The sequence below is a fragment of the Nelumbo lutea genome, chromosome 2 (assembly GCF_056320005.1).
Source record: "Nelumbo lutea isolate HS-2025 chromosome 2, American lotus-T2T, whole genome shotgun sequence".
In the NCBI taxonomy this organism is placed as follows: domain Eukaryota; kingdom Viridiplantae; phylum Streptophyta; class Magnoliopsida; order Proteales; family Nelumbonaceae; genus Nelumbo; species Nelumbo lutea.
The window spans coordinates 50,530,729-50,588,848 of record NC_142685.1 but is presented as its reverse complement, the minus strand read 5'-3'; the positions used below and the strand labels follow the sequence as shown (position 1 = coordinate 50,588,848).

The following is a 58,120-nucleotide window of genomic DNA, read 5'->3' as shown; positions in this document are numbered from 1 at the left end:
AAGACCGAAGAACCAATCTTTTTCACGGAGGACGACGCGCGAGGAGTCCACTACCCCCATGATGACGCGCTTGTCATTAAGCTAAGGATCAGCGATTTCGAGGTCAAGCGCGTACTCGTAGATTCGGGCAGCTCAGCGGACATCCTCTTCAAATCGGCATTTAACCAGCTGCAGTTAAAGAGGAGCGAGATGAAACCCGCGAACACTCCCCTGGTAGGTTTCAGCGGAGAGGAAGTTAGGCCCCTCAGGAAAATAACTGTCCCTGTGGAAGTCGGCACATGGCCTTGTGCGGTCAGACTCAACCATGATTTCCTGGTAGTCGCGATCCCCTCCCCATACAATGCCATAATAGGGCGGCCGATCACGCATGTCCTACGGGCGGCGGTCTCCACCTACTATTTGGCCATGAAGTTCCCTACGGACTTCGGTATAGGGGTAGCGCGGGGCGACCAGCTCAAGTCCCGCAAGTGCTACGTTGCCGCCCTAAAGGGAAAAACCAAGGCAGCCGACGACCTCGAGCTGGAGCGGCCGGCGGAGCAAGGTGAGGAGCGAGCTTTGCCCACGGAGGAAACAGTCGCAATCCAAACTTCAGCTACGGACCCAGCTCGCACACTAAGCATCGGAGCTTCCATCGAAGACCCCCTACGAGCCGAACTGGGAGCAGAGGCAAGGTACCCGGAGATAGAAAAACTAGCACACGCCCTAGTAATAGCAGCTCGGAAACTCTGCCCGTACTTCTAGGCTCACACCGTCATCGTCCTAACTGACAAACCTCTTCGACAAGTTTTACTCAAACCCGAAGTCTCCGGTCGACTGACGAAATGGGCCATCGAACTCAGCGAGTACGACCTCCAGTACAAACCGAGAACTGCTATCAAGGCCCAAGCTTTGGTAGATTTTATCGCCGAGTGCACTTTCAGCCATGAAGCTCCACAGGTCGAGCCCGAGGTCCCCATTTGCGGCAAACCCGGAGCTCCTGAGCCCATAGAGTTTGAACCCCGTGAAATAGCACCCAGTGTGGCCTCTCTCCTGATCAGGCGAAGAACGAATTGGGATGAGGAGCCTTGGATCCTTCACGTGGATGGTTCCTCGAACCGGCAAGACAGCGGAGCTGGAATAGTCTTGTGCGGCCCGAGCGGCACAAAAGTAGAGTACGCGCTACGCTTTGAGTTCGCGGCATCCAACAACGAGGCAGAGTACGAAGCGCTAATCGCCGGGCTGAACCTAGCGCGAAAGGTTAAGGCAAAACACTTGGTCATCTGCAGCGATTCTCAGCTCGTGGTAAACCAAGTTACCGGTGAATACGAAGCACGCGATCTCTCCATGATCGCATATTTGGCCAAAGTAAAAGAAGCCCTGCTCAACTTCCGGTCACACATCATTAGGCAAATTCTGAGGTCTGAAAACACTGAGGCCGACGCCCTGTCCCGGTTAGCCAGCACGAGTCACAACAATATGAGAACTGTGTACATAGAGGACTTACCTCGGCCTAGTATTCTCGAGGGGACAGAGGAGGTCGCTCCCATCTTAGAAGCAGAGCCGAGCTGGATCGATCCACTCGCGAGCTTCCTGATAGACGGAACCCTCCCTGTAGAACGCAATGCCGCCAAGAGGGTGCAGCGCCAGGCGGCCAAATATGTCATAATAGACGAATGGTTATACCGACGGTCGTACACGCTCCCCTATTTGCGGTGCCTACGACCTACCGAAGCCGAGTTTGTACTCCGCGACACTCATGAAGGCCTGTGCGGCGGACACTTAGGGGGCAGAGCACTCGCCCAAAAGGCACTTCGACAAGGATACTACTGGCCAACGATGAAGGCAGAAGCTGTCGAGCTCGTCAGAAAATGCGACAAGTGTCAGAAGCACGCTAACATCCACCATCAACCTGCCTCCGACCTCAAATACCTCGCCAGCCCATGGCCCTTTGCACAATGGGGCATCGACCTCCTTGGGCCATTCCCACCAGCAACAGGCGGAAGAAAATTCTTAGTTGTTGCGGTAGATTATTTTATGAAGTGGATAGAAGTCGAACCTCTGGCAACTGTTACGGCCCGAAACATACAGAACTTCTTTTGGAAGAACATAGTATATCGGTTCGGATTACCTCGGGTTCTAATTTTCGACAACGGAAAACAGTTCGAGGATATCAAGTTCCAAGAGTGGTGCCAGGACATGGGGATTTGGCAAAATTTCACGTCAGTCGCGCACCCACAGGCAAACGGTCAGACGGAAGTAATGAACAGAGCCATCCTGCGCGGACTGAAAGCGCGTCTGGATCGAGCTAAGGGATTGTGGGCCGAAGAGCTACCAAGTGTCTTATGGGCTCACCGAATGACCAAAAAAGCAGCCACGGGAGAAACCCCCTTCAACCTCACCTACGGCACTGAAGCGGTGATCCCGGCGGAAATCGAAATACCAACATTGCGATTAGAAACATACGACGATCGAACGAACGGAGACGAGTTACGCACCAACCTCGACCTACTGGACGAGGTAAGGGACCTCACGCACATCCGAACAGCGGCATACCAGCAGCAGGTAGCTCGCTACTACAATAGCAGAGTAAAGCGACGAAGCTTCTGAGTCGGCGACCTGGTCCTCCGGAAGATTATGGTGCCCGAACCCGGCGTCGGCAAGCTTGGACCTAATTGGGAAGGGCCCTATAAAGTAAAAAGAGCGCTCGGGGGCGCATACGAACTCGAAACCTTGGAAGGCAAACGAGTACCCCGAACGTGGAATATCGCGAACTTGAGGCGATACTACCTATAAACCACCTAGCGAAGTGGACGAAATCAGGCCATGTGCCACAAGGCAAGCCGAGGAACTTCAGCACATTATCAGCTCGGCAAAAATCAGTTCGCGGCATAAAAGGCCACTGAAATTTAAAAACCCGGCAAAGAAACAGCTCGGGGAAGATGAGCAAGGGGAAAAAGACTCCATTGCAAGAAACAGTACACTGGCAAAAAAAAAAATTTTACATGCTCGGAGCCACTTCTTCGCCATCGGAAGGCACTTCAACAACACCCGAAGGCCCTGCCTCTCCTTCAGAGTCCGGCTCGCCATCGGCAGCATTGGCCATCTCCTGAGTTATGCGCGAAGTGGTTATGGCACTTACATCGAGGTCGGGGTATGTATTCCGGATCATCCACCGGCTCAACTTGAACCCCCTCCTGTAAGAGTCCACCATCAGATCGTCAAAACGCGGGGAGGCAATGTAGTCTTCAACTGCCTTCTTTTTGGCGTCTTCAATGCCTTGGGAAAAAATCTGTGTTCTCTCCCTAATGTCCTCTTGAAGATACTCGACTTGATGCTGCAATTCCAACTTCAAGTCCGCCATGTGCTTGACAACTACCCCCATGGCCTCGGCGTCACACTGAGACCTCGCCTGTCTGGCCATCGCGACGCGAGCAGCCTTTTCAGCAGCATAAGCAGCCACCTCAGCAGCCCGGGTATTTGCCTCTGCAGCATGGAAGGCTTCTTCAGCAGCATGAGCAGCAGCCTCAGCAGCTCGCGCCTGTCGCGAGCTCCTCTCCACTTGGGCCGCCAAGGCATGAATCGAAGAATTCACCTACCAAAAGAAACAAGTGAGCAAAAAGACAACAGAAGCAATGGAATTAAATAAGACAGAATCTTACTTACCACCATGGCATGTGTTACGGCACGGCAAGTGACCTGATTCAAGGGAAGATCGGTCCATGCCACGACCTCCTCGGGGAAAGTAGCGTCCCTACTCTTCTGAAGAGCGTAGTTCGGCATCAACACGCTCCTAAACTCCCCTTGAGCTCCCGAGCCTGAGGGCCCAGCCCGCGTATGAGCAGACCCGGAGTGAGGAGCACTTGAGTACGCAGGAGCGCCCGTATGAGTGGTTTCAGCGAAAGGTGCCCCGGCAGTCTCATGCACCGGTGGAGTCACTTCGGGCTCCCTGGGCAGATCCTCTGTCGTATGGTCTGGGGCTTGGGGCTCCTCATCCAGGGGTAGCTCGTTACGAGTTCGCTTGGCGACCCGCTTCCTCCTCTTCATACCTTGGAACAAACGCCCGCCGCGAGTTCTCTCCGCATCCATCACACCTACAGAAACGAGTTCGACATCAAAAAAAAAAAAAAAGCCGCATAGCCAGAAACCTACCCGAATTCAGGCCGGCTGCAAAAAGCTTAGCCTCCGTTAAGTAGTGGTGGCACTTTAAGCCTTGCCGTGCCCACTGCCGGAGACCCTTCACCGTCTCTTTATCAAGAGTTACGCCCAAGTCGGGAGCGGCCTCACCCCACCCGGTCTGAAAGGGCCATCCTTGTGCAGTTCGCACGCCGAAGTAGTCCCGCTTCCACGCCGGGACCTTGTTAGGAAGATCATGCAGAAGCTTAAAACCCTGGCGAGGAGTAAGGTAATACGCCCGTCTCCCCCCAGGAAGAGGACCCGCCTGTCTCTTGAGCATCAAGATAGAGGAGAATATCTCTAAGTCCAAGGGGAAGTTCTGCTCGCTAAAAAGGGATATTGTCCCCACCAAGTTCCGAATAGAGTTCGGATGAAGCTGGCCAATGGTGACACCGAAGTGGTTTATGACTTCGACGAGAAGGGGATGGAAAGGAAGTCGCAACCCTGCAGCGAGCTGCTCTCGAAAAATCACGATCTCGTCGAGACTGTGTTCCCAAGGAAAGCTACCCAAAGGAATGAAATATGTGTACCCCCCAGGAAGATTGTAAGACAGAAGTATGGATTGAAGCCCCTCAAGCGTCATGGTCGAAGGACCAAACTTGTCTAGCATCCGACCTTGGCGGGAGGTAGACGCCAAACTGCCCGATGCGACTCGGCCCACTGGTTCATAGTCTTCAAGCTCCACCTCAGGATCACTGAGGCAGTCTGGGGACACGGCTCAGTTGGTGGAACCTACGTCGGCCCTACTCGAAGAATCGTCTGAGCTATCAAAGCTAGACATTGGGGAAAAAATAGATTCAAGAAAGTACTCACCGAAAAGTTTGAAGAACAAGCCAAAGAACCATGAAGACTGTATAACCAGCCTTGACGCGAGCTGGAAAAGACTTAGACGCGAGTTGAAAGGTTGGATGCGAACTCGGTAGACAAACCGCAGAAGTGACAAACCAACCGGGGTCCCCCACTATTTATAGCTACAGTAACCAAGAATCGACCGTGCAGACTGAAGACGATCCGACGGCCCACGTTCTTACCGACCGCACAACCCTTAAAGTCGAGACGTGATTGGCGCACGTCTTTCCGAAAAAAAAGAAACGTCAGCACGTCTTTTTGAAACCGACGTCACTTCGAAACGCGTCTTTTCGAAGCTGACGCGCCGCACATCTCCCTGACAGTCGACGGTGCACGTACAGTAGTGGCGTGCCTTTTTGAAATGACCCGCTGTCACGTCCCAACGGCGCGAGTTGGTTTGAAATTTAAAACACACGGTCACAACCACCAGCGTTCTTGAGTAGGCACGTTTCCAGCCTTCTCGAAAACTGAAAAAACCCTAGCAAAAGCGTCTCGTACAGTGAAGGTTTGAAGGACGGGACAAATCTACAACCACCTCGTGAAAACTCCCCGCACCATGGCAAGGCCCTCGGCGCAAGGAGTGGGGGGCAATTGATGAAGGAAGATTTGGCCCGACCTCTTTATTATGAGACACGTGGCAGAAACGACAGCTCGGCAAAAGGGGCCAAGCCTAGGCGGGAACAAGGGGACACACTTCGCCGAACTAACCCACCTTGTAACAGCTCGGGATAGACTTTGCCGAACTGCCACCTTGTAACAGCTCGGGATAGACTTCGCCGAACTGCCACCTTATAACAGCTCGGGATAGACTTTGCCGAACTGCCACCTTGTAACAGTTCGGGATAGACCGCCGAACTAACCCTTGTAACAGCTCAGGATAGACTTCGCCGAACTGCCACCTTGTAACAGCTCGGGATAGACTTCGCCGAACTGCCACCTTGTAACAGCTCGGGATAGACTTCGCCGAACTACCTTGTAACAGCTCGGGATACACTTCGCCGAACTGACCCACTTTGTAACAGTTCGGGATACCTCCGAGCTCAAGACCGCCTCGCTCAGCACTTCGCATCATCTTCTGGGCACCAATGCCAAACAAACCGTACCATGCCTGACACCAGGGAAGTCCGTGCCTGAGGGCGCCTCGCCTGACTGACTTGGGATCTGACGTTTGGCAGCAGCACTCTAAACGGCCACCTTCCACCGCCACTGATGCCGCCATCTCCGGTTAGACGGTTAGGCAGTGACGGTTCTGTCTCAGCAGAAGGGACGACAGCCGAGTTGACAAGCGCAAGGGTAATCATACCCGATCTGACAAGGGCCTCGGGACGAGTACACGAAGTGACTATAAGAGCCCCCTGCCCCCCGGCAACGGATGTATGCAAACTTTGCGCTATCTGGTATTACCTTGCTTTTGAAGGATTCTAACTTGAGCTTTGGAGCCTCTACACCCCCGGAGCTTTCCCATCTCTTCCGTTTCAGGATCCCTGCTACCCCGTTCGGAAGTAAGGCAGCGGACAGCTAAGACTAGCCGGATCGCGCTCCATCAATTACCATGAAACATATGATTAATTTTAATATATAGATATTTTATTTTTAGCATATTTGTATATATTAACTAATTTAGATAAAAAATAGTTATAATAAACTAAAATAGAAAATAAAATTTTAAAAAAGTAAGGCTTTATATTAAAAAGAATGCATATGTAATACAAAGAAAATATGTAAGTTAGGTATCAAAATGAAATAGATTGTATGTCTATGTACATATATCCATAAAAATTATATATATATATATATATATTTGAGGCATATGCTTCAAACCGCCTTACGCCACACCTTCGCCTTTAACCATTTAAAACGATGGCCAAATATTATGATTGGGTTGGACACTAGAAAATTTATTTATCTATACACACTAAAACAATGGAGGATGTGCTTTTTCTCCTTTTTTTCTTTTTGAATTGTTGTTTTTTAATTCCCTGCCACGTTACATAAATAACCAATCATGACTCATGAGTGAGTCCCACCAATCGCTAGCATCCCAATAGTTTGAACATCAAGAGTTAATCATCTTGGATTTTTGTTCAGAGAGAGAGAATTTCACTCATTCAAATTCCTTTTTTTATTCCATATTCAATTTCAACTTAATTGGTTCATAAAATTATAATTTAAAATCCAAGAGATAAAATTAATAAAAATTAGTAGTTCATAAGTTAAATTAAAATACATTTGAATTCCATTTAACATAATAAGTATTAATAGAAATTTTAAAATTAATAATAAAAGGTAAAATTTTATTAAAAGTAATAAAACCAAATCATTTGCATTCCATATAAAAATAATAATGGTTCAATTGCAAATTTCATAAGGTTACTTCTACTAAGTGATGATCATTTATGACCCAAACCCCAACCCGACCAAACTAGTAAATTTCTAGACTTAAGCAATTATTTTCTTATAGGCTAAGTCCAATTCAAATCCACACCAAGCCCACACATAAATGTAGGTTGGTCCAAAGCTAACCAGCCCCTAATTTCAACTTGGAAGTTATATATATAAGTGGTAAATATTATATATAATATTTAGATAAAAAAGTTTTATATAGGTATATGGTATAATATATTAATATATGGATATGAAATTTTTTATATTTTTTCGATAATTGACTAAAATTAAATAAAAAAATTAATTTATAAAAAATCATAGTTTTATAATTAATATAGACAAGTCTGTTCCTATCCCAGGCCTAGGCAAATATTATTAGGTTTCGGGTGTAGGTCAGGTTAAGCATGGGCAACCTTAAAAACCGTTAATACACTATTAGATCTCCCTCAATTTTTTTTTATTTATTATATTTTTATTTAGTTCATTGAGCTAAACAATAGGGGTAACTCATAACCCCAAACCCCCTTGGTGGTGATGGTGGTATTTGATCCCAAGTCTATGTTAGAATGAATAGGTGTAGTTGTATCAATTGAGACACCCATCAATTGGGTGGCTCAGGATCAACTTGACCCATCTTTATCTATACTTCTACTTTTAAGTTCATGGGCTCTTTTTCTTTCAATTGTACTTAACAAAACCCATGCGTTGAATGGTATATATATACAATTATGGAAAAGTCTATGATATTAGAAAGACATGATAATGGAAGAGCTTTGACTAATCAAAGCCTACTCGTGAATTTGGATAAATACCATCTGATTGTTTAACACATTTATGATACGGGTTGATTGGTCACAAGTTTTTTCATATATGATGTCTTTCTAGTATCATACTCGAACCCATGCAATTATATAAAAGTTATAACTAATAAATTTAATACTTTATATTTTTATACATTATTTATACATGCATAAATTAAAAATTACTAGTTTTATTAAAACTTCTTTAATTTTTTTGTCATTTTAAACACAATAAAATAGATGTAGATAAATTCCGAATTCAATCCAAATCCAATATAGCGGATTTTAGATTGGATTGAGATATATCAGTTTGACAATCAGTTCAAGTGTGGATTCACCTGGATCGATCCATTTATAGCCTAGGGCTGTACGCCTATACAACCCATCAAGGGTGTGATTTCAGGGTTTAGCCCAAGGCTATGCCCAACAAATAGGATTATATGTGCAAACATAGTGTTGCGTTTAAGGTGAAATGGCCTTTCAACACAAAACACTTCAGATTTGAAATTAATTCACATCTGTTCCCAATGCATGCTGATATATGCATGCGGGGCACGTTCTATGGCGTGCAGATGTGAACCCATTTGAAACACCAAATTTACTAGACATACCACATCTTTAATTCCAGTCTAAATGCTCTAGCTTAGGGGCCATTTGATAAAAGCTGAAATGGCTGAACTGAAAAGTTTATTTCTTTGGCCTAATGCTGTGTTTGCTTGCAATGCAATTTTATTTGCACTAATACAAATGTATGGGAGTGCAAATGAAAAAAATATAAATTTTGGTTTTATTTGTTTTAGATTTTACTTTATTCTGTTTTAGGTCTTATTTTATTTCATTTGCACCGCAATCAAACAAAGTAGGTAAAATTTGAAACAAAAATAAACCAAAATTTACATACAAATTGATGAGGGTGATTTGGCCCGACCTGATAAGTAGAGGACACATGGACGCAACCAGCCAAGTAGATGATGATTCAGCACCTTTGGCCACGTCGGGGAATTGAGTAACCACGAGTGTCCTAGTCACCTCGGATAGCACTGAGGTCTGGGTACCTCGGGTAACCAAACCTGTCGAAAAATGACACGTAACAAATTATGGAAGCCTATCACTGCCTCTGAACCCTCTGGGATCATTCCACGCAACTATAGGCCTTATCCTCGTCCTGCCTGAATTGAATGGACATGATAAGCCTTATCAGGTAGCACGTTGGTCACCTCCCAAAGCGGAACGGACTCCTACCACTAGGTCCAAAGATCTCGGAGAGGTTTCTTGAGGCTCACGAGAGCTTAGCTATATAAGGGCATTAGCCCCCTGTACCCAGGTACATGCGATTTAATGCATTTCTAGCTCTCAAGATTACTGATTTTCAGCTCGCAATCCATCAATAAAAACTAACTTAAGCATCAAAGCGACCTCGCCAAATGAGCCATCCCAGGTTCTTTGATCCTTTCTCTTGCAATTTGATTGACCAACTGATCACCAATGTCCGATCTGCCTTCCAGCTAGAACCATCTAGGTCGTGCACAATCATATGGCGTCGTCTGTGGGAATGATAAAAAATCTAAGCTTTTTACCTTGCTATATTATTCGCTCAATGGCTTCTACAAGCAACACTAGAAAGAGCATCAAGATGACCATTTCTGGGGGACAGGAGCCGGCTTCAGCCACCCAGGGAGTTCCCCACGGTCTTCATCAGCCAATTCACCATTCCCCTTACTGTCTCAGGGATTCCTACTATACAAACTCAGCAAACCCAGTATTGTACCCAACCGTTGAACGTCCCGCTGCCTCAGGTGAGCACCACCTTCTCCGTGCCTGAGCCTTCTATGGTCCCACCTAGGGTCGGGCATCAAAAGTTCGATGCAATATTACTTCTATCAGCAGTAGTTTCCACCATTGCAGCCGAATCAGAACCAGAACCAGCCTTGGAATCAACCTCAAAACCATAACTAGCATCAGAACCAGAAACAACACCATGTCCCAAATCAGTAGCAAAATGTGTGCCGACCTCTGCACTAAGGTGTAGAGAGCACTCAGGTCCCAACTCCTCCCCAAGGATGCACTCCACCTCGGGATAGGGTCGAAGGTTAGCGCACACCCCTACCTTCTCAAGGGGAAAGAAACCAGAAGGATCGGCCTGAGGTCACCACCGACATGAGAACCGCGTCAAGATCTCTCCCCCTGTCGCACCAGCCAGCATCAAGTTCATGAGCGAGAAGACGTTGGAGGTAGGGACCCACTCCCACCTCGCGATAGTGTTTGAGAACAAGAATGAACCAAAGTTGAAGTGCAGGACAACACTGAGGTAAATAGTACTAACATGGAAGCGGCAAAGAAGCAACGACATAGCAAAACACGCCGGTCATCTGCGAGGAACAACCCGCTGCCGAAGAGTAACCAGCCACTAGGACCAAGTAGGGTTAGGGAGGAAGTGAGCTTGGTAGCTGCACAACCGTTTTTTGTATTGGTAAGCCAGTCCTCCCCCCTAGCGCCAGAGATCCTTGCGGCCCCAAGGCCGAAAGACTTCAAGACGCCTACGCTAGAGACCTACGACGGAAAGTTCGATCCCAATGACCACATTGATGCATTTCAGTCTCAAATGCACCTAGCTGGTGTAGACGAGGTGAGCATGTGCGTGGCCTTTTCCACCACCTTCAAAGGGTTAGCTAGACAATGGTACAGGAATATAGCACTGGGCTCAATCAAGAGCTAGGCTCAGTTCACTGACATGTTTACTACCTACTTTGTCACTAGTAAGAAGTGCCCGAAATATGCAACGAGCCTTCTGAACATGATCCAGAGGGACAATGAGTCGATCAGAAGTTACATCAAGTGCTTCAACGAGGAGTGTTTGCAGATATTCGATCTCGATCCATCCATGCACTTCACTATAGCGCAGAAAGGAGTTAAGCATGCTGAATTCGCATGGTACCTCGGGGTAAACTGACCAAAGATGATCGAGAAGTTCCTCGATTATGCTGAGAGGTTCATGAGTACAGAAGAAGCCCTTGGCTCAAAGGCAGAAATCCAGTAGGGAGAGAAGAGAGGAGGGAAGATGAAGGATCCAGTAATAGCAAGCATCTCGGAGTTCCAGGTCCGGTCAGTGGTCTAGGACCCTCCTATTGAAAGGACCTCTTACACCCCCCTCAATGCAAAGCAAGGTGAGATTCTAATGGCAACCAAGGATTCTAACTATGCAGTCTAGGCTATGGGGAGATCCGACAACTAGGAACCTGAAAGTTTAATGCCACTTCCATCGTGACATCAGGCACAACACTGAGAACTACCAAAACCTCTGCGACGATATTGAAGAGTTGATCCACCCCGGGTATTTGAAGAAGTACATCCAACATGAGAACAGCGAGTTGTCAGACTAACCCGGTTAGAGAAGGGAAGCTCCAGAGTCAAGTAGAAGGAATGACCAGCCACCTCGAAAACAACAGCCACCTGAAAATAGGCCAATCCGCGGGGTAATCAACATGATCACCGATGGGTCCATTGTTGCGGGATGCACTATAACATCAGGAAAGACCTCAGTTCCAGAATTAGAGCATGAAGTAGAAAACCCACCAAAACGACATCAGGTAGAAGAGTCCATCTACTTCACTGAGGACGATGTGTGTGGGATACAGTACCCACATGATGATGCCCTCATCGTCAAGTTAGTGATCAACGACTTCAAGGTAAAGCAGGTCCTGGTAGACTCAAAGAGTTCGGTGGACATCCTATTCCTAGAAGCATTCGACAAGGTGTAGCTAAAACGAAGCAACATGAAGATAGTAGATTCGCCCCTGCTGGAGTTCAGCGACGAGGTGGTTAGGCCCCTCGACCGAGTTACAGTACCAGTTGCAGCGGGAACGCGGCCCAACTCAGTGCGCTTCGAGCACACATGCCTAGTGGTTGTGACTCCATCTCCCTACAACGTGATTCTAGGTTGGTCCATCCTACATGCCCTTCGAGTAGTAGTGTCCACCTATTATCTATCAATGAAGCTCCTGACGAGATGCGGAATGGGGGTAGTACAAGGTGACCAGTTGGAGTCAAGCAAGTGCTACGTAGCTACATTGAAGGGCAAGGCAAAGTTGACAGAAGATGTTGAACTAGAGCCTCCACCTGAACACATAGAGGAGCGAGCTGCCCCCAATGGAGGTTGGTTCATGACAGAAATGTCGACGAAGTCCCTCCAGATCGGTGCTCTGCTAAGCGAACCTCTTTGATCGCTGCTAGTAAGTTTTCTACTCAATAATTTAGATGCTTTACTTGGTCCGTGACAAAAATGCCCGGTATTGACCCTAGTATAATTCCTCATAAACTTAATGTGGACCCCTCAATCAAGCTACTTAGACAAAGAAAATGAAACCTCGCCCTAGAGCGATGTAGGGTAGTTGACGAGGAGGTCAGAAAGATCCTCGCAACAAACTTTGCTAAGGAGGTCCAATATCCGAGTGGGTGGCCAACCCCATGCTGGTAAAGAAGGCCAACGGAAAGTGACGCATGTGCGTCGAATACATCGAGCTCAACAGAGCCTGCCTGAATGACTGCTTCCCACTCCCTAGAATAGACCGCCTGGTATCCTGACCTCGGGGCACAAGTTGCTAAGCTTCATGGACGCCTACACCAGCTACAACCAAATTAGGATGGACATAGCTGACCAAGACAAGACTGCCTTTGTAATCGAATTGGGGCTATACTGCTATAAAGTAATGCCCTTTGGACTGAAAAACGTTGGAGCAACTTTCCAGCGACTTGTAAATGATGTGTTTGAACCTTTGATTGGAAATAAAGTAGAATGTTATGTTGATGACATGGTCGTAAAGACCCAATTTTCGAGTTCTTTGTTGGATTTTTTAAAGTGTGTTTTCCAAATTTTAAGAAAATTTAACATGAAGCTCAACCCAAACAAGTGTGTCTTTGGGGTCACATCAAACAAATTTATTGGCTACATAGTGAACCGACGTGGCATCAAAGCCAATCCAGAAAAAATAAAGGCCATACTACATATGAGATCGCCCCAAAAAATAAAGGAAGTTCAAAGGTTGACTAGATGGGCAGCTTCCCTAAATCGGTTTATGTCCAAATCAACGGGTCGGTGCCTCGGCCCAATATTCTCAGGGGGTAGAAGAGGTTGCTCAGTGTTGCAAGCAGAATCAAGATGGATTGATCCGCTCGTCGATTATTTGCTCCATGGGACCCTACCAACAGATCATAATGCAACTCAGAGGGTAAAGCGTCAATCAACTCGATACGTTATCATTGATGGGCGGCTATATTGGAGGTCCTTCATGCTCCCCTACCTACGTTGCTTGCGACCTTCGGAAGCAGATCAGGTACTTCACGACATTCACGAAGGACTTTGCGGAGGACACTTGGGGGTAGGGTACTCTCCCAAAAAGCATTAAGGCAAGGGTACTATTGGCCCACTATGAAGGTAGATGCATTCGAGTTCGTCAAAAAATGTGACAACTGCCAAAGGCACGCCAACATCCTTCATCAAGCTATTGCCAACCTAAAGTACCTAACCAGCCTGTGGCCCTTCGCGTAGTAGGGGATAGACATCTTTGGTCCTTTTTCATCATCAACCGGGCATAGGAGGTTTCTAGTAGTGGGAGTGGACTATTTCATGAAGTGGGTGGAAGCCGAGCCGCTGGTAACGATTACAACTCAGAATGTGCAAAACTTCTTCTAGAAGAACATAGTATGCCGCTTCGAACTACCCAAGGTATTGATATCAGATAACAGGAAGTAGTTTGAAGACATTAAGTTCCAAAGTTGGTGTGCTGAGATGGGGATCCAATAGAATTTCACTTTGGTGGCACAACTACAAGCAAACGGACAGGCCGAAGTGATGAACAAAGCCATTCTCCGCGGACTGAAACTTTGCTTGGCACGGGCTAAGGGTTTGTGGGTGGACGAGCTACCCAATGTCCTTCAGGCCTACAGGACGACTATCAAGACCATGATAGGAGAAACGCCTTTAACCTGACGTATGTAATGGAGGTAGTAATCCCAGCCAAGATCGAGGTACCAACCTTATGGCTCAAAGCATACGACAATGAGGTAAATGACGACGAACTCTGAACTAACCTAGACCTGATCAAAGAAGTACGCGACCTAGCCTATATCCAAACATAGCCTACAACAGTAGGTAGCTCGGTAATACAATGCCCTAGTCAAGAGACGTCAGTTCCAAGTTGGCAACCTGGTGCCCCGGAATGTGATGGTACCTGAGCTTGACGTAGGGAAGCTTGGACCAAATTGGGAGGGTCCGTATAGGGTGTGACGGGTGTTCAGAGAAGGGACATACGAATTCAAGATGATGGAAGGGAAGCAGGTACCTTGAGCTTGGAATGTTGTCAACCTGAAGAGGTACTACTTATGAGCTCATGAGTTAGACACCTTCAAAAATTTACGAAGTTTAGAAGATTGCCAAGCTAGTCAAAGCATGTATTGGAGAGTGGACTACGAGTCACTCCCGGAGCCTAAGGGCTATGGTATCGAGCTGACAAAAGTCATCGATGCCAAATAAGACCCAATCACCTCTTCGGCATGGGAAATATGAGACCCAGTCAACTCTTTAGCATGGGCAATATAAGACCTAATCGCCCCCTCGGCATGGGCAATATAAGACCCAATCGCCTCTTCGGCATGGGCAACATAAGGCCTAGTCGCCTTTCTAGCATGGGAAAAATAAAGTAGTTCGTGTTCAACCTCATCGGCATGTAGACAGGTTGGGAACATACCCTATAGTGTCAGCACACTTCGGCTTACATTGACGTCGGATTATTCCTATTTATGCTAGCTCGCCAGCTCGGCACCTTGGGGTAACCTATACTTAAAAAAGTTTTGCACACAAGATGGAAAGCAAAAAATGTTTTATTACTTCACTACAAAAAACAAAGGTTCAATACATTTCAAAAAAAAAAAAAAAGGAAAAGAAAAAACTACTTATCCGAGCTCGGAGGCTCGGGACATTACAAATGTACGAGAGGTCCAAGAAAAGAGGCAAATGTCAATCCTAATGGGGCTCCTCACCCCCTCCTTCGACGAGCTCGGGATCTTTTGTCGGGTACACTTCCATAGATGTGCTCGTAGCAACAACCTCATCAGTCTCCATGACCTTGTTAACTGCTATGTCAGAGTTCCCTAACTTCTCTCCGGCCTCCTCACTGTCGTCGTCATTGTTGTGTGATTTATGCACAATTAATTCAGGCAAGTGTACCTTAGTCAAATGTGCATATAATGATGAGAAAAGTGTTGATCCCATAGAGACTAGATCACAGTACCAAATTAATTTTAAACTAACCTAAGTTGAACTTGTGAATCAATTGAATGAATAAAAACTAAAAGAATTAATGCAAATCCAAGAACTTAATAAAAGTTGAATTGATGGATGAATGCAGCTAGGGTTTAGATTGGCCAAATTTATAACAATCATTTGGTCAGTCATGCATGAATCATCAAATCATTAAAAGATTGGCCAATTCTTTTAAAGCATTAAGCATAGCAATAAAAATTCTTCATGCAGATAATAAAGGTCTTGAATTGAATTAAACAAATAACTATATAATCTTAAGATCAAAATCCATCTAAACCCTAACTAAGAGAATTTAGCTAGACATCATTAAATTCAACATATTCAAGAAAATTAAAGGGGAAACACAGCAAGAACACATCAAAGAATTAATAGAATAACAAGAAAATTTTAGCCTTTGGAGGTCGAAGACAAGTGCAACAACTAAACCTTCCTCCCTCTTGAATTCAGATTCTTCCTCTCCTTCTCTGGCGTGTTGAAATTGCTTCCTCTTCTCTTCTGATGTGCTAAGACTGCTTCCTATTCTCTTCTCCACTGAATTCTCTCTAAGGATGTGCCCCTTTGCCTTGAGTCTATGGTCCCTTTTATAGTTTAGGCTCCATTCAATTGCTTCTCAATGCAGACTCCTAATTCAGCACAAGTTAGGTCTCTTAGTCTTTATCTCATTTGAATTCCTATGTCTTCTGCACTGCCAACTGCCAGACCTGAAACTTTAAGTTTGAATTTTACTTTGTTGGCGGCGGAATTAGGTTGAGTGATACATTGTAGCCCTATCTCTTAACCTTAATTAGCCATTTTAATCACCACAATCCAAGTTGTAGGTAGAAAGTTAGGCCCAAAATACGGGAACTATATCAAAACTGGAAATTTCCCGATTTTTGTGCATACATATCAAATCCGATTTCAATGGATTCTCTCCTTCATGGCTACATCATGGAGCATCATTGTTGCATGGTCCTTCCTCTATGATTATCTTGATCAATTAAATCAAACTCCTACTTAAATTTGTACAATTAAGCTCCAAATCATCTTGCAAGGCAATTTCATCATAATTAGTGCAATACCATGCTAATTCTAAAAACATTATTACCCAAAATCATCAAGTTAGAGATAGGAAAATATGTACAAATATAGGCTTATCAGGCATCCACCTCCTCAGAGTCTTGGTCTTACCCCACTGGCTAGATCACCATCTCCGTAGAAATTCTGATGGTTGTAAGTGGTTTGGATCGAGCTGAGGGAATGCACATCTAGCCAGCCAGCGACAAACTTTGAAGTCCTTGCAGAATTCCAAGGTTGTTGTCTCGTTCACAAAGTCGTCAAACTCTGAAGAAGCCTTGTAAGTCTGAACGGTGAGAGCACCGACCTCCTTTATCTCTTGAGAGAAGATGGACTCGCAATCAGCAAGGAGAGCCTTGTGTTCTTTGACCTCCTTTACCAGTTCGTGGACACACTCATCCTTCCACTTTGCCTCAGTCTTCCACTTTCTTGCCAGCTCCACGGCCTTCAACATTTTGGCTCGGCACTTCATCACCCTGAACTTAGCGGACTGCGCTTTAGCCTCAACAACTAGAACCTTGGCCTCCAAAATCTTCGCTTTTGAGTAAGAAATCTACAACAACTCTATTTGGCGATCAAACTGCTCCACCAACGAGTTAATCATCGAGCTCGTCTACAAGAAAATTATGTCGACAATTAAGATAGGAAAAGCACAAAAAATAGAGAAGTGAATTCAGAGACATACCACCATCAGATGACCCCACGCCGTTGCAGCGAGCTTGGAGCATGGAATCCCGACATACTTGGAGACCTCGGCAAAAAGACAGCCTCCTTGCTCTTGAGAGTGGCGATTCGAGTGTCAAAGATGCTCTAGCCCTCCTCGAGGATTGTGTTGGAAGCAGCGACCACAGGTTGGACGGGCTCGGGCTCAGGCTCGTGAGCTGGGGACCTGGTTCCCTTGTCATCCTCAACTAGGTCGATTATTGGGGCATATTCCCTCCTTCTTAAAGTAGTAGGGACAATAGTAGTAACGACGGGCTCAGCAGTTGGGGGATCAGCACGAGATACCTTCCTCTTCTTCTTCTTCATGTCAGAGAAAATTTTGGAGATCGGGATGTCCACCATGGTACCTGCAAGGAAGATAAACACCAATTTAGTAGAAAAGCTAGAAGGGAATAGGTTAAGTGTGTGGAACCGAAGTGGAGACCTACCCGGAGTCGGCCCCGGAGTCAGCCCCGCATTAACCAATTTCTCCTCGGCCAAGAAAATGTCTAACTCCAACTTGAGCTTCGCCTAGGTGCAGATTTGTTTCTTCATGTCTTTATCTAGCTTGATGCTAGGGTCATTGATGATTGATGAAGGAAGATTTGGCCCGACCTCACAGTTACGCAACACGTGGCAAAGGCAATAGCTTGGCACAAAAGCACGCCTAAGGCATGAGCACCAAGGGGAGAAATCGGCTGACCAAATTCCCCTACTAGTGGTCCGAACTCCCTACTAGGGGCCCGAACTCACCCTTCGGCCCCAAACCAGACAGTAATCCGAACTGGCCTGCATGTAATAGTTCGGGACATACCTCGCCGAACTGGCCTGCCTTGTAATAGTTCGGAACACACCTCGCCGAACTGGCTTGCCTTATAACAGTTCGGGACACACCTCGTTGAACTGACCTGCCCTATAGCAGTACAAGACATACCTCCAAACTCAAGACTTCGCCTCGCTCACCACTCCACCATATCGCCCTCAGGACACCAAAACCAAACAAACCGTACTATGCCTGACACCGAGGAAGTCCGTACCCAAGGGCGGCGCACCTAACTGACTTGGGATCTGGCGCTTGATGGCCGCACTCCAAACGGCCACCTGCCACCGCCTCTTGACACCGCCATCTCCAGTTTCAGAGACGGTTCCGACAAAAGGCAATGACGGTTTTGTCCCAGTAGAAAGGACGACACCCGAACTGACAGATGCAAGGGTAATCATACCCGACTTCACAAGGGCTTCGGAGCGAGTGCGCGAAGTGGCTATAAAAGGCCCCCTACCCCCAACAACAAGGTATGTGAACTTTGCGCCATCTGGTCTATACTTTGCCTTTGAGAGAATACTAACTTGAGCTTCGGAGTTATCTCACCAGGTTCCCCCCGGAGTTCCCTCATCTTTCCCATTTTAGGCTCCCCGCCGCTCCAACTCAGAGACGAAATCGTTGACAGCTAAGACCGGCCAGATTGCGCTCCATCAATGATCGTTCTCCAGTGCATCGGAAACGACCACCCCCCAACCATGGTAACAATAAAGTAATGCCTCTTCTAGGTCGGGACCTTGTTGGGATAACCATATAGGATTTCATATCTAGGGCGAGGAGTCAAGTAGTAACTATAGTACTCAAAAGAAGGGTTACTGGCAGAATTTTTCTTGATGGAACAAATCGAGCTAAAAGTGTCCATGGTCAAAGGTACACCGAAGTGGTGAAACAGGGAAATGATACCTACTATGGAGCGAACTGAGCTCGAATGGAGCCGGCCTATGGTAATGTTAAAAAACTTGAGGATCTCTACGATGAATGAGTGGAGTGGGAAGCGCAACCCGGATGACAGCCGCTCTTCGAATACTACGACCTCGTCAGGATCATGACCCCAGGGATGCCCTTTTAAGGGGATACTCCAACCATGGTCCTTGGGAAACTTGTAGTACTCAGCTAGAGTTTAGAGTCTCTCCGCAGTCATCACAAAAGGACCGAAGCGATCTGGCCCCGGTTTCTAAGAACTACAAGAGGTCGAGGCTTCCTTTCCGGAGTCCTCTCACTCCTTTGATTGGGAGTCCGCCTCGGATGGGCTAGGTTTAGAACCATGCGCCGAAGTGACCACCTCGGTAGAATTGAACTCTACCATCTGGCTCGAGGAGTCTACCTCGGCCCTAGTTGACTCACTACTGGCATCTAGTAAGCTACTAGTGCTAATACTCGACATCTTAATCGAAGGAAAACAAACTAGGAACGAAGGAGCCTTACCTAAACTAGAGAGGGGAGGGGGCAATTTCAAGGACACTAACAGATGACATCGACTTGGAAGCAGACGCGTGAGCTTAGACCACGAACGCACGGCTTAAGGTGAAGAAAATGGGGACACCAAGGCCCTATTTATAGCCATCGTAGCCGATCTTGGACGGTCAAGATCGACGTGATCCAAAAACTTGATGTGTGGCTCATTGTGACACTAGCAAGTGCACTAGCCGTTCAAGTAATAAAGTAGTGAGTGAAGTATCGTTCCCACGAGGATTTAGGAAACAATTACCAATACTAAATTGAGTACTTCTTATCTGATCAACAAATAATCAAAACTTTAATGAAAGCTAAAAAAATCCTAAATTAAAATCTATCTAAATCATTGGCCCAATTGCCTTCAAATCAGGTTAGAAGAGTAAGCAGTAAATGTCAATCTCAGAATTCAGCAATCTATCAATTTGGATCATTCGAATAAATCATGATTGAGCCTTGGTTTGGTGAAACCCCAAGGTCATGAACAGCCTCTCTCAAGCGCATGTTCATCCTATGCATGAGTGACGGTTCTTCTATCTCTAGCAAGAATCTAATCCCCATGCATGCATTTCTTCAAACACTTCTAAGGCATCAATTCAAATCTGAATTGATCACCAACTGAATTGTGCAAGTTATCTCTAATCTTGCACTCAATTCAGTTCTTGAATAGTAGATCTGAATTCCTAGAGTCTCTCTCAAGCACTCTAGGAATTCCAAGCTTTAGATCCATTCGGCCAATCTGAAAATTGCAGATCTGAATTCTCTTTCAAGCAATTCAGATCTTGCAATCTCAGATCTGAGAATTCAGATCTGAGTTTTGAAGGTTAGTTGGCCGAATTAATCTACAATAACACCCTTACTCAAGAAACTTCAAGTACAATTCATGACCATTTGAATGAATAAAAAAGAATTAGATTGCTGAACTGAAATTTTACAAGCTGAAATACATCAAGGAAGAATGGAAACAAGGAGAAAGAAGAAAGAAAATATAACAAAAAAACTGAATTCAAATCAAAAGAGAATGAAACTACAAATGATTTATTACAAAAGATCTTTGAATCACAAACCCTCAATTCGAACTCACATTCTCTTCTAGCTTACTTGTCTTGAACTTCCTTCAGCCCTTCTTCTTCTTCTTCCTTGCGCCTAGCCTTCTTCTCTTCTCTTCTCTCAAGGTGGCCGAACCTCTAAGAGTGGGAGAGCCTTCCTCTCAAGCAATTGAACACCTCTCACCCCTCCTAGAGGCCTCTTTATATAGTTTTTCAAGGGGGCTCTTGCCCCTTCTTGAAGTCTCTAGAATTGGGTGTATTACACCCCTCATGAACCTTCTAGAGTGCTCCCTCCTTCTCTTCAAGAAACTTCTAGGAGTTGCCGCCCCTAGCTCCCTTTGGGCTGCTATTTGGGCTACAACTTAGCTTGCTTTTGAGCTCATGTGGGCTACACTCTAGGCTGTTATTTGGACTAAAAATGGGCTGGGCCGAAATTTCCTTCTTGCTAGGCTTCTTCCCTTGGGTTTTCCAAAGAGTTAGCTTGCACTACTTGGGCCGAATGAAACTCCCTTGCTCTCATGGCTGGGCCGGGCTGAACTTGATAAATTTTGGGCTTTCTTTTCTTGCTTTTGCCTTCTTTTTATTGATTTGGCTCCCCCTGAAATCTTTCTTGCAATCAAGCTAAAATAGGGCAAAATCTAATTAAACCAGCATAAAATTTCATGCAAAAACCTCATAAAATATAGATAAATTGTAGGTTCATCAAATACCCCCACACTTAAGCTTTTGCTTGTCCTCAAGCAAAGACATCAGCCATAAACTTAATATTCCCCCCTTCTGTTCTCACCATTTACATAGTGATCTTTTTAGATAGAAATGCATTGAGTAGTTGGGGAACTTTTGTATGTGCTCAACTCTTATTCTTGTAAATTACCATTTAAGATATGTATCAGATCCAAGGAAAGGAGAATATGAATTTCATCATAGTCTAGCTTTTACTTCTAATTCATATACAAATCAGCTCCTTAATTGTCAAGGTTAATAATCAAATTTCACTAAGTTTCACATCTGTAACTAAATCTCAATGAGAGTTCAACTTTAGAGTGCCCCTTTGAACCTCGGTTGTCACCACAATTACTTATTTCTAAGGGTGAGTGCATCTTATGCTCCATCTCACCCTTTTCTTTTCTTTTTTTTTTTTTTTTTTCGGTGTGAGTGCATTTTATGCTCCATCTCACACACTTTTCTCTCTCTTTTTTTTTTTTTTTTGGTGTGAGTGCATCTTATGCTCCATCTCACACTGGTCACTTGCTTGAGGTAGGTAAATAGGACTCATGTTCTAAGCTGCTAGTTTTACTATTCAGCTCAGAATAGCGGAGTCAATTTGGACTTTTGTCCTTCTTTGCAATTATTGAACCTCAAGAATCAACACTTCAGATATGCACTAGCTCTCTTGACCATTAACCATGAAATCAATGGCTTCCATACACATGAAGATAGTTAGGGCTAGTCATGCTGAAAAGCATATTCAGCTCCCCTTTTCTCATGCATATATCAAATTGGGTCATTCACAAGAATAAAAACTTAACAAGTACATCAGTCTCCCTCAACTCATTGAATTCCTTCTTAAAAAAAAATCATCAAATAAATAGTAATGAACTTGAGGGGTTCCAGTCTTTTTTTTGGTTATGTCATTGCCTGCATATGTGTGTTGGGGTGCATGGTTTCAGCCCCCATACCCTAGACTCGGGCTCACTCCCCCACACTTAAGATGAACATTGTCCTCAATGTTCGTAGTGTTAGGGGATCACACTTGCTAGAGTAAACTGAAGAAAAGAAAAGGATGAATTGAGTCCTTAAAGAATTGGAATTTTGAGAAAAAGATCTTTATTTTACTAACTAATATTCTAAAAAGATAAATGACAAAAAGATTCCTTAACCCGTTCATGAGCAAGCATAAAAGATTATTGGTTATCAAGATAAACAGTGGATGGAGGGGGTACAGTACCGCCCATTAAGTATGGTTTCAGGCGCTGACCATTTACTTTAAACGTGCCCTGAACTGGGTGGGTGAGTTCTATAGCCCCATGGGGAAAAATCTGTGAAATGGTAAAGGGTCCAGACCACCTGGATCTCAGCTTACCTGGAAACAAGCGGAGACGGGAATTATATAACAATACCTGTTGGCCTACATAAAAGTCCCGTCTCAGCAAGTTCTTATCATGCCAGTTTTTTATTCTTTCTTTATAAACTTTGGCATTCTCATAGGTGGTAAGTCTGAATTCATCCAATTCATTCAATTGCAACCGCCTTTTAGCCCCTGTGGCCTGAATGTCAAAATTTAAGAATTTAAGAGCCCAATAGGCCTTGTGTTCTAATTCAACTGGTAAATGGCATGCTTTACCAAAGACCAATCTGTAGGGGGACATGCCAATGGGTGTCTTAAATGCAGTTCTGTATGCCCATAATGCATCATCTAATTTGATGGACCAATCTTTTCTGGCAGATGCTACGGTCTTTTCCAGAATTCTTTTGAGTTCCCTGTTAGCCAACTCCACTTGGCCACTGGTTTGAGGGTGATAAGGGGTAGCTAATTTATGTGTAATTCCATATTTCTGCATTAACCTCTCAAATTGGCTATTGCAGAAGTGAGTTCCCCTATCACTAAATATAGCTCGTGGAGTGCCAAATCGGGAGAATAGCTTCTTTAGGAAGTGTACCACCCTTCTTGAGTCATTTGTGGGTAAAGCCATGGCTTTTACCCATTTGGATACATAGTCAACTGCAACGAGGATGTACTTATTCCCAAAAGAATTCGGGAAAGGTCCCATGAAATCTATACCCCAAACATCAAAGATTTCACAGATTAAAATATTGGAAAGGGGCATTTCATTCCGTCGGGAAATGTTTCCCGATCTTTGGCATTTGTCACATGTGGACACATACCTATGGGCATCTTTGAAAAGTGTGGGCCAATAAAAACCTGATTGCAAAACCTTGGCTGCGGTGCGACTAGCTCCAAAATGACCTCCTGCTTCTTTATCATGGCAAAATTGGAGTACCGACTCCATCTCCTCCTCGGGGACACATCTCCTTATGATCTGATCTGCACATAATTTATACAAAAAGGGTTCCTCCCATAGATAGTATTTTACATCAGAAAGAAATTTCTTTTTCTGTTGATATGAAAGGTTAGGAGGAAGGACTTATGCAACTAGATAATTAGCAAAATCAGCATACCAAGGATATGAGTATTTCTGTATTGAGTACAACTGCTCATCCGAAAATTCTTCTCGAATGTTGCTGGTATCTCCTCTTTTGATCTTACCGTGTCCAACCGGGAGAGATGGTCAGCAGCTAGGTTTGCAGCACCCTTCATGTCTCTAATCTCAATGTCAAACTCTTGCAATAAAAGGATCCACCTGATCAGTCTTGGTTTTGAGTTTTGCTTGGTAAGCAAGTGCCTTAATGCCGAGTGATCTGTGTAGACAACAACCTTGGATAATATCAGATATGAACGAAACTTATCAAGTGCAAATATTACTGCTAGCAGCTCCTTTTCTGTGGTGGTGTAATTGAGTTGGGGTCCAGTCAAGGTTCTGCTAGCATAGTAAATTGGCTGAAAATGTTTGTTCATTCTTTGTCCTAAAACAGCTCCTATAGCAAAATCACTTGCATCACACATTAATTCAAATGGGAGGGTCCAATCTGGTGCTACCATGATAGGTGCATGGATCAATTTGTCTTTCAAGATGTTGAAAGCATGAAGGCATTCAGTTGAAAATTCAAAAGGCACTTCTTTCTGAAGCAAGGTAGATAATGGCTTGAAAATTTTTGAGAAATCCTTAATAAACCTCCTATAGAATCCGACATATCCTAAGAAACTTCTCAAAGAACGAACAGATGTTGGGGTTGGCAATTTTTCAATTGCCTCCACCTTGGCCTTGTCGACTTCTATACCTCTTTGAGAGATCTTGTGTCCAAGCACTATGCCTTCTTGCACCATAAAATGACATTTCTCCCAATTCAACACAAGATGTGTTTCTTTACATCTAGTAAGCACCTGTTCCAGATTATTCAAACATGCATCAAACGAAGAGCCAAAAACTGAAAAATCATCCATGAAGATCTCAATAAATTTTTCAACCATATCAGAAAATATAGACATCATACATCGCTGAAAGGTTGCTAGGGCATTGCATAACCCAAAGGGCATCCTTCGGTATGCAAAGGTTCCATATGGGAAAGTAAAAGTGGTCTTTTCTTGATCTTCTGGTGCAATTGGTATCTGGTTATACCCTGAATATCCATCCAAGAAACAATAATACTCATGCCCGACTAGCCTCTCCAACATTTGATCCATAAATGGGAGAGGGAAATGGTCCTTCCGGGTGGTTTCATTTAATTTTCTATAGTCAATACACACACGCCATCCGGTGACGGTTCTAGTAGGGATGAGTTCATTTTTCTCATTTGGAACAACAGTCGTACCCCCTTTCTTGGGCACAACTTGCACAGGGCTTACCCAAGAACTATCAGAAATAGGATAAATGATCCCAACATCTAACAACTTAATTATTTCAGCCTTTACCACTTCTTTCATGTTGGGGTTCAGGCGCCTTTGGGGTTGAACGGAAGGCTTGCTGTCCTCTTCCATCAAAATTCTGTGAGTGCAGATTGATGGATTAATGCCTTTAATATCTTCTACCTTCCAAGCTATAGCATTTTTGTGTTCCCGCAGCACTCTTAATAATTTTTCTCTTTGTAAGGGATTCAGCGTTGCGGAAATTATCACGGGGAGATCTGATGGTTCCTCAAGGAAAGCATACTCTAAATGGGATGGTAATTGCTTCAGTTCAAGGGTGGGGGGTTCTTGGAGTGATGGCTTACCTGATGGTCCAGGCAATTTGCCTAAGTTCTCTAATTTAAGAAACCCCTTTCCCTTGAATTGAGGCTTATCGTTCAGGTATGCTATCATGAGGTTTATTTTTTCATTTTCTCCTTCTTCAAGTTCTCCCTGCTGGAGGCAGAGTTCAAGAGGATCAGTTATTCTACTTACCTGGAAGCATTCATCAATTGTCAATTCAATGGCATCAATCATAAAACAAGAATCATCACTAGAGGGTGCATGTTTCATAGCATTAGATATTTTAAAAATTATCTCATCATCTTGTATCCTAAGGCTGAGTTGTCCTTGTTGGACATCAATCATTGCTTTCCTGGTAGCCAGGAAAGGTCTCCCTAGGATAAGCGGGACCTCCACATCTTCTTGCATGTCTAACACAATGAAATCAACTGGAAAAATGAATTTGTCAACTTTAACTAACACATCTTCTATGATCCCCCTAGGATGTCTAATGGATCTATCAGCCAATTGTAATGCCACTCTAGTGGGTTGGGGTTCATTCAACCCCAATTTCTTGAAGATAGAATATGGCATTAAATTGATGCTAGCTTCCAGGTCACATAAAGCTTTTTCAATTTTTAAACTGCCAATGGTACAAGGAATAGTGAAACTCCCTAGATCTTTGAGTTTCTGAGGCAGCTTGTTCAGAAGGATAGCAGAACATTCCTCATTTAATGCAACTGTAGCCACATCTCCCAGTTTCCTTTTGTTTGTCAATAATTCCTTCAAAAACCTTGCATAGTGTGGCATCTGGGCTAAAGCATCAACAAAAGGAATATTAATATGTAAACTTTTAAACATTTCAAGAAACTTACCAAATTCCTTCTCCAATTTTTGTTGCTTCAGCCTGTTAGGGAATGGAACTTGTGGTTGTTGGTGCATCCCTTGTTGTGCTTCTAGTTGTTCCGTCTTCTGTTGTCTGGTCCCAAGGCTTGTTTCTGCCTTGGGTTCAGCCCAATTCTTCTTTTCTACCTCAGGCAACTCTTTTCCACTCCTTAAGGTAATAGCTTGCACCTGCTCTCGTGGATTCACTTTAGTGTTGCTTGGAAGAGTTTCCGGCAGTCTGGAAGAGATTAATTGTGCCAATTGCCCCACTTGGTTTTCCAGGTTTTTGATTGAGGCTTCTTGGTTCTGGAACCTAGTTTATGCACCTGCTATAAATTTTGTAATTAGTTCCTCCAAATTGGATTTTGGTTCAGGCTGATGATAAGTCTGGTGGAACGGCTTGGAAGTATGCTGATTTGGCCAGGACTGGTTTGAATGTCCCCTCCATCCTGGATGAAAAGTATGGTGACTCTAGTAACCCTGCTGTCTTGACGAATTGCTGACATAGTCAACTTGTTCAGTAGATGGTCTGAACTGATTGCCAACTTGGCAGTCTGTACTGATGTGGCCTCCCCCACACAATTCACAATTAAGAGGCTGCACATGCATGGCAGCTATCTGCATTTCATCTATTTTCTTACTGAGTGCTCCTATTTGTGCAGATAGTGCTGTATAAGTGTCAACATTATGCAAGCCTTGCTGCTTCCTAGTTTGAGTTCTTTCCGAATGCCATTGATAGTTGTTGGCTGCCATTTCCTCAATAAGTGCATGGGCAACCTCAGGAGTTTTATTATTTATGGATCCTCCGGCTGCAGCATCTAATATGGTCTTATTTGAGTCAGTAAGACCATTATAGAAAGTCTGCACTTGCAGCCAAATGGGGAGGCCATGGTGAGGAACTCTCCTTAATAGCTCCTTGTATCGTTCCCATGACTCATATAAAGATTCCCCCTCTTGCTGGAAAAAAGTAGTGATGTCATTCCTCATTTTAGCAATTTTAGAAGGGGAAAAATATTTAGAGAGAAAACGGCTGGCCATTTCGTCCCACGTAGCTATTGATCCTGCCGGTAACGAATTCAGCCATGCTTTGGCTTTATCCTTCAAAGAAAATGGGAATAACCTCAACCTAATGGCGTCATCACTTACCCCATTGTGTTTGAAGGTGTCACAAATTTCTAAAAAGTTAGAAATGTGTGCATTGGGATCTTCGTGGGCCAATCCACAGAATTGCACCGTGTTTTGAATCATTTGTTTGATGGCAGGTTTGATCTCAAAGTTGTTAGCAGCAATATTGGGCCTGATAATGCTGGAGGCAGCTCCAGTGAGAGTGGGTTTGGCATAGTCCATCATAGTACTCTGCTTAGCCATTTCTTGAGCTTCTTGAGCTTCTTGTCTGACTTGCCTAGCAGCTCTTAAACGGACACGGAGAGTCCGTTCAATCTCCGGGTCGTAAAGGATCTCTTCCAGTTCAGGCCTGCTTGTCATAAACTGTTAAGGTCAAAGCAATAAAAAGGCCAATATTCACAAAAGAAAATAAATAACTAATCCTATCACACTGAAAATGTAAAGTGAATTATTGGAATACAAAAACCTACATCCTATCATGAATAAATGAAGTCAATTATACTAAAAGCAGATTTAAACCAATCATCTTATTCAAGGTTCCTTTATCTACATCCATCGATTGCAACATCTGAATTCAGACCCAAATTAGTTGAGTTCAGATCTACAAGTCTTTGGCATTGTTAGTCCAGAGAAATTAACAAATAATAATTCAGATCTGAGCTGTATATTCATACACACTCATTGGTATACACTACAATATACATCCATTAAGGTTGGAATCAAATCTGTGATGCTTTAGGGCTGAAATCTGATATGAAAAATATATTAAAAGGATCTGAAATAAACTAAAACCAGTCCTGAGTTAGGCTTGGTTTAAGGATTTTAAGCTCTATAATTGAAGCCCAAACCTGTATAGCTGATGCATATCAAACACTTGCTAAGACCTGAAAATTGGGTCTGCAATGTTTGGTATTGCAAGCTATTCGGTCCACACAACTTTTGTAGAAATCTGAAATCAGGTCTGCTAACTGTTGTACTATAGCAGCCCTGCTACAGATCTGAATGCTAATAGAAATACTTGGAAAGTGCTATTTTTTTTTATTAAATAACTGAGGTATCACAATTATTCAACCCAAACATACACCTCCTTAGCTAATGTAGCTCGGTTACAAGTGGATAAAGCAAATGTTCAGTTCACCCAAAATCCAAAATGTGCTCTTTATCAGTTCAGATCTGAATTTTCTTTTTCATTCTTTGCTATCCAATTACCTTTGGGGTATGTCGGATTTATCATAGGGTGAATTGGGGTGATGATGGCACCCAATTCACCTCAAACTTGCATCGGTTCAGATCTGAGTTCAGAGGAATTCAGATCTGAACTGAGCAGATCTGTAACAGCAGAATTCAGATCTGAACTCAAGTCTGAGTTTGGATCTGAATTCTCAATTGCCTTACCTTCAGTTATTGCTACCAAATTGTTTTTGGGGAATAGCAGAAGTGCCCTAGGGTGAATTGGGGTGGTGATGACACCCAATTCACCTCAAATTTGCATCAGTTCAGATATGTGTTAAGAGGAACTAAGATTTGAACTGTTGCAAATCTGCTGTAGCATAATTCAGATCTGAACTCAGATCTGAGTGCTGATCTAAATTCTCAATTGCCCCTCTTTTTGTTCATATGATCTCTTTTTTTTTTCCTTTTCACTCTATAATTTTTTTTTTCTTTTTGTAAAGAAAAAAAATAAAAACAAAAGGCTGAAACACAAACTAACTAAGTTTTTTTGGCAGAGTGCTGCAGGTCTGAGTTCTGCTGATCTGAGTGCCGAATGCAACTCAGATCTGCAACACTTATGTTGTTATGAATTTTTCTTCTTTTTTTTTTTTGAAGGTAACAATACCAAGATTGAAAGGAAATCAAATCTACCTTTATTAAAATGAAACTGAAACAAGGAAAGGAAGTAATCTACTAAAGAAAGAAGAAACAAATTAAATCAGTACAGCTGTTGCATTCAAAGCTAAAATATAAAATGAAGCAATTAAAACCATCTATGAATGCAATGATGACTGAGACCAGATTAAGAATTACCAATACTAAATTCCCCGGCAACGGCGCCAAACACTTGATGTGTGGCTCATTGTGACACTAGCAAGTGCACTAGCCGTTCAAGTAATAAAGTAGTGAGTGAAGTATCGTTCCCACGAGGATTTAGGAAACAATTACCAATACTAAATTGAGCACTTCTTATCTGATCAACAAATAAATCAAAACTTTAATGAAAGCTGAAAAATCCTAAATTAAAATCTATCTAAATCATTGGCCCAATTGCCTTCAAATCAGGTTAGAAGAGTAAGCAGTAAATGCCAATCTCAGAATTCAGCAATCTATCAAATTGGATCAGTCGAATAAATCACGATTGAGCCTTGGTTTGGTGAAACCCCAAGGTCATGAACAGCCTCTCTCAGGCGCATGTTCATCCTATGCATGAGTGACGGTTCTTCTATCTCTAGCAAGAATCTAATCCCCATACATGCATTTCTTCAAACACTTCTAAGGCATCAATTCAAATCTGAATTGATCACCAACTGAATTGTGCAAGTTATCTCTAACCTTGCACTCAATTCAGTTCTTGAATAGTAGATCTGAATTCTTAGAGTCTCTCTCAAGCACTCTAGGAATTCCAAACTGTAGATTAATTCGGCCAATCTGAAAATTGCAGATCTGAATTCTCTTTCAAGCAATTCAGATCTTGCAATCTCAGATCTGAGAATTCAGATATGAGTTTTGAAGGTTAGTTGGCCGAATTAATCTACAATAACACCCTTATTCAAGAAACTTCAAGTACAATTCATGACCATTTGAATGAATCAAAAAGAATTAGATTGCTGAACTGAAATTTTACAAGCTGAAATACATCAAGGAAGAATGGAAAAAAAGAGAAAGAAGAAAGAAAAATATAACAAAGAAACTGAATTCGAATCAAAAGAGAATGAAACTACAATTGATTTATTACAAAAGATCTTTGAATCACAAACACTCAATTCGAACTCACCTTCTCTTCTAGCTTGCTTGTCTTGAACTTCCTTCAGCCCTTCTTCTTCTTCTTCCTTGCGCCTAGCCTTCTTCTCTTCTCTTCTCTCAAGGTGGCCGAACCTCTAAGAGTGGGAGAGCCTTCCTCTCAAGCAATTGAACACCTCTCCCCCCTCCTAGAGGCCTCCTTATATAGTTTTTCAAGGGGGCTCTTGCCCCTTCTTGAAGCCTCTAGAATGGGGTGTATTACACCCCTTTCTTGAACTTTCTAGAGCTCTCTTGAAAGCCTCCTAAGGACTGCTATTTGGGCTGCACTTAGGCTCTCTCTTAGCACATGATAGCTATACATTGAGCTGCTCTTTTGGGCTGAGAATGGGCCTTCCTTGCTGGGCCGAATTCTACTCATAGCTAGGCTTTCTTTTCTTGGGTTTTCTCAAGAAATTCACTTGCTTTTCTTGGGCCGAAGTGCTCTCTCTTGCTTCCACGACCGGGCTGGACTGAAATTGGTCTTTTTGAACCTTCTTTTCTTGCCTTTTTCCTTCCTTTTCTTGGATTAATTATCCCTGAACTTATTCTTAGCATTAAGCTAAATTAAGGCAAAAATTAATAAAACCGACATAAAAATCCATGCTAAAGTCCTCAAAAATTATAGATAAATTGTAAGTTCATCAGAGACCGACCGCATGCCTCTCGAGGTTGAAATCAGTTGAACACACATTTTGACATCCACAGGGTTAAATACCCACGTGATGTCTGTGCATCCTTGATACGCAATCTGATTTCCCAATCGATCCGGGTGGGTCATTGTGGTCAAACTGCCAGGTTGGCCACCAATCTTAGAGATAGCTAAGGCCAAATCGACCTCATCTCGTCATGAACTCCCCGCACTGGGTCGGGACCCCCGGCATGGGGAGTAGGGGGCAATTGATGAGGGGTGATTTGGCCTGACCTGATAAGTAGGAGGACACGTGGACGCAACCTGCCAACTAGATGATGATTCACCACCTCTGGCCACCTCGGGGAATTGAGTCACCTCGGGTGTCCTAGTCACCTCGGATAGCACTGAGGTTTGGGTACGTCGAATAACCAAGCCTACTGAAAAACAACACGTAATAGATTCTAGAAGCTTGCCAGCTGCCTCCAAACCCTCCAGGATCATGTTGTGCAACCAATGCCACGCAACCGTAGGCCTTATCCTCGTCCCGCCCAAACCGGACGAACACGTTAAGCCTTATCAGGTAGCACATTGGTCACCTCTCAAAGAGAAACTGACCTCTCAGTCCAAAGATCTCGGAGAGGTTTCTTGAGGCTCATGGCAGCTTAGCTATATAAGGGCATCAGCCCCCTGTACCCATGTACGTGCAATTTAGTTCATTTCTAGCTCTCAAGATTACTGATTTTCAGCTCGCAATCCATCATGAAAAACTTACTTAAGAATCGGAGCGACCTCGCTGGGTGAGCCATCCCGGGTTCTCTGATCCTTTCTCTTACAATTCGACCGACTAGCCGAACACCGACATCCAAACTTCCTTTCAGTTAGAAGCATCCAGATCGTGCACAATCACAAATCATTTGCACCACCACAGTTTTGCATCAGTGCAAATGCAACCAAACATGGGCTTAGTGAATAAGGTTTCAATCTACATAGATAGTTGGCTCCCTGTTTCAGCAACTTTCAATTAAGTTGTGTTCAGCGCATGCATGGTGGGCACAGCATTGTTGCCAACAATCTCCAAGCTAGGTCGAAGGTGGGATGCTTTTGGCTCGGAAACACTTATAGAGCTTCGAGTTTTAACTTTCAACTTTGACTGAAACGGGAGTCTCATGTAATCTTATCAAATATCAATGGTACTGCACAAGCCGAAAGTACCCACCTTACGAGTTCTGTGGATGGTTGTAGTTAAACTAATCTTCTAAGCAGGAAAGAGGAGAACATTACTTTTCCCCTTAGTGAGAACCACTGTTCTCAACTTTTGCCGTTCAAGTTTGTAGTTCCAAAGAAAAGATGCTTCAAACTAGCTATGGCGTAAAGGGAAAAAGACCTCTCCACACTCCACTCCAATCCAGACTCCTCACTAATTTATATGTAATTTCCTTTTTGGTGCAAGGATATTAGGTTCATTTTCTCAGGTAATTATTAATTAAACTGAGCTTTTACATATATATATATACCAAAACCAAAACTTAAAACCTTAAATATTGATTCCAATGAGCCTCTCTTTCTTTGACGCAAAAGAAAGATTCTTATGCTTACAAGGATGGCAAAGTGTGTGGGAGTTATGATTGTGTTCTTTCATTTGTAGTCATAATTAATTATATATTCTCCTAGATTACGATGATGGATGTATATAATCCACACTTTATTGCCAAGGCAAGGTTAAACAACTTCTGCATGCAGATATTGTCTACACACTATATCCCCCATGAAGAAAATTCAATAAATAAAGGTGGGTTATAACCATTTTCTTCTCTCTCTTCTTTTCTTCTCGCAATTTTGAATTAACCGAAAATTTGGAAGAGTCCAGATTACAAGTTAAAAAATAAAGGTCTTATTATGCCATGACTTCACCTGTTCTCCATCTAGATCTTGTTAAAGAAATTTAGACCTACTGGTTATATATAGAAATATAACTAGTTTGCAAAACCATTGGTGGCTAGCTGAAGTCTGTAACACGGTAAGTTAAGTCTTTGTTTTGAAAAGGGGGTATCTTATTTTTCAAGTTGATCACATGTATAAAGGAAGGGAACCTAGCCATTAACCCAACAAGAAATGGTAAAAGGAGACAGATCAGATCAATGGGATGGGCTCATCGTGATCCCACTATTGTGGAAACATGCAGCTCAATAAAAATCATATATGATGTAGTAAATTTAAAAGATTATTAAGTGAAAGAAAACCCCCCAGTCAAAGAAAGGGATATATGCTCTTCTCTTTGCAATTTGCAGTAGAAACGAAAAGAGGGAAGCGGCGGATCAAAAGTGAAATGGGTCGGGGAGCACCGGTAGTGTTCGAGCCGCTCCACTTAACGAGTAGGCCTATAGAAGTTCCTGGTGGCGAAACAGGACACCACTCTCCATCACTCCCCCCTCCCTCCTCCATCTGATCCAATATAAAAAGCACCAACACATACATACTCCAAATCCACCATCACCTAATTCAAACAGCTAAATGATGCTGATTTCCTCAAGTCTCCTCTGCTTTCTCCTCTTCGTTTTCATATTCCTGTACTCTACAAGTATATATTTATTCAATTCTTTTTAGTCTCTGAGAAACACACACATATATATGTTAATTAATGACAAACTGGCATTCTTCTTGTCTAAATTTGTTGGTGTTTGGTTACAGATGGAACTCAACTCATACTGGTAAACAACTGCATTGATAGCGTATGGCCGGGGATCCTTGGGTCTGTAGGCCACGCAACTCCCAAGGACGGTGGCTTCCATCTAAACAGTGGCGAGGAAGTAGTACTGGACGTGGGCGATAAATGGTCAGGGAGGATATGGGGTAGGCAGGGTTGTTACTTTAATGGAAACGGCAAGGGCTCGTGCGAGACAGGAGATTGTGCAGGCTTACTAAACTGCAGGGGCACGAGTGGTGTACCTCCGGCGACGGTGGTGGAGATGACGCTTGGGACATCCAGTTCGCCCCTACATTACTATGACGTGAGCTTGGTGGATGGGTTCAACCTTCCAGTTTCAATGGTGCCAGTAGGGGGTGGCATCGGGTGCGGCATTGCGGCATGCGAGATGGATTTGAACGTGTGCTGCCCATCGGCTTTGGAGGTGAAGCGAGGAGGCAAGATAGTGGGATGCAAGAGCGCTTGCTTGGCAATGAGATCAGCCAAGTATTGTTGCACTGGGGACTTCGCCAACCCCAAGACTTGCAAGCCCACCATCTTCGCTCACCTCTTCAAGGCCATCTGTCCACGGGCCTACAGCTATGCTTTCGATGATTCAACCAGCCTTCACAAATGCAGGGCGCCGCGTTATGTTATCACCTTCTGCCCTCCCAAATGATTTATGAAGCCCTATTATTAAACAAGCTAAATACATAATTACAACATATTATATATATAATATATAGGGTGGTTCCACTTCCACGGCTAGTTCTCTGTCTCTGCATCCGATCCAGAAACAAATTAGCTACTTCCTTCCTCCTTTCTTTTCACTACTCTTATATTCAATCAGTACGTAGTTTTTGTTTCTTTTTCTTCCAGCATTAAGATACATGTCAGATTTCTTTTGCTTTGGTATATATGGATGTGTGATGTGTGGAATTCCTTTATATAATCTAGTTGATTAAAATTTTATCACATGCATGCTTTTATTCTAGCAATTGGCCCAGGGCAACTATTAAATATTAATTATACAATACCCCGACCAACTCCCTTAAAGGGATTTTTCTGATGTCAGATTGTAATCAACATAATTTAACGCCCATACCCCACTTTGTATTGTGCACCGATCTATAGCCAATCAAGTGGTTCCTCCTGTGACCTGTCCATGTAGGGATCCATTCATTCAGTCGCGGCTTAAGAACTATTTTATTGTTTTTATTTCAACCAAGGAAGGTCTAAGCAGCTGGAGATGTTAAATAATAAGGTTCCATCTTCCATGCGTTTAAGTTAATTTGATCTTCATGTTGTGCCTGTGGTTGAGTCTGTAAACTTTCCAATCATGTAAGCTCTCATGTATATCACAATACAGCTAAGGTAAATGTCTACCTCTCCTCCTTTTGCCCCTTCCCAAACCTCACCACCGTTCTTCCTCTTCTTCATTAAATAAGATGAGGATATTGTCTTCCTCCTTTCTCCCTTGTTTAGCAGTCTTTATCATGGACATTAGCTTATTAGATTAAAGATCAATTTACATATTGGTTTAAGCTGCACAAAGCAAAGATTCCCATTATAACAGAGTTTCAGTGGGAACCTCAGGAGAAATTGTTTTTGCCTTGATGCACAATCACACTGGCGCCATCCTCATTCATCTGTCATCTGTGCTTATTGTTTGCACTCCTATGCATATTGCCACACTTCTGTCTTGTTGGTACCTCAGAATTCCGTTATGTACAGAAATGTCTATCACAAGTTCACAACTCAGATGGAACCCTGCCATTTAGCATTTTGAGTCTGGAATCTGGGCATGTTATCCAGGAAAGGTTCTATCTCTGCACCACCAGTTGTATTCGAGCAGTGTTCCTGTGGACATATCTCGACTCCCTAGGCCTCTACCACTACAGCAACTAGCTTTTAAGATTCTAAAGAAGAGGCTGAGGATAAGATGCTTGTCCTGACATACCAATATTATCCCTTTGGTGGGCCCAAACGATGGAATCTTTTTCATAGCATATAAGAAGCGAGCAAGTAAAAGTGTAAACCTTAACAAAGTCTAGCTGCTTCTCCAAACATCATTACGCTAGGACAAGAGAAAGGTTCTACATGGTCATGAGTCATGACCTAATTCCAAGTTGCTACCAAATACCAAAACTGCTACAAATGGACAATTACAGGAGCATTCAGTGGATCCACATGGATTTAAGTTAAACGACAGGAAAATCAAGGGCTGGTTGAGGAAGATTCATACCTGTTCCTAGTGTTCAGGAGATGGTGAGCAGTTAGCCGCACTGTGTTCCTGACAGGTGCATAGAAGAGCACGTGCGCAGGTCACTGCTGCTGATCCTTATCCCATTTCATCAGAAATCCCAATAATAGATTTCTACTGCTTGTGAGTGAAAATGAAGATGAAAGAAGAGAGCTGGATCTTGGTAAAGAATGGGATTTCTTGCAGATGAAGTGTCACATGAAGCAAAAACTGCTCTAGCAGAGGTTTTCAAACTTCCTTTGGAAGAGAAATTTTTTTTTTTTATGAATAAGAGAAAATGAAATATTCAACAACAGTAGATGATCTTTCACTCTCAAACAAGAAGAAATTGGACTGAATTGGACTGGAATGACTCTAACTGACACTCCCACAAGTTCAGGAAGCTGGAATACTGGCCATCACAGTACCGGGTTTCAATTTTTCAATTATGTTTTCTTACTTCCCTTGATACATAAATCAGGGGAAATAATTATTAGTAGGAATATATCCAGAAAGTTTGAGCAATTTACTTTAGAACTTTTGCTCAAACAAATAACTATACTGAGACCTTTCCAAGGCAACAAAATCAAGTGATCTTGAACATCCATGAGCTACTAAACCAGCCAAACTACTTTTCACCTTTTTTTTATTGATTACTATTCACCTTGTTCCCAGCTTGATTTAGTTCTTGGTGTCAACCCACATTCAAATGCTAGCGCTATAACCATACTGCAATATGTTGAGATAACAAGTCTCCAGATTCAGTATTACGGAGGCTAGGTTCCTTCAGAACCAGTCCTAATACACTAAAATATATATTAGCCACGCAATATAAAAGTTACTTAATAAAACCCAAATTCATTTTTTTTTCTTCTATCCTGTTGATATGTATCATGGATAATGGTAACTCTTGATCCAATGAATTACAAACTGATTTAGAGAATTGCCAGTGTCTTTAACATATATAGTTTTTCTACTTTTGACAACTAATTAGTTTTGATGGCATTCATTTTGATAAAGACGTAAGAAAATAGACAAAACATTTTCACCAAGTTCCCACGCAGAGTTGATATAACATACATCTCAATGCTTTATTGGAACAGAGAACATATCTGACTAACAAGTTCACCAATCTAAACAATATCAGCAAGGAATCCAGATACTATAACATAAAGCATTATCTTGTACATAAAACCGGATCTTCAACTGAACGATGTTTGTAATATAGTATCATTTATATAATAATTCATTATCTTACATGTCATACTTGCTGGACTCCTTTTCCTCCTCATTCATCCCAAATTTCATGCATTGTCACTCATAGTATTTCTTATACCAGAGAGCATCTACAAGTGCTAAAAACTAACATATGATACCATTGCTTACCAAGTTCAACATTTTCAGGGACAACCAATTCTTCATTCTAAACCATGTCAATCTACTGTTAAACACATAAGTTTTCTGTAACTGCAACTTAATCATTTTCTTGGTCATGTAGGCATGGAGTAATGGGATATATAAAGTGTGGAAATGTCATAATTGAGAAGAAGACAAGAACATCTGTTGCAACAATCATGTATCTCAATTACCTTAGATATATTTTGGAGAGAAAACTAGATGGAAAAGAACACACTTAGTTATAGTAATCAGTAAATGAATAGTAGTTGCAGACTTGCAGGGATATCATGTTCTTCAGTGGCATGTAAGTTTACATTTCAACAAAAGCTTATTTGTTACTTTCTCCTTGTCACAAAATCAAATCCACAATATGGAATTCATCTAATGACTTTCACTATAAGAGCAAGGACAGAAGGCTATATAAAATCCAAAAGTAAACAACCTGCATTTTCATCTAAATTTGGCACATGATAATCTTTATGCTTTACAGTATCAGCTTGTTTTGTCAATTGAACCATCTTGTACATTCAAAAAGTCACAAAGATCCTGACTGCCTAAAACTTTCCATTTTGGAAGGTTCACTTTGATAAAACTGGATGGCCACCACCATTTCAATAACATAGATTTAACTAGCTTGATTGGTGACACTGCAAGAAGGAAAGATGACAATGAGAGGAAAAAGGTGGACCAAAGTCCTGATATGTTTGAAGTTTTGTCAACCAACTCATATCAACTTCAAGTGAACTTCAGTTGCTATTATATTGATCAAAATAGCAACAATAACAACCAGTCAACAACTTGAGTTGCTGCAACAAGCACTACTATTTAATGATTTAAGAGAGACCCAAGTTCCTCCATTTCATAAATGCAAGACTAAGAAAGCTCAAAGCTGCAGTGATGCAACTCAGGTCGAAAATCCAACCCAATAACCCCATTCAGCCTAAGAATCAATACAAATTTAACCTTGGTCTGAATTAACATAAATTGAACCCTGTCGGGAGAGTTTGAGTGAAGGAGGCAACACTAATACATCCATGCCTCCAAAAATTTTGTAATCTAGACAGAAGAATGGGTGCCGAGATGTTAAAGAAGAATCTGTTGCTAAAATCATGGAACATTTCTCTGCAGAAAAGGAAGATGTAAAATGAAGAGATTTTAGGAGCAAATTTGCATGTTGCTGTCTTCTATCCAATGAAAAACAGAGCGTTTAGTAGAAAAGAAATGTTTGTAAGGTTGCTGTTCATCAGTGTACCCACAGTTACATACCTAAGAGCTTGTCTTACTTGGGTTAACCCCTCTCCATTCAGTCCTCGACATACACTTTACAACTCGAAGAAGAAAAACTATATGAATTCAAAATCCAAGTCCCGTCATGAAAAATACAAAACTATAGTTTTGACTTCTTTCATCCACTATCAATTCTGTATTATTATCTGATGATTGAGAGCTACTACAAAGAATACTAAAAAATTAGAAATAAACAGTGAAGTAGTAAAAGTTGAAGAAAAATGAGAGAGTCGCCTCTCTGGTGTAAATGAAAAATCTGAGATTTTTTATTTATCATTAGGAGTGACATGAGGATAGGACACAATACAACCGAACTTATTACCAGACCAGTCTTCACTGCTTCTCCCTGAACATGTTATAGGGATGCGACTCGAAACCGTGAAATGCGGTAGCAGCCGGATTTCCAACAGGTATCCCCATATGGCCGTGGGCATGGGTCACACCAAGGACCGGAATGGGCATCATGGGTGGTGGATAAGGCATCGGAAGTGGCATGTGCCCGTGGCCGTGGGGAGAGGGCTCGTGCAAGCTCTGAGGCACAGGGGTCGATGCAAAAAGATGGTCGGAAGAGGATGGGCCCTCGTCATTTGACAGGCCCTGCATCCTCTTGAGGTAGAGACGATACTTCTGGAGGTGGCTGGCGACGTTCTCCCGCGTCAGACCCTCCACGTTCATCAATTGCATGATGGTCTTGGGCACGGCGTTCTTGATACCCAGATGCGCGACGACATCGACAAATCTCTTGTGGAGCTGAGGAGTCCACACCAAGCGCGGCCTCTTCAAGGTGCGGGCAGAGTGATCATCCATAGAATTCTCGGTTCGCAAGGCCGAATCTGCCTCTTCGGCGCTCTCAGGTCTCCGTACCTTGCGCGAATCGGAGCCATCCTTGGCGGAAAATCCAGCATCGTTGTCATCCCCTTCAATGACCATGGCATCGCGGGTTCTATCCTCGGTGAAGGAAGGTAACGACTTGAGGTGATTGGAAGAGATAGACTGCGAAGACTGGCGAGAGAGGCTGAATAGGGTGTTGTGAGAGGCACGATTGACATCGATGATGCTTCGACAAGGCTCGGGGGTTATACTGAAAGCGGAAGCGAGCTCCATAGGGATCAAAGACTGAGACAAGGGGGTGAGATCATCGGCGGTGGGCAGGCCGATTTCCCACTCCTGCACTCTTGCCTCGTCTCCACAGCTAAGACCGTCATCATACTGGGTTGTCTGTACCTCTTCACCCATTTCTCCGTTGCTCTTAATTCTAGACAGAAATAGAAGCCACTAAGGCATGTTCAGAAGTCAACCGAAGTATGAATTCGTGAAAAGAGAAGAAAATATTAGGGTTTTCAGAATCCAGGAAGCCATGAGAGGAAATAAAGGAAAGAGTCTTATCGAGTTGAACAAACTTGAGTTTCGTTTTTCTTGGAATGGATAGCAATCTATGGGGATATGGGATTGGAGAAGGAGGGAGAGAAGAGAAGGGGAAGAAGATTGGAGTTTGGTGGTTGTTGCGGGCCTTGCGGGTATCGGTAATGGAAGATATTTTGACGAAATGGATTAAATGAAATAAAGAAAGGAATGCTCTTTTTTACTTTATGGAGGGAAAACCGAGAAAAAGTGCAAATATCTGATTCCTGAGCGCTCTTGTCCAAGCGCCCACGTGGACGTCTTAGCCCGATATTTTTGATTCGCTTTTTTTAAGGGTAAATGACATGGACCCCCGTACTGATAAAAGAGCCTGCACTTATTTCACGACAAAGACCCTTGGACTTTAGCTGTTAGACAAAGACGTCCTCCACGTTAACGTTCCGTCAATTAACTTTGAAAATTTTTTCATTTTACTGTTTAAAGTCTTCCAAATGTCCAAATTTCTAATTTATTTTATCGAAACATATCCAAGTCCCATATGCTCTGCGATCTGCAATCTGCATTATGAAATGCGTCACCGTATTTGATTGGCTCTTGCTTATTGTGACGCCCTGTTCTTGAGACTGCAAATCTTGCTCACCTTTGATTCCTCTGTAACTGCGTTTCTTGCTCTCTCTGGGGTCTTTGAGGTAACGATTTCGATGTGAAGATAAATTAAGTTTCTTAATTATGCGCGTATATCAAACTATCAATTGTTGTGTAGCTTATCACTTATATAAGCAATAATGATGCAGGAATTAATCGGGCAGTACTACAGCTCGGAGGAATCGCACGAGTCCTTGGGATACCAACTGGAGTAGCTCTTGCACTTGACTGCACAGTTGATAAGTCGGGCAACTATCAGCTCTACCGAATTATGTTTTGCATAGATAAATCTACCTCTGAATTCATGGAATTCATGGATTAAATAGAGACCTATTCTTCCCTCCAACACGGCGTAACCCAGTCAAGATTAAGAACCAATTCAAGCACGCTAAGGGAGCAAACACACACTACTGTGCGAAGTAGACGCTGAACTGAAGCACGGTTTTGATGCTATCGGTCGTGTGTTGATCGGACGGATGAAGGGTCTGAATTGTATCCTTCTGCATTCTCGTATTTGCTAGTGCCTCCAATTCTCGTATCTCCTCAAGGGCCGACTTACATATAATACATCGGCGTTGATGGTTCAAAGGACCTCAGTGTGAGGGGCGACTTCCTTCAAAAACCTGTCGAGCTAAATAGGGTACAGGTAATGAGCTAGTGTGTTCATCAACTTATTCCTTAAACCAGTTATCGAGATTAAATTCTTCCGAGTAACGATACTCAACCATTAAATCCACCTACCCGCATTGTCCTCACTAAAGTTGATCGAAATGACCTTAACCCTCTATACGTATAACTGACATATCCTCTTGAGAGGGATTTTTGTCCAAATACAAAAGTACAGGGGAGCCTTAGTCACTTTGTCTAAAAAAAATGTAGGGTTTTTGTCAACTGATCTTATAGTAAAGGGTATATGTAATTTATTCTTTTTAAAAAAAATTTCCCTAGTCCCTCCTACGGTCCAATCGAGCTCAGATCTGATACAAATTCTGTCCCGACAAATCCAAATCCTTACACTCGCCACATCGGAAACATCTACAATGAAACAAGATATTCTCAATGTACGGCGGGCTGTTGATACAATATTGAGACTGTTGGAACTTGGAATCATTTGTTGGTAGCAAATCGATCGTTTATTTACTGCAAAGTTTTGGCGAGTCTTTTGACATTTTTATCACAAATCACACGATCGTGAGAATTCACAAAACTCATGTCTTGGAAGGGAGACGTTACATTAGTGGTTACCGTGTTTGACGATTTCCATCGGCGCGCCTCACAAAATATCTCAGTCGTGTATTGAGAACATCTCCCAAGATATTTTCAATACACGCTGAAATGTCTATGTGAGGCGCTGATGTGATTTCAAGTTAGACCGAGGGGAAGGAGAACAAGAACAAGTGAACAACCCTAGTGCCGACTGCCGAAGAGACCGCGATAAAAGAAGTCTTCTGAGTTCTGACTCATCGCACTTTTGGGTGAAATCACTTTTCTTCTTTCGCAGGACAGATGAGAAATTATGGTGATTGGAGGACAGCTGGCAACCGGGTTGGCGGTATTTCGTCTGGTTTGAGCGGATATGGATGGGCTTTGCTTTACTTGTCAGCTAGGGAAAAGACTTTTTGCCCGCGGCTGTGTTGCATCCGGACCCATCAACATACATGCTCATGATATTTTTTTGGGTAAAATAATTTTGGATAAATTTTTTAAAGCAACCTTATGGTTAAGTTAATTGATTAAGTTTATTTTTATTATTTGAAATTTTAACAATTAACTAATACTTTCCGTTAACAAAAAGATTAAAATGATTATTTTACCCTTTACTTTTTTAAAAATTTTCAAAATAATATCAGAGAATTCCTAAACCGAGTGGTGATATGTGATTGAGGGATTAACGTCCTGGGTGCAGTTGTGCACAATGCGCGTGTGGATTGGGAATGGTATTGACGAATACAACAGCGAGTAGCGAGGAGATGGTGGCCCACAACCATTTGCTCCTTGGCAGTGGTGGTGGCGGTGGAGAGGAAGATAGGAGATATAATTAAGGAATACGCCTGACCTAAGTCGAATCCAACGGCATTACTGAGTGGAACTGTGTTAAATATATGATCATCGCCAGTAGTGGCAGCACTTAATTTGAGAGGGCCAAACGTGGTGACGCCTCAAATCTGTTTTTGCTCACAGCATTTAAGCTTTGACATTTGGAAGAAAGAATTGAATTAGAGGTGGAGACTTCCAATTTAAAGACAAATAATTGAGAGAGAGAAAAAAAAAAGGGGGAAAAGAAGAAGAGCTCACAGTGAAGCCGAACTGAATAGGACCCAAGGCGACGATGAGGATACAGAGAATGGAAACGGAATTGTCATGAATGACTTGAGTGGAAGAGCCCAGCTTATCCAACATACTCGATTGCCTGGAACTCATCCGGTACCAGCTCCCCGTATGGAGGAACAACTTCCGTAGATATCTCTCATCATCGTTTTCTTCCCTAAACTCATCCATTGTCTTGTTCAGTGGTCACCACCGCTGCCGCATATGTTATAAGTGAGGTTCAGATGTACAATGAGTCGGTAATGGAAGATGATCATGATTACAAAGGTCCGTTGTGAAGATAGCGGTGGTAAGGATCGAGAAATTAAAGAAGATTGAATGAGTAGTGATGGTGCGCAATCTGGTCACTCCTAGTTAGCACTTGCGTGGCTCCTGAAAGGTACCTGAGATGGAGAAGATGAGAGATCCCCAGGGGCTGATCCAACGGGAACACTCCGACGCTTAAGTTAGAGTTCTGTGAAAAATGCAAAGAGAGGAAGAAAGCTAAGAGTGCAGATAACGTGAGTATCAGAAAGTTACCTCTGTCCTTAGGGATTGGGCTACTTATAACAGAACTCTGTCGAATCAGTCCCACTTGCCTCTGACAAGGCAGGTATAACCGCCACTGTCATCCTGCCGCAGCCGTTACAACCAGGGCTGAAGTGGCACGCGTAGGGCGGTCGTTGCAGGGTACGTACCTGTCAGGTGTAAGACACCTTCTAAAGGTGGCGGACACAACACTGTCTGACGAGAGACGTGGTTGCAGTCTCCAGGTTTGTCAGGTACGGTGGTCGGGTAGGAAGCCTTCCTGTGATGTGCCGAACTACTCTTCTGCGAACTACCCTGTACCGAGCTACCCTACAAGTGGCGAGCTGCCTGTGGCAAGCTACACCGAACTGTCTGACCCGAGGTGTCTCTACCTCAGGGTATCTAAAGGCGGATCGGGGTGTTCCTGCTTGGGAGTGAACTAAAATCCACTAGGAGGAGATCGGGCATTAGGAAAGGTCAGGGGGCCCTGAGCTCGGAGGTAGCTCGAAGCGCCTCAGCCTTGGGAAGGAGGTGCAAGCCAGGTGGCTCTCAGCGAGTAGCCTAACCTGCCAAGTTGCCAGACTAAACTCAATGAGCCCTTCCCACCGAGTTGCGGTTGCGCTTGCTGTGCTGTCACACTGAATCATCGCTTGAGCAAGGTCACACCCACATGTACCCGTGCTATGAGGTCGGGCCAAATCACCCTCCATCAAGTAGAGTGATAAAACAAAATTTAATAAAATGGATCAAAGAGCCAGGTTGGCGACTTGGCATGTCGTGTCATCCGGTTCCTTTTCTGCTCCTTCCTCCATGATCGTTGCCTGTGTTTTCTGTCCTCCCAAGAAAACCTAATTTTCTTCCTCCGATCTCCACCAAATCTAGCAAAGCTTTCTCTTGGACGTTTCAGCTTCAAGAATCCAATCTTTATTGGACATTTCAGCTTCAAGAATCCAATCGGTCTGACCTGCAAATGTCAAACTTCTAAAGGTATTGATTTGTCTTGTAAAACATATATTTTCCCACCAGAAGTTTCTCTCTGAATCTTAGTATTCCCGTCGAGCTCCTCCATTTGGGTTGGCAATGGAAGAGTTCAGAAGACAGGTAGAAAAAATTGTTTTGGCTTCTTATTTGACATGCAAATGTTAGACTTCTTGGTCTTTCAATCTTCGAGGTTAAATCTTTTGTTGAGAGAAGTGGAGGGTAGAATTGGGTTTTAATATATATATATATATATATATATATATATATATATATATATATATATATATATATATATTATATATCACGTGCGAATGAGTTTTGACAGAATATTAACGAACCTTAACGGTAAGGGTAGAGTTAGTCAATTTTCAAACAATAAGGGTAGTTTAAGAAGTTTACCCAATAATTATAAACCTCTCCTGTGTTTTAACCATAATAAAAGCATCCCTTGACGTTTAAAAAATGTGAAAATGCTTTCCTTACATTAGTTTTCTTGACAGAAAATGTTAATATTAGTATACAAAGCGTTTGTTTGGCATCAATGCCATTACTATAGAAAATGGTGACACATCAGCGCCACGTTAGAAAAATTGGTAAACGATTCTCCAAGTCACGCCTTGGAAAGGCATGGTTTGGAGCAACATCGAATTCAACGTTTTCTCATATTGGAGCTCATAGAAGCCAACGAGGACATGTTGTGGCAGTGACATGGACTTCCTATAATGGATACCAGTGCTGAAAACATGTATTGAGCATTGGTACCGGTGGTGCGTGATTTAGTTGCTCCCTGTTGGATGGCAGCTCGGACATCAATCTGCTTACATGGTTGGTCGAACTACAAGGAAACACTACCAAAGAACCTGGGGTGGGCACTCCGATGCTTAAGTTAATGGAGAGTGTAGAAGTGAGCTTGAATGCTTGTGAATAAGAGAGCTAGAGAGCTAAATAGTGCATACCTTTTGAGGTTGGTAGTGATGCCCTTATATAGGTGAGTTGTTGTAGGCCTCACGAAACATATCCAAGATCTTTGGGTCGCGTTACTTGGAGTTCATTTTGCACCTGAAGATGGACTTTGTATGAGCTGATAAGGCTTATCGAGTTTGTTCGATCTGGGGCAAGATAAGGATAAGGGTTGCTGACATGCAGTGTGACCCCTGAAAGGTTAGAGATAGTTGACTAGCTTCTAGAAGTGGGCTATGTGGCATCTCGGCAGGTCGAGATACCATGAACAGCTCGGACCTCAATCTTGCCCGTGGTACCCAAGATATCTAAGCTAACATGTCCAACTGAGGTGTTGGAAAGTGTTGAATTGTCATCCAATCATCAAGTCACACCACATGTCCACTTGTTAATAGGTCAGGCCAAATTACCCCTCATCAGGTACCAAACAGAAGATGTTACTGCTGAAAATCGAGAAGGCATGGTTTGGAGCAACTCTGAATTCAACATTTTCTCATAATGGAGCTCATTGCTGCAAACGATGACATAATATGACAGTGATGTAGACTTCCTATAATGGTTACCATTGCTGAAAGCATGCATGAGGCACTTATACCAAACAGAAGTTGTTGCTTCCTACTTGGCAACAACGTTTTCAAACAAAAAAGACATTGTTTTCTCATAAAGTAATGCTTCCAACCCGTATATATACAACACCATTTTCTAATTGCAGTATCGATGCCAAATATATACTAAGGTGGTGTTTGTGCTCGGAATGGCCAAGGACAACAAAGTAATTTTGCCCCTAGGCTCCAAAGGGCGGCCAAAAGCTTTGAGGACTCGGAGAGGTCACTGTTGAGGTTGGGATGTGTAGGCCGAGACGGGGTGGATCTCGAGCACAATAGAAGCCGAGGGTAAATGGCCGAAGTGTTGCAAGGCAGAAATTCATCAGAGGCCCCAGGTGAGAACCCAAGGCAAAGTCTCCGACGGTCAAGTTAGTATAGGATACGAAGGGAGAGTACCAGGACAGGATCCTGGTAGGTAGTTCTATAATAAAGTCACAATAGCAGTTATTGCAATAGCTATTCTGACAATAGTTGTAGGTGTTGAGTTTTTGTAACCCCTTTACCTGGAGGGGGGTACCCCCATTTGTACTTGAGCTGCCTGGAGGTAGATGGAGATGAACGCCTGAGATGGGAGTCGTACAAGGGCTACAACGGGTTTGGCAAGGTCATGTGAGCGCGTCGCGGTTGGCTCCAAACGATGGGGGCAGGGTAACCACTATTGTAGTGAATCTCGTTCCTTGATTTGGCGCTCATGGGTTGTGCCTCCCAGCCTCAAATGGGCTGGGTTGGGTCACCCCACATCACTTACCCCCCACTCCCGAGGCCGAAGAGGAAAATTCGGCTTTGGATGATGGGAGTAATAATGGTGAGAGCCAGTGAGCCCGACAGCCGAGGTGTACCTTGTGGTGGCATCCTCATTCGTGTCTCTACCTGGTTCATCTTTATGAGTTGGGCCAAGGCTACGAGTGGTTTACGGCACTACTGCTTTGGACAAGTGATTCGGGAGGCGCACGCAGTGTAGATGTTCTAGTGTCGTCATTTGGGCTAAGAGCATAGGAGGCTGAAGGCTGCTTAGGCCAAAGACCTGTGGAGCCAAAGGCTATTTAGGCCGAAGACCTGTGAAGTCGAAGGCTGTTTTAGGCCAAAGGCCTGTGAAGCCCAAGGACCCGTGCAGGGACGGCTTTCCAGTTTGACTGGTGTGATCATTCGTGCGATCGGGTCGCATAAGATGATGGTCCACAATGGGCGGACATGTCGGTTCACCCGGAGTGTCATTTTGCCTTCCAAGGGTGAGCATCGTTTTGCCTTCCGAGGGTGAGTGTTTAGGGATACGACGCAGTTGATCAAAGTGCGGAGGCATTTCGTGTCTGTTGGATCAGGGATGATCCGAGCCATCGTCAGCAAGTCGTTTCGCCTTCCAAGGTTGAGTGTCACGCGACGCACCATGATTGGGTAGTGGAGGCGGTGGCTTCTTAGTCGTTGGATCTTGAGAAATCTGGACCGTTCGTTCCTCTTTAAATAGGGCCCTTAGCGAAAGCATTCTTGTCGTTTGCCTCTAAATGCCTTTGCCTTCGAGTGAACTCAGCTTCCAAACTCTCCAACCTTCAACACTTTACTCCCATTTTTTCTTCCTCTACATTTCTTAGGTAACTTTAAACAATGTCTTTCTCATATTCTGGATCTGAGTATTGTGAACTTCCACACGAGTCGAAAGGGAGCTCTTCCCGTACCCCTTCTCCCCTTCCCCCCTTGAGTCCTTCTACTCTTGCCCCCCTTTGGCAGAAGGTCATGGTGCTCTGGGGAAGGGTGGCCCCTGAGGGTGTCGAAGACAACTGTCGAGGCGAGGACCATCCCTATGAGAGAGCCGCTTCTGTGACACCGAGGGAGGCCAAAGGAACCTGCCCAGCCAAGAGGAGGGAACCCTAGACCATGTTCCTGAGAAGAGGGCTGCCCAGGTAGTAGTTGAGACTTATGTCCTCTGCCCGGGTTTTGAGAACTCTCTAGATAGGGACCAGGTCAAAGCTCTGGCAAGGCAGTACTTCATTCCCTCATCCTATTGTATGAGGGTGCCCGAATTAGGCAAACGGCCATGGATTCCTAGGGGGGGAGATCTGGGTCTACCAACATTTCCTCCAGTTCGGTCTCCAGTTCCCCCTTCATCCGTTGATTCTCGAACTGTTGAGGGCATATGGGATTACTCTTAGCCAGCTGGTGCCCAACGCCATTAGGACCAAAGTGGCCATGTTGGTGGTGGCTCGGTTCCAGGGGGTGGAGCTGACGCTAAGGCTCTTTCGAGCGTTGTTTGTGCCAATGAAGCATTCATTCGAAAATGGCATGTACTACCTCCAACCCCGTAAGACCAAGCCAAGAGACAACCCTTCTTTCGTGCATAACTGGAAGGGAAAATTCTTCTTTCTGTCATGCCCCGAGGGTTGGTCCTTCAAGTCGGGGTGGGGAGAGGTTAGCCAAGTTGCGAAGAAGAGTGCCCCTGTGCTCACGAGTGAAGAGAACAATGATCTCGTGCAGTTTTTAGACCTGGGATAGTCTGAACCTAGCCCTAGGTGGAGAGGAGGTCCCACTAGTTTTTGTAGGGCTAAGTCCTACTCCCCTCGGTAGGAGAGACCCCATAGTCCTTTAACACATCCTTTTTCCCCTTGCTTTTTCTTCTCTCTTCTCTGTTTTTTTTTTTTTATTGCTGCCTTGCTGATGCCTTTACTTTGTTTGTAGAGGTGCTAATGGATGCCCGCAAGGCTGTTCTAGAACATGCTCGCGCCATGTAGAAGGAATGGGCCAAAATTCCTCAAAGGCCTTCTAATTGGTAGAAGGAGAAGGTTTCTACCCCTACAAAGGGGGGGTCTTCCCGCCAGGTCCCTGCCATGGGGACGAAAGTGCAGGTCCCTGCCAAAGAAACTTCTTCAACAACTTCCTCGAAGGGAGCCACTTTGAAGATCCCCGCGAAGGGGAAGGGACCCACGAGGAGGGTTAGCTGGGGCATGAGAAGCAAGTGCGGTAGCAACTAGCCGAGGTGCTGAGAGGACCTATCGACGGGGCCGAGACAGGGAGGAAGAGGTTGGTCGTGGGGGGTCAACTGTAACAGAAGGTGGCCCGCACTAGTAGTTCTGTTAGTGACACCTCGAGGGGGTCCCACATGGAGCGGATGGGGTCGTTTTATGCTCCCACGTCGTTGGAGGAGCTCGCCCAGCGGTCTGATCAAATCTTCTGCCCTCAGTGGGAGGTCTACGAAGGGGAATCAATCCACAACGCGGAAGTTGGTCCAGTGCTGGTGAGTGGGTCCCTGTTGTCTCAGGACCGCTTCCAGATGTTGGAGATGGCCCCTAACAAGATGTACAACCATGGGTTGTAGAGTCTGGCCGAGGTAACAATCTGTTCCTCTTTGCTTTTCTTTTTTCTTTCGTTCATTTTGTTTGGTACTAACTGCTTTCTTGTTGCAGGTCTGCCTTCATTTTCTAGTCTAGGGGATCGGCTGAATTTGATCCTTGCCAATGGATAAACTGGAGGCTGAGAAAGACAATCTTTAGCAGACTGCCGCCAATGCCATGGAAAAGCACAGTGAAATGCAACGGTTCTTCACTGACGAACAAAAGTTATGCAAGGAGGCCAAGGAGAACCTAAAGAAGGCGGAGGATCTTCTTGCCAAGGAGTAAATTGAGAGGGCTCGGGTCGAGAGCCTCATCTTCAAGGCCGAGCGGCTTCTCCATCAAGCCGAGGAGGGCATCTCTAAGGCGAACAGGCAGGCGACTGGGGCAGAGCGGAGGGCCGAGGAGGTAGCTAAGAGGGCTGTTGAGACCGAGTAGAAGGCGACTGGTGCCGAGAAGAGGGCCTAGGAAGTAGAGAAGTGAGCTAATGAGCTAGCCAACATCACTTCCGAGGCTTATTTGGACGGGATCAAGGACACCAAGAAGGCACTCCTAGCAGTGCTTCTAGACTTCAATGATGAACCCCTGAAGGTGATTCCCAGTACTCTCGAAGAGGTTGCCGACTTTGCACTTCCCGCTCCAACTGGTGGCGAGGCTTAAGCTGGGATTCTTTCTTTTTTTTCGTATATGTATTCAGCTCGAGGGGCCATGAAACAAATTTCTAAAGCCAAAGGAATTTTGTGCATAATGAAAATTAGAGAATTTTTTTTTATCTTTTGCTTCGATTGATGCACTTGTGTTTTGTTGTGTTATCTTTCCTTGTATGTTTTTGCACCGTCTTTTACACTTATGCTTTTGTTGCCGAAGGGTCATTGCTCCTCCAAAAGAAAAAACACTGCGTGAGACAAGCGTAGTTCTCTTTAGTTTACTTTGTGCATCAAAAGTGTGGCAAAGGGGTAGCCGAGGCGAAGCCTCCGCGGTTAGATCGTGGTTTGCCTAGCTTGGCGCCCTTCTATGTGTCCATTTAGGTAGGGCCAATGAGGCCTATGATGGAGGGAGGCTGAAGTAGACCGTGGGGCTCACCTGGCTCTCTCTCCTTTCCCTCTATTTGGGTAAATAACAAGATGACCTGTCGATGCTAGAGTGAGAGTCGAGGCTTAGTCGAGGCTCACCTGCCTCTCATTCTTCTAAGTGTTGAATTCGGCAAGGCTGAAAAGACCTATCATACTGTGGGGTGTCCAAGACAGAGCAAAGGCCTATCTGGATCCGCGGGGCCTAGGCAAAGTCGAGGCTCGCTTGGCTCCCACATCCCTGTACCTTAGCTTTGGTAAGGCCGAGGTGGCCTATCTTATTGGGAGGGTGGCCGAGACAGAGCTGAGGCTCGTCTGGCTCCATGAGGCCTAAGCAGAGTCGAGGCTCACCTGGCTCCAATATCTGCATACTTGTTTTGACAAGGTTGAGCGTAACGCTCCATAGGGGCTGGCTTCCTATGCTGGTAGCACTAAATGTGAAAAATCAGGAGGCTAGTCGCCGCCGAGGTGGGGCCCTAAGGCATATGAGGCCCTCGGTCGTCATGGCATATTCTAATACACTAAGTTATAGCTAAGGTGTCCACTACTTATTCGTTAAGCCTTGATGTCAGTCTAGCAAGGGGGTATAGCCTCGGAGGAGGCCATGCGCCCTACTAGTTGTAAAGCCGAAGAGTTATAAGGACTTAGTAGGTACATGCACTTAGCATTGAGTCAAAGAGGAACTTTGCTTCACTCATTCCACAATTTCAAAAAGATGTTACAATCATTTGTAGTACATTTGGAGGTTCTCCGAATTCCATGTTCGAGGTACAACTCTTCCATCTAGGTGTTCCAGGTGGAAAGTGTCGGGGCCGACGATTCGCTTGATTTTGTAGGGGCCTTCCTAGTTGGGGCCCAGCTTCCCTACTCCAGGTTTGTGGACCATAACTTTTCTAAGGACAAGGTCTCCCTCTTGATAGTGTCTTTCTTTTACCTTGGAGTTGTAGTAACGGGCCACTCGTTGCTGGTAAGCGGCTACCCTTATCTATGCTTGCTCTCGGGCTTCTTTTAGAAGGTCTGAGTTTGCTCTAAGGCTTTCATCGCTCTCGGCTTCATCGTATGCTTCAACTTGGAGTGTCGATTGGCCAATCTCTACTGGGATTACTGCTTCTATGCCATAGGTTAAGCCGAATGGGGTTTTTCCCGTGGTTGTCTGAGGCATAGTTCGGTAAGCCTAGAGTACACTATTTAGTTCTTCAGCCCATAGGCTTTTAGCTCGATCCAATCTAGTCTTCAGTCCTTCCAATATTGTCCTATTGGTGACCTCGGCTAGGCCATTGGTTTAGGAATAGCATATAGGTGTGTTGTTGCCTGATGCCGAGGGAGGCACACCACTCCCAGAACTTGGCATCATCAAATTGCTTCCCGTTGTTGGTGACTAGCATATAGGGTAGGCCGAAGTGACAGATGATGTTTTTCCAAAATAAGTTTTGGATGGCTCACACCGTGATGGCGGCCAAAGGCTTGGATTCTACCCACTTGGTGAAGTAGTCTATTGCAATAACGAGGTACTTTCTACCCCCCCTGTGGCTGGAGGAAAGGGGCCAAGGAGGTTCATGCCCCATTTGGAAAAGGGCCATGGGCTGCTGAGGGCTAAGAGAGTGGTGGCCGGCCTGTGGCATAAGTTGGCGTGCCTCTGGCATAGGTCACACCTTTGCACCAATCTAATTGAGTCCTTGTGGAGGGTAGGCCAGAAGTAGACCTACCTTAGAGCTTTTTGGGCTAGGGCTCTCCCACCGAGGTGGTTACCGCAAATTCCTTCATGAATTTCTTATTACACATAATTGCCCTCCTCTAAACGGAGGCATTGGAGGTATGGCAAGGTAAATGATCTTCGGTACAACTTTCCTTCCAGCAGGGTATAGTGGGCTACCTGTCGTCTAAGTCGCTTTGCCTCATTTCTATTTTCGAGCAATGGCTAGTTGATAGGAAGTTGACAATGGGATCCATCCATGAAGGTTTGACCTCTATGGGGAGCACTTGGACTTCTTCGATGGAGGGCTGAAGTAGGTTCTCAGCGTGCACGGTCCGACCAAGGGATCCACTCGAGGTACTTGCCAACGTGGAGAGAGAATCGGCTCGTGCGTTTTTGGCTCCCAGGACCCATTGTAGAAAGAAGCGTTGAAAGTGGTGGGCTAGATCTTGGACTTTGGTGAGGTACTTGGACATTCTTTGTTCTCTGACCTCGTAAACACCGTTCACATGATTCACCATCAGCTGAGAGTTGCTGAAGATTTCAACATGTGAGGAGCCGAGGTCCCTAGCAAGCTGGAGACCAACGAGGAGGGCCTCGTACTTGGCTTCATTGTTCGATGCTTGAAAGTCGAACCTTAGCGCATACACTAGGACAATATCATCTGCGATGAGGAGGATAAGGCCCGCTCTGCTTCCTTTAGCATTAGAGGAACCATCAACAAAGAGCTTCCATCGAGGTTGAGCCTCATCGTCCACATGATCCCCCTCAGCATTTTCTAGGGGCTGGTGAAGGGCTCGGCTGATGGTGCACTTCACTATGAAATCTGCCAGGGCTTGTGCTTTGATCATGGGCCTCGACTGGTACTGGATGTCAAACTCCAACAACTCAATGGCCTGCTTCGTCAGGCATCCCGAGGTCTCAGGTTTGACAAGTATTGCCTTAAGGGACTGGTTCGTCAGGACCACTACAGTGTGTGCCTGGAAATACGACTGAAGTTTCCTTGCCAAAATCATGAGGGCGAAAGGCAACTTTTCTATTACAGGGTACCTGGTCTCATCGTCGCAGAGGACCTTGTTGGCATAGTACACCGATTTTTACATGCCATTTTCCTTGATGAGGACCGAACTAATTGCTTCATCCCTGGCCGAGAGGTATTGGTACAGGGTTTCCCCCTCGGCTGGCCGGACGAAAAGGGGAGGCGAAGTAAGGTACACCTTGAGCTCATCAAAGGCGCGTTAGCACTCCTCCGTCCACTGGAATTCTTTCAACTTCTTGATGGCATGAAAGAAGGGTAGGCAGCAGTTGGCTGACTTTGACATGAAGCAATTGAGAGATTCTATTCGGCCGGTAAGCTTTTGTGTCTCCTTCACCGTCTGCGGGGGTGCTATATCTAGTAAGGCCTGTATCTTCTCAAGATTAACCTCAATGCCTCTTTGAGTGACGATGAAACCTAGGAATTTGTCTGATTTAACGCCGAAGGCACACTTGCTGGTGTTGAGCTTCATGTTGTACTTCCACAAGGTGTCAAAGGTCTCGATTGGGTCTAAGATGTGGGTCTCGGCCTTCATGCTCTTTACTACCATGTCATCCACATAGGCTTCGACATTCCTCCCCATCTGCTCTTTGAACACCTCATTGACAAGGCGTTGGTAGGTGGCCTCCGCATTCTTGGGGCCGAAGAGCATCACACGGTAGCAGTATGTGCCATGCTCGATGATGAATGAGGTTTTTCTCTTCATCATCTGGGTGCATCTTTATCTGATTGTATCCGGATAAGGCATCCATGAATCTAAGCAGCTTGTACCCTACAGTGGCGTCAAGGAGGTGGTCTATCCTTAGCAAAGAAAAACTATCCTTGGGGCAGGCTCAATTAAGGTCTATGAAATAAAGATCCGCCATTTCCCATTAGCTTTCTCTACCATAACCATGTTTGGTAACCAGTTAGGGTAGTGTACCTCTCGGACGAAGCCAGCGTCGAGTAGCTTTTCAACTTCCTCCTCTATGGCATTCCAATATTCCGGTGCAAAGTTTCTCTTCTTTTGTCGAACTGGCCTAGAGCTCGGGTCCACGCTCAACCTGTGTTTAATGATCGAAGGGTCAATTCTTGGCATGTCAACGGTGGACCAAGCAAAGACGTCAACATTGAGTCTGAGGAAACTTATCAGTTTGGATAGGCTCTTGGGTGGAAGGTTGGACCCGACGCGGGCTGTTTTGTTGGGTTCATCCTCGTCTAGGGGGACCGAGACAAGGTCCTTGGCCGGTTGGCCTCAGCTTGCTAGCTCCTCCCTAAGGTTGAGACCCTCTAGTGGCAAAGCTTCTTTGTTCTTTTCCTTAAGTGCTGCCACATAGCACTAGCGGGTGGCATGCTGGTCCCCACGAACGACCCCAATGCCACACTCGGTGGGGAACTTTAAGGCGAGGTAGTAAGAGGAAATGGCTGCTCAGAGTGCGTGAAGGGTTGGCCTCCCCATGATGGCGTTATAGGGTGAGCCAATCTTCAGGACCAGGAACCCAGTCATCCTTGTCACCTACTGGGGTTCCATCCCTACTATGACTAGTAGGGAAATCTTGCCCTCTGTTTTGATGATGCTGACGGAGAAGCCAATGAGTGGGGCATCTACTGGTTGAAGGCGCTCCAGAGCTATCTTCCTCTTTTCAAAAGCTTCATAGAAAAGGATGTCTGATGTGTGGCTCATTGTGACACTAGCAAGTGCACTAGCCGTTCAAGTAATAAAGTAGTGAGTGAAGTATCGTTCCCACGAGGATTTAGGAAAAAATTACCAATACTAAATTGAACACTTCTTATCTAATCAACAAATAAATCAAAACTCTAATGAAAGCTAAGAAATCCTAAATTAAAATCTATCTAAATCATTGGCCCAATTGCCTTCAATTCAGGTTAGAAGAGTAAGCAGTAAATGTCAATCTCAGAATTCAGCAATCTATCAATTTGGATCATTCGAATGAATCATGATTGAGCCTTGGTTTGGTGAAACCCCAAGGTCATGAACAGCCTCTCTCAAGCGCATGTTCATCCTATGCATGAGTGACGGTTCTTCTATCTCTAGCAAGAATCTAATCCCCATGCATGCATTTCTTCAAACACTTCTAAGGCATCAATTCAAATCTGAATTGATCACCAACTGAATTGTGCAAGTTATCTCTAACCTTGCACTCAATTCAGTTCTTGAATAGTAGATCTGAATTCTTAGAGTCTCTCTCAAGCACTCTAGGAATTCCAAGCTCTAGATTAATTCGCCCAATCTGAAAATTGCAGATCTGAATTCTCTTTCAAGCAATTCAGATCTTGCAATCTCAGATCTGAGAATTCAGATATGAGTTTTGAAGGTTAGTTGGCCGAATTAATCTACAATCACACCCTTATTCAAGAAACTTCAAATACAATGCATGACCATTTGAATGAATCAAAAAGAATTAGATTGCTGAACTGAAATTTTACAAGCTGAAATACATCAAGGAAGAATGGAAACAAGGAGAAAGAAGAAAGAACATATAACTAAGAAACTGAATTCAAATCAAAAGAGAATGAAACTACAAATGATTTATTACAGAAGATCTTTGAATCACAAACTCTCAATTCGAACTCACCTTCTTCTTCTAGCTTGCTTGTCTTGAACTTCCTTCAGCCCTTCTTCTTCTTCTTCCTTGCGCCTAGCCTTCTTCTCTTCTCTTCTCTCAAGGTGGCCGAACCTCTAAGAGTGGGAGAGCCTTCCTCTCAAGCAATTGAACAACTTTCTCCCCTCCTAGAGGCCTCCTTATATAGTTTTTCAAGGGGGCTCTTGCCCCTTCTTGAAGCCTCTAGAATGGGGTGTATTACACCCCTCATGAACCTTCTAGAGTGCTCCCTCCTTCTCTTCAAGAAACTTCTAGGAGTTGCCGCCCCTAGCTCCCTTTGGGCTGCTATTTGGGCTACAACTTAGCTTGCTTTTGAGCTCAAGTGGGCTACACTCTAGGCTGTTATTTGGGCTAAAAATGGGCCTTCCTTGCTGGGCCGAATTCTCCTCATAGCTAGGCTTTATTTTCTTGGGTTTTCTCAAGGAATTCACTTGCTCTTTTTGGGCCGAATGAAATTCTCTTGCTCTCATGGCTGGGCCAGGCTGAACTTGATAAATTTTGGGTTTTCTTTTCTTGCTTTTGCCTTCTTTTTGTTGATTTGGCTCCCCCTGAAATCTTTCTTGCAATCTAGCTAAATTAAGGCAAAAATTAATAAAACCGGCATAAAAATCCATGCTAAAGTCCTCAAAAATTATAGATAAATTGTAAGTTCATCAATGTCGGCTGAGGAGCCACTGTCAACAATGATCCTTTTGACTACAAAGTTCACAATGACGGTCGAGACTACCAATGCGTCGTCATGGGGGACTATTACCCCTTTCAGGTCCTCATCCGTGAAGGAGAGGGGCTCTTGCTTCTACTTCTTGGGGGTCGGCACTAGATGTTTAGTTGTCAGGCGTAGGCTTTGCGAGCCGAAGTCGAGGCTCCACTTGAGCCCATGCCTCCCACTTTGACGTCGATGATACCTGTTTCTTGCTGTTGTTGGTGCTGTTGTTGCTGAGAGGATGAGGGGCCAGCCACGCCCCCAACGTACTACTTAAGGTCGCCCCGATGAATGAGGGACTCTATCTCATTTTTAAGATCATAATAGTCCTCGGTGTCATGGCCGGTACCTCGATGGAACTTGCAGTCTTTTTTAGGATTCCTCTGATGGGGGTTCTTCTCGGGGGCTCCACGCCTCTCTCGTGGGTGTCCGTGGCCGAGGCCTCTTCAATCGCAATATACTTCTAGGCCCTTTTTAGGAACTTAGCTTCGTATTTGGTTGGCTTTTGGCCATAAAGCATTTGAGTACAGAGCCGGGGAGAAGCCCGCTGATAGAAGCATGCATGGAGACCAGGGGGTCGAGGTTGCGGACCTCAAGTTCTTTCTTGAAGTGGTCAATGTATGACCGCAAGCTTTCCCCTTGCTTCTTCTTGACAGTCATCAGCGAGACAACACTCTTCTGAGGATGTTGGCTGCTGATGAAACGTGCTTGGGACATGTTGGAAAATTGTTCACATTAGTTGATGGACAGAGGTGGGAGGCTTGAGAACCACTGCCAAGCAGCTCCCTTGAAGGTTGCCTATAAAGTTTGGCACGTAAAGGCGTTGGAGTACCCATATAGGATCATGAGTGCCTGAAGCTCTCCAGGTGGTCATCTGGGTCAGAGTTCCCATCGTACATCTCCAAGGAGGGAGCCTTGAAGTTCAGGGGTAGAGGCTCGATGATGATATTAGGGGAGAAGACATCCATTCTTCCCTTGCAGGAGATTTGTCCGACTGAGGTATCGGTTTGGCCCTCTTTCACTTGTTTGAGCTCGGCTTTGACAGCATTGAGCTTAGCAAACATGGGGTCGGTCTCGGCTTGGGTGCCATCCCGATCTTCGCGGATGCGATGATGCTCGGCGCGAATGCCAGAGTGCTCGGAGTTAAGGCCACGCGCCTCGCGCCTAGCGCGGCGGTCAGACGTCCCGAAGGTCTGAAGTGTGAGGGGAAGAGGCTCGACGTTGGCCCTCAGCCCTAGAATGGGCACTGGGGTGATCACGGCGCCCGCCTTCATCCCTGATATTGGCCCTTCGGTGTTGGTGATGTTGCTCGGTGGGCTGACAGCTATCCTCCGATCGCTCCAAATCCTCCTCCCTTTGGCTGGGAGGTTTAAAGGTGTCGGAGCATGGGTCGGCTGGGCGAATGCTGTTAGACTCTGAGGGCTTGGCCATGTTTGGGGGGTATGAGTGGTGGACCCATGCTGGCCCGACTGTGTTGACTCCCTGACAGGGCGGTCACCTTGGGGGCGACCTCCTGCCTAGGGGAAATTATGCTCAACTCGCTGTGCCAAATATTTCAGGCAGTCAAGCACGGCTTGGAACTGTTCACTAGTGACAAGATTATGCGTATTTCTTGTTCTTTGTACCATGTTGATTGGTCGGAGCATGGGGACTTGCTAACTTGCTATAGTTCTTTCAGGGAACGTATCAATATCAT

The 58,120-nt window shown here is 44.3% G+C and overlaps 3 protein-coding genes and 1 non-coding gene across 4 annotated transcripts; 2 read left to right on the top strand and 2 right to left on the bottom strand.

The window, feature by feature from the left end:
• Window positions 1-27,137: 27,137 nt before the first annotated feature.
• On the top strand, window positions 27,138-27,244 carry LOC148870598 (small nucleolar RNA R71). The gene has a single exon (XR_016108558.1). It is a non-coding gene; the product is annotated as a small nucleolar RNA R71 (small nucleolar RNA).
• Window positions 27,245-33,334: 6,090 nt separating this feature from the next.
• On the top strand, window positions 33,335-34,662 carry LOC148870597 (thaumatin-like protein). Its single transcript, XM_088967952.1, has 2 exons — window positions 33,335-33,582; window positions 33,693-34,662. The coding sequence occupies exons 1-2, from the start codon at window positions 33,516-33,518 to the stop codon at window positions 34,364-34,366; spliced, it is 741 nt and encodes a 246-aa protein (XP_088824078.1). The 5' UTR covers window positions 33,335-33,515; the 3' UTR covers window positions 34,367-34,662.
• A 4,196-nt stretch (window positions 34,663-38,858) lies between these two features.
• LOC148870596 (transcription factor PCL1-like) lies at window positions 38,859-40,171 on the bottom strand. Its single transcript, XM_088971942.1, has one exon. It carries the CDS (start codon window positions 39,848-39,850, stop codon window positions 38,948-38,950), a length of 903 nt encoding a protein of 300 aa, XP_088828068.1. The 5' UTR covers window positions 39,851-40,171; the 3' UTR covers window positions 38,859-38,947.
• Window positions 40,172-51,374: 11,203 nt separating this feature from the next.
• Window positions 51,375-53,098, bottom strand: LOC148870595 (uncharacterized). The gene is made up of 2 exons (XM_088969982.1): window positions 52,574-53,098; window positions 51,375-51,542 (listed from the first exon to the last, which is right to left on the bottom strand). Exons 1-2 carry the CDS (start codon window positions 53,096-53,098, stop codon window positions 51,375-51,377), a joined length of 693 nt encoding a protein of 230 aa, XP_088826108.1.
• Window positions 53,099-58,120: the final 5,022 nt, after the last annotated feature.

Excerpts from the sequence above, each read along its gene's own strand:
- LOC148870596 (XM_088971942.1), bottom strand. The coding sequence starts at position 39,850 with ATGGGTGAAGAGGTACAGACAACCCAGTATGATGACGGTCTTAGCTGT.
- LOC148870597 (XM_088967952.1), top strand. The coding sequence starts at position 33,516 with ATGATGCTGATTTCCTCAAGTCTCCTCTGCTTTCTCCTCTTCGTTTTC. Across the intron at positions 33,583-33,692 it reads CATATTCCTGTACTCTACAA|ATGGAACTCAACTCATACTG; the intron begins GTATATATTTAT and ends GTTTGGTTACAG.
- LOC148870595 (XM_088969982.1), bottom strand. The coding sequence starts at position 53,098 with ATGATTTTGGCAAGGAAACTTCAGTCGTATTTCCAGGCACACACTGTA. Across the intron at positions 51,543-52,573 it reads ATGTGAACGGTGTTTACGAG|ACAACCACGGGAAAAACCCC; the intron begins GTCAGAGAACAA and ends ACTATGCCTCAG.